We start from the raw sequence: 72,089 nt of genomic DNA on the forward strand, positions 1-72,089 counted from the left end.
TATACATGAAAATATGCAGCCCACTTTAGATGTGTTTGAATCTCGGTGGGTGGCTCTTATCTGGCCTGTTTAACGTAAACAGGGTATAGCGATTCCAACGCATCAAGAACGTGATGAAAATGCCAACTGACCGTTTCACACGAACGAATGAAATGATGCCCAATGACACGATTGCGAATGTTATGACCCACTGCGTGAAGAAAAATAATGACTTGTTCTTTAAGGTTGATATTCCAACTATCATGAAGAAGTGTTTTCTTGCGGAGTTTAGAACATAACAAGAAAAATGCTTCTCCACTCATCCTGAGTTGGGTAACACAGTCCCAGTCAGTGGCCCGAATAATTGAGTTGATGAACCTTGCCCACTCATCATCCCCATATTGCACCAGTTGTTTAAACATGTAAGCTCGACAGTATTCTCCAACTGCTGCCACACAAGCTACCACCACTTGAACAACAATGGCCCTATGTTCATCCTCCTCATCTTCGCTATCCATTTGTCCATGTCACCTACACCTAGATATATAGCGTCGATGGTTTAATAAATATCTTCACAACTCCTACTTTGTTTCTATGTGCATTGTTATTTTATACTGTTACTTAAAACTAAAATAATTTTTCATATATTTGCAATTCCATAACATCATAGGACTCTCCCTTCTAGGCATCATCCTGTAAATGGAGATATAGATGACTGTCGCCTTTAATCTGATCTACATAAAGCCAATATATGCATTGTTCCACAGTAAAAGATGATTGCAAACTTGTACAAAAAATGTTTCACATGAATTTATATCCGAAAGAAAGAAAGAAAGAGAGATGACTTTTAGTTATCATGAAACACAATGGAACCACATGTTCCCACTTCTAGCATTCTGAAAACTTCCACATGATTTTATGAAGAAAATTTTACATTTAACCAAGACTTGAAATAAGGAAGAAAAAAAAAATCAATTTACTCACAATTCAGTTGAGACTTGTTTAAGATTCAGTCCACTTGAGTAGTCGAAACTCATAAAACTTGAAAAAAGAAAACTCGATGAAACTCGATAAACTTGAATCTGCTAGCAATGTCTCAAAAAGAAGAAAACCCAAATAGGAAATAGAGATTAAAACATTATAAAGGACAACAACCTCACTTAGAACCATATTGATAACTAGTAGTATCATATGAATGAAAGCTTATGAGTTTCATTGATTTTTAAAACATGAAAAGGTCATTTCATCCAACACGAACAAACGGGTATTGTCTAAACTAATTATTTTCCTGCAAAGAATTTACGGGTTTTGATTGGCATTTAGCAATGAGAAGGATAGGAAAAGGATTAAATCAAGATCGTCATCTTTTCTAATCTACCATAAAAATAAAAAAAAATAAAAAAGAGCAAAAAAGAGAATAGAAAGGCAAAAAGAAAAAAAAAAAAAAAAAAACTATGTTGAAGTAGACCCTGCATCTCTTCTAAAACATGATTTCTTTTAAAAGAAAGATAGAATCTATTGCAGAAATTAACGTGTGATAGGGTAACAGCTTGTGGAACTGGTTGCCATTACATTGATGCATGTGTTGTATATCCGTTTTACCAGATGAAATGAGGTAGTTCAAAATCTCAGGAGGATCACAAAGTTGGGTTGACATCCACTCAATAAAAACTTCTTCGAGGGGCCACAAAAGTCCTATCACAGGTCTGATGACAAATATCAATTAATGTGTCCCTTGTGAAGTTGTAATGGTGAGCATTTTATCAACACCTGCATTCTGATCACACAAATATATATATATATATATATATATATATATATATATATATATATATATATATATATATATATATATATATATATATATATATATATATTGTTTTCCTTACAATAATGTACCCTTACAATAAGTTGGCAAAACTAATAAACTGGTTGAATATACAACACGCATCAAAGAAAGTGAGTTGCCAGATATTCAGTCAATAGTACATGTAAATCAAGCCCAATGCACAGATTAATAGTGAAGACAAGTTAGGAACTCCTCTACCTTCTTTGCACCCACTTCATTATTTTGACATCCCAGCTAATCAGTCAATGGTACATGTAAATCAAGCCCAATGCACAGATAAATAGTGAAGACAAGTTAGGAACTCCTCTACCTTCTTTGCACCCACTTCATTATTTTGACATCCCAGCTAATCAGTCAATGGTACATGTAAATCATGGTAGCCCTTGCTGAGGGTAAGACGTGCAGTGTACTATTATGTAGGTCCACTTTGCTCCACTAAAATCTCGACTCAGGGAAATAATAAAAGCCCATTGAAGTCGTATTACAAAATTATAATAATAATGATTTCATAGATTACATTATAGAGTCAGGTCTTTGTGTGGTGGAATCAGACATCATGGAGTAATTTTGGAGTATCAATTCCAATAGGACTAATCAAATTAGCGGCTATCCTTCCCTGTTTTTTTGGCTAGCTCAGCTCAATGAACTACTCGAGCCAATTCAGGTTCAACTCCCCCATCACAAACATTGTTAGAATAGGCTAATATGATTTTTCAAGTTATCTTAATATGTTTAACAGAGATTTCACTGTACAACTATTTCATCAAACTCTTAGCAAGAACCATCAAAAGCTACATAGGATGGTAATTCCTTCCTGATAATTTTTTTGGAGCCGTTTTATTGAAATGTTTTTGGTATCGGTTCATTCCTCGCCACCAACTATTGGCAATTCCTTCCTGATCATGTTTTGGGCATGAAGAATATCTCAACATGTCCTATCTATTTCCATCAAAGAAAACAACCTATTATATTTATATTTTAAAAAAGAGAAAAAGAAACACACACACACACACACACACACATAGAGGCACACACAATGCAGCCAGTTGATTTTCTTCAGCTATAGTTCTTAGTCCTTTTAATGATCTTTTTCTCCTTGGAATGGTCTTTCACTACAAAGGAAAAAACAAGTCCCCAATTCCATGCAGCAATCCACAAATAACAAAAACCCATCAACAAAAAGCAGATATGTCCCATTTCAGTTGCAGAAAAAACCACTCCCAAACATCACATTACTATTATTTTTAAAGTAAAGGAAAGAAAAAAAAAACAAACACACACACAATGCATAAATTGCTTTTTCTTCGACTGTTAATTCTTAATTATTTTAATGATATTTTTCTCCTCACAATCAAGTATCCAAATCCATTCAAGATCCAAGAAATAAAAAAAAAAATGCAAAACCCATCAACGAAAAACAGATCTGCCCCATTTCAATCGATGAAAATTAAACACTCCCCAAACAACCCATTATCTTAAAAATAAAAATAAGGCAAAACACACACACACACACACACACACACACACACACACACACACACACAAAGCAAACAATGATTTCTCTATAGCTGTTAGTTCCATGTTCACTAAATTGTTATTACAATGATCTTAAAAAAGAGAGGGAAAAAAACCCCAACTCCCCAACTTCATCAAGATCTATGACAACAACAAAAACAACTTGCACAACCCATGTGCATTTCTCTTTCCGTCATAACAAAGCACAAGAAGATCTCATGCATATTATATGAAATGAAGATAGATGCAAACAGACACAAAAGCAGTTTATTGCAATACCTTACAAGACCACTATTGATAAAAAAGAGATCCAAACATCCACAATGCAAGTTGAATGTACTGAGATTTGGGATTTCATGAATAGTTGGCTAAGAAAGAAGAGAATGCACGCTATCCATTTGTGAGATGCAGGATGTTGAGATATGCTTCACACCCAAAACAGAGATTGTAGTACATACAGCCTTAGTCGAATATCAAAGTAGAGGAGATATGCACAGTCCATGCACCAATAATCTCCTACATAGTTATATCCCAAATCTCCCAATTGGTGTAGGGACAATGAATCCATGTGCGAAATAATCACAGGCATAACATATTCTACGGTTATTTAATGTGAAATGGTGGGATGGCGGTAATGGCAGAGGGATATGGTGGGATGGCGATAATGGCGGACGAATTCACCTCTGTCTGATCCCATCCAAAATCTGATATTGGCATTACACATCTTCAAATGCAAAAATGGAGAACCATTGACACATCCCCTACAACATTCAAAATCATCCCATCCCTCCTAATCCCTCTTAAACCACCTGACCAAACACGCCCTAAAATGACAGAGGTAGGGAAATCACCATTTTTTTACTGTACAGGTTCGGGTACCTACCTGCAATCGATGACCGTACACTCGTGGGCTTATGAAGACGGGGAAGAAGATTCACCTCACTTTTTGCAACAGGGACCGCAAACACCGTGGCTGGTAACCCCGTTGGTCGAAGTAGGCCGACCGTGGCTGTATAATGTGGGTGATGACGACGACCGAAGAACACCCACCTCGACGCCGATGAGGGAGTCAGACGGCGAAACCCTGAAGCTGGTAGATCTGCCTATCCTCACCAGCCATGAACCTTATGTGGACATGCACCATTGCAAGGTCGCAGTGCCGTGTCTCTTCCATCAGCCAACGGAATCGCCTGCGCCCGCCGTCTGAAGCAGAGCCTTCAATCCCATCGCGAATTCCATAGGATTTGGTGGGAAAGAGAAAAGAGGGGGAGGGATTCGCCGAATCCGATCGAAATCCAACGCACCGTTTACGAGGGCGGTGCCATCGCCCATACATGGACTGCCCAAACAGCTGGTGGGATAGGAAGATATGGGATAACCGCCGTATATCGTCATAAGATGATATCCACTGCCCGTCCAAACACGCCCTAAAGGGAGCACACTAAAAGAAGCTGTGGGGGATTGAACATCTACCATTGAAACCCTTCACAGAAGTTTTGGATCAATGTGATATTTGTTTTTCCTCTTCATATATGCACGTGTGACCTTATGAACCGATTAGATGGAAAATAAACGCTATGGTCGGTCGTACGTATGTTTTAACGGTGAGAATCATGGTCCAATGCTATTTCTGGTCTAGTCCACTTAAGCTTTGGATACGAAACATTTTTGTATCATGCTCCAAAATGATCATCATAGTGTACCTTTGAACTCCTTTGAACCGTTCGTACAACTCGGAGCTCGAGGAGAGGCAGCGCTCGTCTTCGCACGACGCGTACCCACACCAGCCAGCCAATCGGCTACCCTTTGAGTGTGGATGTCACGCAGACTCACAGTGGGCCCCACACCTAGGTTAGGCCAAACCTACAAAGCTTTGTAGTCGATCGGGCTTTAATTTTCCCACCCGGATGATATTTCATGGTGGGGGCCACTCATCTACCGCCTTAAATGGTCACACGCTCTTCAAGTTCCCCCATGTCTGCATGTGCATGTGTAGCTAGCAATCACCCATCATAAATAACGTTCAACGAAAACATATCGTCTTGCAGATTACGCAAACTCCAACAATGGCTTGGCAATTGTTCTTGTTACTACCGTTTGTTTCTTTCTTCTTCCTACGTCGTTGGATTCAAAAGAAGAAGGTTAATGTGGAATGGCCCATCATTGGAACGCTCCCATCCCTCCTCGCCAATGTCCATCGCTTGCACGACTGGTTAACCGATATCCTCCGTGAAAAAGGCTGCACTGATGTCCATAATACCGCATTGCTTGCTCAACCAACGATCATAACGTGTGATCCGGCCAACGTCACCTACATTGCCAGGACCAACTTCTCCAACTTCAACAAGGGCACTCATTTCTCGCAGACCTTCGATGCTCTTGGTGATGGCGTTTTGACCACCGACTCCGATTCCTGGAAAGCCCATCGCAAAATGGCCAACGCCATCGTCATCCATCGGAGTTTCCGTAAATTCCTAGCAAAGACAGTACAAGAGAAGGCAAGGAATGGGCTCATACCTGTTCTCGAGCACACATCCCAGCAAGACATGGTTGTGGACTTGCAAGATGTGTTTCACAGGTTCACCTTCGACAACGCATGCACCTTAATTTTCGGTGCTGACCCAGGCTGCCTCTCCATCGGATTCCCGACGGTCCCGATCGCAAAGGCAATCTATGAAGGGAGCGAGGCGATTATATTCCGAAATGTCATGCCAAATTTCTGGTGGAAGTTTCAAAGATGGTTAAAGATTGGAGAAGAGAAGAAGCTGGCAAATGCAAAGGAGGTAATAGATAATTTCATTGCCCATTATATTTCAGTCAAAAGAGAAGATCTTGAGAAACTTGGAAAAGCAGAGGCTGAAGATGCAACCGATATGCTAACATCCTACATGGATTATCAGTGCAACGATGAAACGGGTCAGCTGAAATCTGATAAATTCCTCCGCGACTCTGTTATGAACTTGCTCATTGCCGGCAAGGACACCACCAGCTCTGCTCTCACATGGTTCTTCTGGCTAATATCAAATAACCCAAGTGCAGAAACCAAGATCGTTGAAGAACTGAGGTCGATTGTGGCTAACGTTGATAGTGAGAGAGAGAAGAAGCTGAGTGTGTTGGACGTCAAAAATCTGAGCCAGTTGGTTTATCTAAACGCTGCCTTGTGTGAATCACTGAGGCTCTATCCAGCTGTTCCAATCGTCCCAAGGGTGGCATTGGAGGCAGATGTTCTACCGTCGGGCCACAAGATCTGTCCGGGGATGATGGTCTATTGCTCTTTGTATGCAATGGGTAGGATGGAGAAGATCTGGGGCAATGACTGCATGGAGTTCAAACCCGAGAGGTGGATTGGAGAAGATGGGACATTGTCAATTGAACATTCTAACAAGTTCTTAACGTTCTTTACAGGGCCAAGGACTTGTTTGGGTAAGGACATAGCTCTCACTCAAATGAAGGTGGTTGTGGCTGCATTGCTCTATAACTTCCATGTTCAAGTGGTGGAAAGCCAGCCCGCGGCTCATGAGATTTCCGTGGCCCTTCCTAAGAAGAATGGGTTGATGGTTAGGGTGCGAGAGAGGTGTGGTTAGCCATGGTCTGATGATGGTAATGGTGCATGTGTGATAGACGGTAGATTCTGTTGCAATGGAGTGGTTATAAGATCATTGTGGTAGTGTAATGTACGTATAAACCTTAGGGGGTGTTTGGTTGCTGGTCGTTACATTTCTAAGAGCATTATGTTTTAGTTTTCATGAAATTTTTTAAGTGGGGGGATGTTTGGTTGAAACGGCTGGACAGAACCTCAGTGTATGTACGTGTAAACCTTAGGGCATGTTTGGTTGTGTAATGTACTTGTAAACCTTAGGGAATGTTTGGTTGCTGGTTTTTTACATTTCTCAAAAATATTAGGCCGAATCTTACATTCCCGGGCATAAAATAAAGGGTTATTTACAAATACCTACCTCTATTTTGTTTGATATTAAAAAATCTGCCTGCATTTAAAATATTTAGTGTAATCTACCTATCATTTTAAAAGATGATGAGAAAAGCGCTTATTTAACTTTGACCAACAAAGGTAGATAGAAAAGCGCCGTTAAAACTTGAAAAAGCTTATCTTGGCCATAAGGCCACTTGTTTTATGGATTCTACATGCATGGTTGTTTGTGGGTGGCATGCTAAAGTGCCTATGGGGGTCACTTTTAGGTATGTGTATCATTAATGTTTGCTCATCCATTTTGCCATCTTATTTTTGGCCATGAGCAAGAAAAAAAGAAAAGAAAAAAGAATGCAGATTTAAATCACAGGTGGGCCTTGTGAAGTTTTCAACTGTTGGTCTTTAGAAGGTTTCAACGACGGATGATAGAAATTAATCTTACAAAATTATTACTGTCAATGTACAATAAAAAGGTCTGGAATGGATCACATACCATAACCTAAAAGTATATTATGCATACGTCAATGAATCCATCACTGTTTGTCATCGCGTGGAAATTACAGAAATTAATTACACTTGCCTTTCTAAAATAAATATATACAGATTAACAAAACTAGTACAACCGATTATACATCATATTAACAAACAATAATAAAAGAAACCCTTCACTAATTTTAAAATTCAACCACTAACATATCGTGAAGCACATGTCCATGAGCCCACCTGTTATACATCCATGTAACTATCGTGTGTAGAAATAATATATGTCCAAAAAATAATAAACCTGTACCAACGCTATATTAATAACCTGCCACACATATATGCCACCACAAAAAGCATAACACTCATGCAACCATCAGATGAAAGTTAAAAAAAAAAAATGTCATCGTGTATATCTAGAAAACAGTCGACTAACCACATGATTGACACCATGTGAGACTGAATTAGTCAACGGACCCAATTAGTCTACCGTGGTCAGCCGGATGAAACGCGTATATCATGGTGGGGCCCACAAAGTTTTGCCACGTGGTACGGTATTCTACGTCACACAAGCCGAGATTCATTTAAGATGCCTTACCTATTCAGGAAATGCACAAGTAGCTCATTGATGAGCGTTACCTATTGTATTGTCCGGTTGATGACGACTCATGACTCGTCATGACTTTAGTGAAGTAGCTCATTGAGTTTTATGAGATTGATGGGCGACATTGGCAAGATATGCCATTTTTTATTTCTTTAGCAGCTGGAAAGTATATAACATATTAAGTTTCTTTTCATTTTGGAAGCAACTTATGCACCATCTGTAACGTGCAAGCTATTAGGGATGGTTTAGGCATCCTCATTTGAGGCAGGGAAGGACCTGAGGTCGAGCACTGTCTACCTCATGGGGATAATTGTTCTGAATCCTCTGAACTTTTTTGGATTCCTCACAGAGAAACCTCAAATTTATGGGGAAAAGAAAATAAAAATAATTTCAAAATATTCAAAATAATTTTTTTTTGATAATGAAAAATCAGTTTACAACTCTTAAAATAAGGCTACGAGCCTTAGGGAGAAGTTTCAGAATCATATTATAACTAAAACTCCTAAAAATCATGACTTACTATAAATAATAAGCTTGCTATTTATAAACGTTCGTGATTTCCACTAGACCTCATGGTTTTTGGCCAAAAATTATAAGTGTCCTATTTGGATCAACCATGCTATTCTCCTAATTATTCTAAGCACTTTTCATATTGGGCGCAACTCCTAAAGCCCAATAGATAAAGAGTTATAATTAAACTAAAACTTAATATAAATAGCAAAAACGAAATTAAAACAGGGAATTTGAACGTCGATCTGGTGGTATTTTGTAAATTCGGTGTGTAAAACCTAACATAGCAGTTTGGGTGGCTAAAGTAGCTCATCATCCCCAAAATTATATATGGTATGTCCCATAGCTCATTCCGGTTTGCGAGATACGTCCATTTTAAGTTTTGACAGTTTGCATCACTTCTGTCATCGACCGGATCTTTTTTGATACATCTTAGCCATGAAAGTGTCCACGACCTGGTCTACATCATTATTGAACAAGTATTTCGTGTTCAAAACCATTTTTTCAAGCTTCCTTGAGAGACTCGCGGGAGTTTCAACATGAGGTTGTAGGTTTTGAGTACCCATTGTGGTGAAATCCCACTGTAGTGTGACTGCATGAGCATGTATGGAGTGTGATTGCATGCATAAAAAAAAAAAAAAAAAACCACTGTCACCATGTGCAGGTCATATCTTATCTACGTTGTTTATCCATTTTGTAAGCTCATTTTTGTGCATGAGATCAAAATTAAAGCATATCTAAAGGTCAAGTGAACCACACCACAGGAAATAGCAAGAATGATACTGTTGAAACCTTTCTAAGGCTCATAGTGATCATGTTTATATGCCTCATCTTTCTTGAGGGATACAAGTTGTTGGAGGCTTTTCAGTTTTCATTGATACCGCATGTGCTAATTACTTGGGTCCAAGCTGGTCGGCTTAGGAACTGTGACCCATAAATCGGCCAGTGTTAAATTACGACTCAGGAGATCGTATGATCAGGTGAGGCCCACCTCATGTCCAGTAACGATCAAACTTGTATATGACTATAATTAAAGATAAATGATCTTAGTGGTCTAAGTGTATGGAAACCTTCCCAAGTCCAGTTGCATATGGACTTGTTGGCATTAGCATTGCATACATGGACCGTCCAATATTAAGATGGCATGGATCATCCAATCGTCATGTTCTTTCCAAGGCAGTATGATTTGGAACTGGTCTGGTCCTAATGGATGGGTCCAGATGGGGTGATATGGAGTCCATCAAATCCTAATGCAAAAACTGGATTTCTTAGGATTTTCTCATTACCCAAGCACAATTTATAGAACCTCTTTCACTTTGAAGAGCCCTTTAAAGATTCAGAATGTCACACGCGGGTTTTTCTGGCTGGAATCCTGATCTAACAAATATGAGACCCATGATCTGATCATCAAACCCGACTTCCAAATTGTTGGGTCCTCTATGGATGGGATGTGACCTGATGGGATGTGGCCAAGAAGAACACACTCGGAATGGTCTTCGCTCTTGAAGACGTCATTTTGCCATTAAAGTTTAACTGCTGATGCATCATTTAGCTTCACTGCATGACCATCATATTGCATGGTTGGATGTGTGTATGACCATCATTGAATGGTTGGATGCGTAAGACTTCCATTAGATGGGCCACATGTGATTATTAGTTTTCATATAACTGTTTGATTATTCAAATTGAGAGATCCAATGAGCCCCACTATAATTCTGATCATTAGAAATTATTTTGTGGCAATATAATTAAATCATAGTCCCTATGCATGGTTATTCGGATGGATATAAAATCATAATGTCTGAAGATTTTAAAGGAAAGAAGTGTGAGGGGAAACTACTCATGCTCTCTTTTCTGTATATATAAGCCTCGATCTCCTTTCCTACGTAGATAAAGAACTTTAGCTAGGTTGAGAAGTTTTCAAAATGGTGTAATTAAGGTGTAAAATGATCCACTTATTCCACTATTCAATTTACAAGATGTGTCTTGAGCTGTACTCCGTTCAAGTTAGGCCCCAAATCAATAGTACTTGTGATCATGGACTGGTACCAAATGAGACCTGATCTGGTTTCGGGTGAGTTGGGCCCAATTCAGATCTGGTTGGGTGAGTCTCAATTTTTTATTTTTATTAATTTATTTTTTAATTTTACACACCCACCCACATGTCATAGGCAGTGGATCCCTGTTCTCATTGAAACAGAGTCACTGGACCCTGACCTTCGTGTTGAAACATAGTCTATCTACCATTGAGCTATAGAGCCAGACCCTAATTAGGTCCAAACAAGTTAATCCTTAGTGGCCTAGATTTTTAACCATGCATGTGATCCTTCTGATCAAATGATGCCTATACGCGAACCTTCATTTCAAACCACCCACATCTCCGGACGAAGCATTGGAACTTTGATGATCGTAAACCTCCCACATCTTCTAATCCTGCACACCCGATCCAAACTGTCCAAAAAAGGAAAAAAAAAAAAGTACCATGCTGATCATTCTGATCATGGGCATTGTCCCGTTGAAGAGCATTAACTAATACTCTCTTCAACCGTCTATTTGATAACCACTGTTCAATTGGCAATCCTGACTTCTGATAGCCATTCATCGGTTTGTCAAGATTCTTAAGCAATATCATTTTGGTTCCCATAGGTTCTAGGACCGACTGGACTGAAACGTATGTATGCCACCTTTGCACTGAGAGGTTGCATGCCCATGATCCGTCGGATTTAGGGTGGCAACTCGGCCAATATGGTTTATTTTCTATGCACTCTCTCCATCTCTAGGCCCATGTATTGAATGTGGGCCTTACCTTTTCGGCCTCATAACTTATTGGGCTGGAAATGTGCTCGCATCTGCTGAAAGGCCCGTTGGGAAGTTTGACACGGATGTATTTTCTGTGTCACTTGCATCTAAGGTCCTCTTCATATGCGGCTGTCCATCTCACGCCAGTGAGCACGCTCCTCACTTATCCAAGTCGGTGGGTACTTCGGTCATTTTTGGGCCTGTTTGGGTACCACCAAATAAGTTGCTTGTTAATTTATATTAAGTAGTTAATTAACTTATTTCACTCAGGTTGATTTGGTAAGCATTTTGGTAAAAGCAACTTATGTGCCAAAAGCTAAGTATCTTAATAAGCAATTATTTTTAGCTTTTTAATTTACTTTTCCACTTCTCTCTCAAAGTCCATGTCCACCAAGCCTCTCTCTCATGATCCATGTCAAAGGAGGCCCAATGTGATGGACTATCCATATTGATGGTGGAGCTTACAAAGTAGACGGATCGCATAGAAGGTGGGTCCCACATGATTGATGATCCACATTAATATGGGCCCACATATAGATAATCCAAAGTGGGTTGGTATGATGGATGACCTACTTCAAAGTTGAGGCCTACATGATGGACAATCCACATCAAAGGTGGACTCCACATGATGGGTAGTGGACATTGAAACTGGATCCCACATGATGGATGATCCATATTGAGTTGGCCCTACATGATACATGATGGACGGTTCACATCAAAGGTCGGATCATAATGATGAATGACCCACATCCACGGCGAGCTTGCATGATGGGCAACCCACATTGAAGGTGGTGCCCACATGATGGACAGTTCGCATCAAAAGTGGGGTCCACATAATGGGCAATTAATAATGGTAGGCCCCACATGGTGGACGGTACACATCAAAGGTTAGCCCTAATGACGAGGGGCATGTATCCAAGGCAAGCCCTGCATGATAGACAACCCATGTCAAAGGTGAGACCTACATGATGGACAGTCCACATCATAGGTGGGCTCCACATGATGGGTGGTGGATATTGAAGGTGGGCCCCACATGATGGACAACAACATTGATGGTGGGCTCCACTTAATGGATAACCAACATCAAAGGTAGACCCTACATAATAAATGGTGTACATGAATGGTCCGGCCAAAATGGTGAATGATCCGCATCAAAAGTGGGTCTTGTATTATGGATGACCCACATCAAAGGTAGGGCCCATAAAAATGAATGATTCACATCAAAGGTTGGCCCCACATGATGGATGGTGGATATGAGAGGACCAAACAAAATTGAGAGATAATTACTTATAATGTTTGAAACTAACCATATTTTTTTACGTTTTGGTTGATAAGGATTAACGGATGCAGTATGGCTGAATAAGAAACCTTGATAAGCTAATAAGTAGCTTCTACAAAGTAACTTCCGATCCAAACGCCCTCTTTTATGAAAAATATGTGGATGGAGCGAAATTGACGGAAGCGAAAAATACGTGAAAAGTTAATTTACCAAGTATTGGAATGTAAATAACAAGTATAAATGAGATGGTATTTGTAAAATTCACTAAAAAATCGCCTTAAGAAAGCTGATTTACAAATCCCAGCTTTGAATTAACAACTAAAATAATAATAAAATAGAAAACCAAAAGCAGACTTAGGAAGCTAATTACAAACCCAGAATTTGGATCAAAGCTCCTCATCTGAATTCCTTCTTCCTGAGTTAGCATGAGAGCCTGAACTTTTCACCTTCTTTGCCGTCTTACGCAACACTTTCTCTGCCACTCTAGCAGTAGTTTCGAAGGCTCTTTCACTCGTTTTGAAGCTCTTAGAAACAGCCTCCTTCATCGCATCTTCAGCACTTGATGGGACTTTACCAACCATTCTACAAAATTTATAAATTAAAATATTGAAAACCCAAATGCCAAATTTCAAGAATTGGGTGAAAAAAGATGTCGTAAATGATAAAATGTTCTACAGGTCTGTTTAGATTGCTGAAATCCAAATGTTAAAAAATAAAAAATTAAAAAATTAAAAAATTAAAAAATCACCGTTTTTTAGGATTCGTCCAAAAAAATGAGAAACCCAAATGTAAATGTAATATTGATGGGCAAATCCACCCAACTGGGCCATGGTTTGATGATCCGTATCGTTGATCTGATGGGCGACCTGTGGATGTTGGATGCCCCAAAATTTTCTTTTCAAGATTGATTATCAGAAACAATCCAGAAAAAAAAGCAACAGCTTGGATGGTCAGGATCTTCCAATCATGCTAAAAGATTTACAGGGGACGACCCCCATCCATAAAGAAGCACACCAGATTAAAAGGTGATCCGCTCCGAATGGTAGAAAGGGTGATGTTGTTGAATCGTGAGAAAACTTACGCCGAATCTGGAGGCCAGATATTCATCAAAGCTAGATTTAGCCATGATCTGATTTTGGTCCATGGGTTGGTAGGGGATTTCAACCCGATGGCTCTTTCAGCTGCATTGGGCCGTTGGTGGGGCCCAACTCCATCCGCAACCGTTGATAGAATTAACGCAGAGAATATAATGATCCAGAAGAGGATTTTGGCGATGCCGCTGAGTTTATTCATGGTTTTTTTTTTTCCCCCTTAAAGAGTGTTGTTCGATATTCCATAAATGCATTGAGGTTAGGGAGTATGCGTGGTTTGTTCTACTCGAACCACGTGGCATATGTTCGTACACGTGGCTTTCCCCTTGGGGTGCAGTTGGAAACGGATTGGCTACTCCCCCTAACACCAGCCCGTGGCTGATGGTCGGTGCTCTGTGGGCCCCATCATGATGTATGTGTTTCATCCATTCTGTTCATCCATTTTCACAGATCATTTTATGGCCTTATCCCAAAAATAAGAGGCATATAAATCTCAGGTGGACCACACCACATGAAAACAATAGTGATTTGATATCCACCATTAAAATCCTCCTAGGGCCCACTGTACTGTTTATTTGACATCCAATATGTTGATTAGGTCATACAGACCCATGAAGGGAAAAAAGCAAAAATCAACTTGATCTAAAACTTTTATGACCCCAAAATGTTTTCTAATGGTCGACGCTCATTCAACACTGTTTCATGTAACGTGGTCCACTTAAGATTGCGATATATCTCATTTTTTGTCTCATACCGTAAAATGATCTGTAAAAATATATGGACGGCATGGATGAAACACATACATCATGATGGGGCCCACAGAGCACCGACCACCGGCCATCCCATTCATCCATTTTGTATGTGTGTGTGGGCCCCACCATGATGTATGTGTTTCATCCATCCCGTTCATCCATTTTCACGGATCATTTTATGGCCTTATCCCAAAAATAAGAGGTATATAAATCTTAGGTGGACCACACCACATGAAAACAATAGTGATTGGATACTCACCATTAAAATCCTCCTAAGGCCTACTGTATTGTTTATTTGACATCCAATATGTTGATTAGGTCATATAGGCCCAGATGAAGGGGAAAAACAAAAATCAGCTTGATCTAAAACTTTTATGGCCCCAAAATATTTTTTAATGGTTGACGTTCACTCAACACTGTTTCATTTAACGTGGTCCACTTAAGATTGCGATATATCTCATTTTTCGTCTCATACCATAAAATGATCTGTAAAAATATATGGACAACATGGATGGAACACATACATCATGGTGGGGCCAACAAAGCACCGACCACCAGCAATTGGCTGGTGTCAGGGGGAGTAGCCAAACGATTTCTGCAGTTGGAAATGGATTGGCTACTCCCCCGGACACCAACCCCGTGGTTGGTGGTCGGTGCTCTGTGGGCCCCATCATGATGTATGTGTTTCGTCCATTCCGTTCATCCATTTTCACATATCATTGTATGGCCTTATCCTACAAATAAGAGGTATATAAATCTCAGGTGGACCACACCACATGAAAACAATAGTGATTGGATATCCACCATTAAAATCCTCCTAAGGCCTGAGATTTATATACCTCTTATTTTTGGGATAAGGCCATAAAATGATCGGCACGTTGCTGGCGGAAGGACGCGGATTTCCTACGAAAGCCCTTCACATGAAGTTCCTACGCTAGTAACCTAAGTGGGGCCCACCATGATATTTTTGAGAAATCCAGCCCATCCATCCATCTTTTGAGATCATTTTAGAACATGAGACCAAAACTGAACTGGATCTAATACTCAAGTGGGCCGAAAACGTGAGGATTAAACGTAAAAATGTGAGGATTAAACGTCCACAGTTGAAATATTTGTCACATAAGTTTTGAATCAGGTTAATATTTGTGTTTTCTATTCATCCACGTATCAATGACGTTATAAACAGTATGGATGGCATATAACCGTCACTGTTTACCCCAATGAGGTTTCAACAGTAGGAATTTCAATACCCACATTTTCCTTTAGTGCGGCCTAGTTGAGTCTTGGATCCTACTCACGTTTAGTCTCAAGTCCTAAAATGAGATTAAAAAAACGGATGAACGGGGTAGATTTCTTACATACATCACGGTGGGGCCCACATAGGTTTCCAGCGTAGCAACTTCCTACTAAAGCCTCTTGAAGGAAATCCGCGTCCTGCGAGAAGTTCCTGCGCTGGGAACCTAGGTGGGGCCACCGTGATGTTTTTAAGAAATCCAGCCCATCCATCCATTTTTTGAGAAGCAGATTGGCTGGTGTACCACACACCACCGATCTAGCTAGTGTGTTGATGTCACCATGTTCTGTGGGCTCCATCATGAGGTATGTGTTGTATCCCAACTAGGGCTATTCAAGAGTCGAGCTAGCTCCAAAAACTCGCTCGACTCGGCTCGAGTCCGCTCGGATTGACTCGGCTTAAATGGCCATTTCGGTCTGAGTCAAGCTAATTATTTGAAACTCGAGTTGAGTTCGAGCCGAGTTCAGCTAGGGGGCATTTCAACTCGACTTGACTCGAAGCTCGAACTCGAGCTCGACTCGGCTCGATTAATAAATATATTAAATATTATATATTACATATATTATAATATATATATATATATATATATATAAGTTTTAAGTTTTAACTTTAAAAAAGAAGAAGAAAACAAACCCTAGAGTCTCTACACGACAGCACGCACCCCCTTTTCATTTCCCTTTCCCTTTCCCTTTCTTCTCTTTCTCTACCCGCTGCAAGCCGCACGCCCGCCCAGACCACCACCACCAGTTTTCATTTCAGCTCCACAATAGTATGATTTCAATCTCTTGAGATTTACTTCTTGGGCGAGAAACCCAAGAAATCCGAGATGGGTTCTTCTCAAATTTGTTAAGGCTTCAAGGAAATCCAATGATCTGATTGGATAGAGCCCTTTACTTGGATTTCTGAAATGTGTTCTTCTCTGTTTCTTTTTTAGTACTTGGATTTCTGCTGATGGAAGAAGATCAAGAATAGATTGGTTCTTACAGGTTTCCTTATCCGATTCGAAGTGTTGTTTGGTTTTTTCATCGGGTTTTGCTTTGATTCTCCTAAGATTTTGAATTTTTCATCAATAGAGAAAGATTAAGAGCAGAATCCATTACTCTCTCACCTAACAAGCTCGAGCTCAACTCGACGACTTGAACTACTAGCTTGACTCGAACTCGACTCGATAGCTTTGGCAAACAAGCCAAGCTTCAATGTTGAGCTCGAGGCCGAGCTCGAGCTCGAGCATGACATGGACAAGCCGAGCTGAGCTTGGCCCACCTTGACTCGACTTGGCTCGATGCCCACCTCTAATCCCAACCGTCCTTTCATTTGAAGAGCTCATACAAAGGCTTGTACCAAAAAACAAGACTGATCCAAAGACCAAATGGACAACACTAAAAAACAGTTGTGGGGGATTGAACAGATTGGATGGAAAATAAATGCTATGGTGGGCCCTATGCATGTTTTAACGGTGAGAATCATTGTCCCATTGTTATTTTTGGTGTGGTCCACTTAAAATTTGGATATAAATCATTTTTGGTATAATGCTCTAAAATGATCTCATAAAATGGATGAACTGTCTCAATAATTATATCATTTTGGTGCCATGTAATTTTAATCTTCATTAAACCATTCACACAACTCGGAGCTCAAAAGGAGTGGCAACGCTCGTCTTCCCATGACACGTACACACCATTATAGCTGGTGTGTGGTACATAGGGTGTACATCGAGTTGAACTGAGTCGAGCTGGCCTCAACTTGACTCGGCTCGGCCATTGGCTGACCTTAGCTCGAACTCAGCTCGGCTCGATCCTCGAGCCTGACTGGCCAGCTCGGCTCGGATCAGTCAGCAGCTCAGGCCGAGTTTGAGCCAAGAACGAGCCGAGTTTGCCATTGAGGCATTCCACAAACACCTAGACTGCACCTTCAAAATACATTTGTATGTGAAACAGAAGCAATGGTTTTACACAGGTATTTTATCAAACACCTTCTAAACAACATAAAAACCAAGAAAACCCAAGAAAAAAGGGTATTTGTTTCATGTACATACCTTCTCTGCTACCAACCACACTTCGTTGGGTCATTTTATCAAACACTTGGTGAGCAACATCAATGGCAAAGTAACCGAGTCACCAAATTGGTTCGATCTGACTTTGATTCGAGCCAAGTCGAGTCGAGTTGGGGCCTGCTCGAACTCATTTTTGAGCTCAAAAAATCAGCTCGACTCGGTTTGAACTCAACTTCGAACCGAGTTGAATCGAGCTTTTTTGAGTCGAGTCGAGTGAGCTAATCGAGCTAGCTCAGTTCATGTACACCCCTAGCGGTACACTAGCTAAACTGCTTCGTTGGTGGGTAGTTTCCTCCCGACGAAAGCCAGGGAGATTCATGCGAGGAGGACGTGGATTTTAAGCAAGAGTTGCCGTGGCATCACATGCAAGTTATTCAAACTAAAATGTCTAAATTATAGGGTCCCAATTTAGTGTATTGTGGAACAAAAATAACGGTCATTTGATTATCTGATCATCGGAATTCTAGACGCTTATTAGACGGTTGCAAATGAAAATTATTAAATGATCTTATTTGAAATTAAACGAATTTCCTCAAGAGCCTTTGGCAAGAAGTTCTTGCGTTGGGATTCTAATTAATACCTACTGTAATGTTTGTGAGGAATCCATTTTACCGTTCTGTTTTGCAAGATTATTTTAGAATATGTGAATGAAAATTCAATCGGATACAAGACTCAAGTGGCCACATCATGGGGAAAACTGGAAAAAGAAATGACTATGGTTGAAACCTTCTGGGCTCTACTTCCGTGTTTATATGACATCCAAACCATTTATAAGATCACTATTACTGAGATGAACTTTAAATATAAAAACTTAGCCTGATAAAATTTTTGTAGTCATATAGATGTTTCAACTATGGATGTTCAATCTCCACTATTTCTTATTATGTGACCCACTTGAATCTTGGATCCAGCTCAATTTTGGTCCCATGTCTTAAAATGAGCTCATTTCGTTAACCGTAGGATTGGATGGATTTCTCATAAACATCACTATGGGCCCTACCTGGGTTCCTAGCAAAGGAACTCCTCAGAAAAGTTGTCGCGAGAATCCATCTCCTATTTGAGTGTACCAGTGTCCATGAATATGTGGTTAGCACCAATCTCATGTAAGTACTGTGACTTAAAAGACTATGGGATCCCACTTAATCCGTTTATTCTTTATTATATTTAATGCAATGAGGGGTGACCAGTTTTATATTTCTAACATGAATGAATACTTTTGTTATGTTGGCACCTCAATGGGGGAGTATCTTTTCATTTTATTTTAAAAGTTGCATCCCTGCACCTAATTTCAAGAGCCGATTAGATGAGACCTCAGATCCACCGAGGTGGTAGGACACCTGACAGTGAGGCCCTCTATAATGTATATGACTACATCCACCCCATCCATCCTTACTGAAAGCTCATTTCAGGGCATGATGCAAAAAATGAAGGAGATCAAAATCTTAGGTGGACCATAATATAAAAAACAATGGTAATCGATCATTAAAAACTTCTTATGGGCTACAAAAGTTTTGGATCAATGTGATATATATTTGTGTGGCCTCTTCATCCACATCTTTGTGACCTTATCAACACGTTGGATGGAAAATAATCATTTTGTTGGCCCCATGAAGTTTTTAATGGTGGGGATTCAATCACTACGAGTTCCAGCAGATGGTCCACATAAGATTTGTATCTACCTCCTTTTTTTATATCATGCCCTAAAATGAGCTTTCAAAACAGTTGGACGGTGTGGATTTAAGGCACATATAACAATACTGTGACGCCCAAAGTCAGGGGTCCCGCCACCCACCTAGGTGGATCCGGGGTCTCTCCTAATTCGCTCTCCCTTCTTTCTTCTTCTTACCTTGTACCATCATAAATCCTTTATACAGTAATTTAATTAATTGCCAATGAAGAACCTTCCTTTCTCAGGAAAGTTTGTCCTTCAAATCTACCACAGGCAGACCTGACTACAATGTTTGTGCCAATCCACCTTAATCACCAAGTATGTCACCTTATTTTAGCCTTCTCAGCTCAAAATCAACATTACGGTAATTCATTCAGGTATACCAAATTGTTGTAAAAGATACATAGGAGATCCGGCACCTTCTAAAAAATTTCACTGGTGTGACTCGCATGAATAACAGGAGGGCCTAATGTATAGCTTTAGGTGTAAATTTTAGGTTGGCAACAAACCATTGAAGTGCATTTCACATAATGTCTCTCTTTCTACTATTTTCTTTGGTGTGTCTAAGGGCGTGTTTAGCTGGACCAATCCCATGGGATTAGGAGGGATGGAATGGTTTTTAAGGTAATGATGGTGGTGCCAGTATTTGTCCGTTAATCCCATGGGTTTGCAATAGCCCATGGGATATACAGCAGCGTGTTTGGACCATCACAAATGGATGGGTTTACATCTCCACTGCTTCTTGCGGTGTGCCCCACTCACTGTTTTATATCTACTTCAAAACAGGTTCATGGCTGACTGTAGGCTGGTGAAAATGATAGAGGAAGTGGATATCTCATTGATATCTCGGTAGGCCCCACATAGGGGTGAAAACTTGCATCTCGGGATTGGCGGAATCAGACGGGCGGTGTTTACGAGGGCGCAGTGGATGAAATACATCCCGCCATCTCAAACAGCAGACGGGATGGGATGGCGCGCAATAACCCTCCTAATCCAATCGAATCCCATCCCTCTTGACTGTCCAAACACACTTTAAATGGAATCACGACTCCGCTGGATATTTTTTTGCCTCGGCCTAATGTAGGAACACGTCCAATTATGTGAATGAATTACCTAGAAATGTTGTGAAATTCTTAGACACCCATCCTTTATTTTCTGCATGTCATTTTGACATGCATGTGAAATCCACTCGAACAATTAGATGTGTAATTAATCCCACTTTATGCCTAGCTAATTCAGAAATTTCAGGTTGATTGTAATTTAGGTGGGCCATACCAAAGGAGGGAGATTTCCACCTTGATTTTTACAAGGTGATGATTATATAAAATCCATTGCAGCTATTAGATGTCACATCGAAATTTAAGTCCAAGGACCAAGATCATCCCCATCTATAATTCATGCAGGCCACATGAAAGAAAACAGTTTAGCCACTAATTAGCTGGTCCTCAAATACACATTGAACGGCAATTACATCCGTTTCTACCCCATCCTTTTCTTTCAGCCACCGGACATATGATGATTTGAATAGCTAGATTCCATGATGATTTGAACAGCCAGATTCCTTCCATATAAGAAAAGCGTGTTTATGATCTTAGCTTTCTATAAAGTTGAAAATAATGATAAAAATAAAAGCAGACAATTTCACTCTTCAGGAGGGGCCAAATGGACACTGTTAGTTGATGGTAAAAAAAATTTCAACCCATCCATTGGTTTGATATGCTATGATCCACCCGATTTTTGTGCCAAAGGTATAAACGGTGTAGATCACTTGATGGAAAGCTCAGATCTCATACACGCGTCGCATTATAAAAACATGAGCCCGGTCAATCTGTAAACCTCATTAGATTATCGCAACCATACAATTACCAAGTGCAATAAAATCAGAGCCACCTGATCTGTACCACTTTGGAAATTACCATAAAGGAGATCGACCCTTTTTTTATTGGCGGTCGGACGCAGATTGCCTGTGACACACCCTCGCATAACAAAAGCTAGGTGGGCCAATGATGTTGTGAGAAAGCCATCGTAAGGACATGAAGCAAATCTAAAACCGTAGTCGTCCACACAATAGGAAAAAGTATATTGGAAATTCAATTATTTATTGACACAAAGAAAGAAAAGAAAACCCACTAAAATAATGATTTCAATATTTGACCTTGGACATATAATTGCCTATAGTAATCCCTGTAAAGTTTTTTTTTTTTTTTTTTTTTTTTAAAAAAAAAAAAACCCTCCTTAACTTGTACTATGATACCAGATATGCCATGTTCTAAACAATTCATAAGGTCATTTCTACTGAGATGAAATGAAAGCATAAAAATATTATGTCCAAAAGCATAAAAATATTATGTCTAATCTAAAACTTTCTTGGCCATATCAATGTTTCAATGTTGGACACTCAATCCTCACCGTTGCATGTGGTACAACCCATTTAAGTTTTGGATCTAGCTCAAATTTTGGGTCATGTCCTAATATGAGCTGGCAAAATAGATGGATGGAGTTTTAATTCACAAATATTATAGTGGCCCACCTAGTATCATAGGATGGGGTGCCGTAGCCAAGGAGCGTCCCCCTATCCACTTTGATGTACGAGCTTTAGCCAGTCATCCATTTTTCCATGCCATTTTGGAAGTAGATTAGGTGCGCTTCTAGCTTCAGGCTAAACCAAGGTAGTGTAGCTCTTACTGTGGGGCAACCTTGATGCATGTATTCTTTAACTCCATTGTCCATCCATTTTTCTATGTCATTTTATGAATATAACGGAGAAAGCTCATACATATATGGTTGGTGGTCCCTTGGAAGGTTTTAACTTTGGGTGTTATTATTATACAGTCCACCCGAACCTGAATTATTTATTTATTTATTTATTTGTTTTTTTTAAAGCTTATTTCTTAAAATAATAAGACAAAATGAATGGACCGGTGCCGATAAAATTCATACATCACAATGGGCCCTTGTAGCACTTGCCAGCGCTAAGTGCAGGACAGTATGGGATGGCATCCCAAATCTAGCTACTGACAGCTTCTGTAGCCATGTCGCTAATGAAGTGACATCACCATGCATGTTCCACAGACCTTTCCATGATATGAGTTGTATCCACGCTGTCCATCCATTTGGTGAGATCATTTTAGGGCATGAGCCCAAAAATAAAGCATATTCAAAGTTTGAGTGGACCTATTACAGAAAAGAGTGGGGACATGTTTTACATCCACTGTTGAAATCTTCCTTGGCATGCCATGATTTTTATTTGAGATCCAACTTGTTTATAAGTTCAGGCAGACATGGAAGAAGGAAAAACACAAATATCAGCTAATTGAAAACTTTTATGGTTTTCAAGATATTTTTAATGATAGGTGTCCGACCCCACTGGTTTTTGAGGTAGAGTTCACTTGAGCTTTGGATCAGCCTCATTTTTTTGGCTCATGCTTAAAATGATCTTTCCATTGAATGGATAGTGTAAATACATCCCATAAATCATGGTGGGGCTCACAGAAGTGACATCAGTTCAACAGCAAGATATCCACTGAAGCTGTCAGTAGCTAATCTGTGTTCCGATCCAACCGGGTCAACCAGCTTTTTCCCAGCAGAGTCAGTCATAAATTGAACGTAAATTCATAGATTTGGAGTAAAAGGTACAAACTTCTAGACCTACCATCATATATAGTTCAATGGATAAAAATGAGATTAATTGGACAATCCAAACATTTCCTCTTTAAATCAGGAATGTTGAGGCATAGGCAGCTCATTGAATGTGGGAGTCATGTGGCAGTGTACCACCGTTTTAAAAACGGTGGCTGACTCTTCAACTGAACACATGGCATTATTGTCCATGGGTGTAGACACCAGACCATTCAAAATGCTAACAAGATATCCATGGAGCATAAACGATAGAAAAAAAAAACTAGAGGATGATGACCACTTGATTTTGGAAGCGGACTGCGTACGGAGAACTCTGTTGGGCCACCGTGATTTGTGTATCTTATCTAAGATGTCCATCCATTTTACCAGCTCAGTTTAGGTTAAAATTGAAGTATATGGAAAGCTCAGTGGACCACACTACAGGAAACGGAGTGAATTGACCTAATAAACAGGTTGAATGATAAATAAACGGGTGCTGCCAGCGTGGACGGTGCCTTTTTCTCAAATAAAAAGAACCGTGGGAATCATGTGATGTGTTTTTCTTTTGAGTGCGATGTGGTGGGGCTCACGAAAAGAAATTCCTCTCTCATTATCACTGATCAACGGCTTGGATTCTCTGACCAAGGCTGGCAAGAAAATGTTGAATTTTGGTCGCCGGAGCTGAAACTTCCACTCGGCAAAAAAATGTCAAAAGCTGTCACATCTCCGCGGTTTGTGTTTCCATTGCAATCCACCCACAGATATTGGGTGGGAAATACGTTGGTACTCTGGTAGAATGTGATGGATGCTACGCAGGCAGCTAGAAATTTTTGATAAAGTGCATATGCAGCATGCAAGTATTTTAAACTAAACCGTCGAAATTATGGGTACGGATTTAGATACCTCATGTACCAAAAATCACTTTTCGTTAGTTATCTAATTATTCGATTGTTGGACGTTTACTAGATGGTTAGAAATGAAAAACATAAATAACTTACTTTAGAGAACAAATGTCCACGATTTATTTGATTTTCTTTCGGTTAATATTTGACAGGTGCATGAATTTTAAGTGTCTACATATCAAGTGTCATCCCCTACCAAGTATGGACCCACGGCCTAACTTTCAATTATGTTTTGTGTGGCTGATATTGTGTAACTCCCTGAAATTCGGGAGTCGAGCATAACTCAGCTTCCGAATTTCAAAACATCACTTATGCAACATATTTAATGATGGATGTATGTTGTCTGTATTAGTGCATAAAACATGGAATAGATTAAGCCAAATAGCAAATATAATTCAGGGATAAGTGAAGAAAGCAAGCGGAAGACTTATAGAAATAAATGTGTACATGTGCAGATCCCTGAAATACATATACATACCAAGTCGTAATTCAAATGTTACTATCAAAATTATAAGTATTAAATTATATCATTTAATTTCCCAAAAGAAATCTCAGCATCCCACGCATCAGAACGAGGCTCACTAGAACCCGTCTGAAAACTGCATAAAAGAGAAAGCAGCCTCATCATCATCCATCTCCCGCTCTGCCTCAGAAGTCGCATCAACATCTGCAACATCAGCAACTAAGACAGAGTCTGGTGGGTTTTTAAACACCGCCCCAGAACGTGGGAGTGAGTGATCAACTCAGTGGAACAATAAAGCACAGGTTAACATGTTATCAATTCAATCAAGCAGTAATGATAAAACAGAATAATCAAACATGTCCTAAGTACTCTTGTTAATGCAAGGATGTATGCAGAATGATGCGTGCCCTCACGCGTACACCCTCAGCGTCTTCATCTTACGTTACGCATAACATCGCCTCAAAGTGCGCCACGTCTACAAAGCACATGCAAATGCGGTGCATGAATATGATTACCAAGTTGTTATTAGTCCTTTTCATACAGCAGGATTGGAAAGCTAAGATACCTTCCTCATATCACCATCCAAACAGTGATTCATTCTAGGGTCGTCAGTCCTAGACATCTCATACGATCATATGGTTTTAGGTCGCTGTAAAGGGCTCGTCACCAATCAATGCACGCCTATCATACAATCGTTACTACAATAAGGCTCGTCACCTCAATGCGGTATCCAGGTATGCTCGAGGTCACTACAAAGGGCTCGTCACCAATCAATGTAGGCCGACAGCACGAATATAGTGTCTCATACCACCATAATCGGCTCACGAGTTTAGTTGCTCACAGGTCACTACGGGGAGGCTCGTCACCCCAGCGTAGGCCGACAGCTTGACCACGGTGTCCCACACCACCATGTCCGGCTCTTGAGTCTTAGCGGATCAAGGTATCATGGTTAATACGATTTCATCGGTAAGTTTGGTACCCTAGATTCAAACAGTAGCGTCCATACATGGTCAACATACATCGGACAATCGGGTTACTTGACGAACTCGACTAGCACGAGCGCACGTTGGGTTGAACGACATAGAGTGCGCAAACACTCCGTGTGGTCAAACCACTGCCGACAACTTTAATACGACTTGGGTTCGTCTAATACGTCCTACGCGGCGAAAGCAACGTCAACCGCGATCTTAAGGCCGATTACCGATTTCCTAGACTAATGCATAGTCCCACACACATTACACTACAACAATGATTCGTATTGAATGTAGAACAGTAATGGAGCAACAACTCAAATCATGTGGTACTCAAGCATTTGAAAAATATCAACTTAACATGAATATAAGCATAAGTAATACATGAATTTAAACAACAAGGAATGTAACTTACATGAAGAAAATCATACACACTAGTGGGAGAGTTGAGAATTGCTTCTCAACGCCCATACTAGGTTGAAATATCACACTTTAGATCATTCAGACATTTCTACAAACACTTAGAATACATAAAACAACATACATGACGTATGTTGAAATACACGCATTTGGACAATTCCTTTTGCCAAGGAATTGTCACACATACAATTAGCATACATACTTGACAAATAATCATGGCAAACACGGGTTCATATTTTATACGCATACGGTACTTTATACATATACATAGAATACACAAATCTCAATATAACACATACATATCAGGAACGCAACATAAACATAACATTTAGCATGTGAAATCTCATCCATAGCAAGAATAAATCATTAACTGGCATTGAAAGCCTTGAAAACCATAACTTATACACTTAAAGTCCGCACCTTAAGCCAGAAAAGGACACAGAACTGATTTCAGATGATATGTCTTCGTCAACGGCAACAGAACAACCTAAGATAAGAATAGAAATGAGATACAACAATACTAAGACTATTCTAAGCTCTAACACAGATTAGGGTTAGGTTAACTTACCCAAAGATGAACTCAGAATCGCCGGAATAACGATTCAAAGTGAAGGTTAAAGGATCAAGGAGAACAGAAATGAATCTAAGATGATTCACCAACTTCTCTCTCACTTTCTCTCTCTTTTCCTCTCTCTCACTTAGGTAGGGTTAGGAAATTCGTATGAAAAAGAGAGCTAGGGTTTTAAGGTCTATAAATAGGCCTAACATTGATGAAAATAACCCCAGGGCCAAGGTATACTTAGGGTATAACCAAAGTCGTCCTCTCACGATCCAACGAAGCACTTCTGGTGGACTTATTACCACGAAAGGTCGGACTTAAGCTCACTGACCATGGATCTAGGTCAAGCTGAGTTTTCGTACCGACCGGATCTTCAGATCAGCCGTGGCGGACCACACTCAATTCAACGGTCACTGAATCTCGATTAGGTCCACAAGCACAAGGACATGCCTGGGCCACCTTCCCTGATCAGAGGGTGAAATTGGGTCAGAATCCAACGGTCAGATTGCTTAAAATCATTGCGCAAGCGACACGACTCAGATTTCATAAAATCTTATTAAATTTCCAACCATTCTTACACTCTTCACTCCGAACTCAAACAAATCGACCCAGAACATCACATGGACTTGATTTTCAAAGTGATGGTCAAGCCCAACATGGTGACCGTAACAGCCTAAGATCATCGCTATCGGACTTTCGACGCGCGGTCCAGGTCCGATCCAGAACTTCCAAAAATTCCCCAGAACAACTGGATTTAGCGATGAATCCCAGATTTCAGAGTAACATAGCGCTAACTAATCTACAGGTTTTGAGTCAAGCAGATACAATTTAAAGTGATTGATGCAAATTTCACGAGCAATCGAGTTAAGCGCTAATTACCCCAAAAAGAACTACTAAGGAAAGATTAGCACAAAATTTTCAGGGTTATTACAATCTACCCCCCTTAAAGAAAATTTCGTCCTCGAAATTCATACTTTCTCATATTCCTCAAGGATCTAAGGGTAGCTCTTTCTGACCTCAGCTTCAGATTCCCAAGTAGTCTCTTCTTCACTATGATGCGTCCATAGCACCTTCACAAGAGGGATAACCTTGCTACGCAATACCTGCTCCTTCCTGTCGAGAATACGCATCGGTCGCAGTACATAAGTGGCATCCTCACTCAACTGCACTTGCTCCCAACTGATAATATGCGAAGGATCAGGAACGTACTTCTTCAGCATAGAAACATGAAATACGTTATGCACGCCTGCAAGAGGGGTGGGCAAAGCAATGCGGTATGCTACCACTCCCACTCGATTCAGAACTAGAAATAGACCAATAAATCTCGGCGTCAGCTTCCCCTTCTTACCGAACCGTAGAACTCCCTTCATAGGAGAGACCTTCAGAAAAATATGGTCTCCAACCTCAAACTCAAGCGGTCGATGCCTCGTATCAGCATAACTCTTCTGCGTACTTGTTGAGGGTCAAATATTGCATATCAGACCCAGTTATTGCATGGATTTACAAGCATGACACCATTTAATAGCCTGATTTAATCGTGTTTGTGATGCAGAGTGTATTTGCAAGCATGAACTGAAAAAGGGTACTTAAACCATGGATTTAACGCTTTGATGACACCCAAGGTAAGGGACGGACTCCAGGGGACCAAGATCGATGGAATTACACACCAGGGATCCGAGGAAATCAAGTCATTCACGTTAAAGAGGCCCGAAAATGGTGAAAAAAGCAAGATCACATAGTTCTCGCCATCTAATTGGCTCAAAACTTTATACATGGCCTGAGGGCCATAACTTAACCGTACATATCAAATTTCAGCCCTCGGTTCACTATAGAAGTACCCCAACTGACAGATCAGCCCATAAACCGTTGATTCTGGGCCCACCTGATATCTGGAACTATCTCAACTTTGGTCTCGGCGGTTTAAATAAGATGAGGAAATAAATGGATGGATTGGATCTTGCATATACATTACAATGGGCCCCGTATATACAACGTGTGTACATGAGGTACACACGTACCGAGCCGCACCGAACCGTGTAAGGCGGGTCAGCGCTGCTGACCCGCGTCTTCTTCCCAGCACGGCAGTTGCCGTTTCAGCGTGTATAACGGACGGACGCTGTCCATTTTTACAGACGCTAGTGGGCCCCACACATTGTCCCAGTGGACAATCCAAACCGTCCATCGTGTAGAGGGCCTCGACTACTACAAAACCTTGCTGAACTTTTGGACCCATGCAAGCACATGTGCGGGATACAGAGGCCACAAACAGGCGGTCCTGCGACGTTCAAAACAATTTTTGGGGTGATTTCTTCTCTGGGTCGTGTCAATGGACGTTCAAAACTACCCATTCTTGACCGAAATTTCATCCTGAATCTAATGGACGGAGTGGATTTTCTCAAAAATACCTCTGTGGGGCCCACCGATCACGTCGGCGCCGGACGTGCGAAAGGCTACACACGTCCGCGAAATCTTAACTTCTAGGCAGTTGTGGCTCACCATCTTTGATCATATGGCAGATCTGAACCGTCCATCGTGTAGGCCAGCCAAAATACTTCCAAGAGACGCTGATTTTACAGAAATAATGTATGGAACGCGAGAGTTATGAAGCTCCGAACTTAGCTGCGAAAAGGCTTTCGCTGTGCGTGGCATAGCTTCCTAAATCCGATTTCCACCACTCCAAAAGATATAAAAAGAGTTCCAAACGTGGAGAAGAGGGTATGCTTGAATAGGGAACGTCAGATAGAGAAAGAAAGGCGGAGAGAGAAAGGTTTGAAATTTTTATGTATTTTTTCTTTATTTGTCTTCTTTTTCCTATGATTATGTTAGGCTAAATCTCTTAGCTAGGGCTAAGAGGTGAAGCTTGTGGCGTGATGGGAGCTTCTACAGGTTTGATTGAACTGAACTGATTGACTTTGTTTTGATTTAAGAAATTCTTTTAGTCATTAATAGTTTGTTGTGATTTAAATTACAGTAGATCTGTGATGGCTTGAATAATTTCTTTCCTTTTATTTTGATGTTCGGAAACCCTGTTGTTCGCCATCGTCTCATAGACATGGTTGGATGATGGAATCCTTCCTAACACTCATACATCTTTTAGTTGGTTATGGATTGGTCTAAGTTCTGTTTTTTACCTTGTCTCTTAGGCATGGATTTGTGATGGAATCATACCTAATTCTTATACATTTCACCTCTTGAAAACTATATCAAGTAAGTTCAGTATAATATTCATGAAGCAGGCATAAGATCTCCCTGATCTCTATAAGTGGATCCTCTGAATCCCTAGTTCCCTTTCTCTGAATTCTTTAAGTTTAGATTAATATTTCACCATTATTCATCAAATCACAATTGGTTTAGATTTTATCTTAGCCTAGTTCTAGATCTGGTTATTTTCATATAACGTACAAGTTTCAGTCCCTGTGGATTCGACCTTGGTCTTACCGAGTTTATTACTACATCACAACCCTGCACTTGGGGTGTGAACAAGTTTTCTGTGCTATCAGAAGTCGACGTCGAATGATGTCAACTTTCTCTGAAGTCACCTGCACCAACTTCGGGCTAAGCAAACTACGCTCTCCAACTTCTGCCCAGCAATGCAGTGCTCTGCACGGGCGACCATACAGCGCCTCATAGGGAGCCATGCCGATACTCGCCTGGAAACTGTTATTATACGCGAACTCTGCATACTGAAGACAATCATTCCAACTGTCCTTGAAATCCAAAACACAAGCTCGCAACATGTCTTCCAGGACTTGATTCACGCGCTCCGTCTGCCCATCTGTTTGCGGATGAAACGCGGTGCTGAACTTCAGTTTCACACCCATCGCTTCCTGAATACGAGTCCAGAAGATAGAAGTGAAATGCGCGTCTCTATCAGACACAATCTCCAAGGGAACTCCATGCAGACGCACTATTTCCTTGATATACAGCCTAGCCAACTCGTCTACAGAGTTAGTGACTCTGATCGGTAAGAAATGCACCGACTTCGTCAATCGGTCGACGATCACCCAAATAGAGTCATATCCCTTCCTCGTTCTCGGCAACCCAGAAATAAAATCCATAGAGATGAAGTCCCACTTCCATTCTGCTATGGGCATGGGCTGCCGCAACCCACGAGGTCGACGATGCTCTGCCTTGACCTGCTGGCACGTGAGACAACGAGAAACAAACTCAGCAATATTGACCTTCATATTGTCTCACCAATAAGATCTCCTCATATCCCGATACATTTTCGTGCTACCTGGATACATCGCAAGTTTAGAACTATGGGCTAACTCGAGAATCTCCCGTCTCAAGTCAGGGATGTCAGGAACACATAACCGGCCACGAAATCGTAGGCCCCCATCAGAACTAATACTCCAGTCGGAGTTCTCATCTGTACCAACCCGCTTCCTCATCTTCACCAAAAGCTCATCATCTGCCTGAGATGCAACGATCCTCTCGTCGATAAGGAGCTACACGAACGTGTGCGATAACCTCATACGGCTCAACCACCGTAAGCTTCTGCTCAAAATCTTGCACAAACTCCAACATATCTCACTCTGCTATCATAAGCGGAGCCGCAAACTCAATAGCCTTCTTGCGACTCAACGCATCTGCCACAAGGTTCGCCTTGCCCGGATGGTAAGAAACATCGAACTTAAAGTCCTTCAATGTTTCCATCCATCGGCGCTGCCTCATATTCAAGTCATGCTGCGTGAAAATGTACTTAAGGCTCTTGTGGTCGCAAAAGAGCTCGAACTCCTCACCATAAAGGTAATGTCTCCAAAGCTTTAATGCGAAAATGACAGTTGCTTCCTCCAGGTCGTGAGTAGGGTAATTCTCTTCGTGTTTCCTCAACTGACGCGAAGCATAAGCAATCACCATGTCCTTCTGCATAAGGACACAACCCAGGCCAACGCGAGAGGCATCAGTATATATAATATACTTAACCCCTTGCTCTAGCAATACTAGTACATGGGCGGACGTCAACTTGTCCTTCAGCTCCTAAAAAGCTAACTCCGCCTTCTCATTCCAAGCAAACTTCAAATCTTTCCATGTCAACTGCGACAACGGTCTGGCAATCTTCGAGAAGTCTTGAATGAAGCGTCGATAATAGCCTGCAAGACCCAGAAAACTCCTTACCTCAGTAACTGAACCAGGCTGCTTCCAGTCCTGCACTGCAGCTACCTTGGCAAGATCGACAGCTATCCCTTCCTTGGACACCACATGTCCGAGGAACTTGACTTCCTCTTTCCAGAAATCACACTTCTTGAACTGCGCAAAGAGATGATTCTTCCTAAGAGTATCCAAAACCGCTCTTAAGTGCTCATCGTGTTCTTCTCGACTCGCAGAATAAATCAAGATGTCATCGATAAAAACAATGACGAATCGGAACAAGAATGGCCGAAACACCCTGTTCATCAGATCCATGAACACGGCCGGTGCGTTCGTAAGACCGAACGACATCACAAGGAACTCATAGTGACCGAAGCTAGTCCTGAAAGCGGTCTTCTGCACGTCCCCATCCTTGACGCGCAACTGATGATACCCTGACTGCAGATCAACCTTCGAAAAGTACCGTGCCCCCTTCAATTGATCAAACAGATCATCAATCCTAGGCAAAGGGTACTTATTCTTTACAGTTACCAAATTCAGCCTGCGATAATCAATACACAATCGCAAGGAACCATCTTTCTTCTTCACAAACAAGACAGGTGCTCCCCAAGGAGACACACTAGGCCAAATAAAATTCAAATTCAGCAAACCATCTATCTGCTTCCTCAACTCCTCCATTTCACTCGGAGGCATACGATAGGTGGGTAAAGAAATGGGCGCCGCACCAGGCATGAGATCAATAGAAAAATTAATCTCACGCTGAGGAGGTAATCCAGGAATCGACTCAAACACATCTTCAAACTCCCAAACTACCGGCTTGCTAACTAACATCGATTCAGCCATACTCTCCAACATGCATTTCATTAAACAAAATTGTCGCACTACAAGTAGTGCAGCATTACATGAATCACGACTAGAAAAGCATGTGAACCACAGCATCTAACACTTCAAACAACCACAAACAACTACAAACAACTCCAACTATAAAGCCAACAACGGCTACACAAAAGCAAACAACAAATAAAGTAAAGGACGACTACAACGACATCTACTCGTCGGAATCAGGAAATGGAGGCGGGGCACCCTTATCCTGCAAGCAACACAGGATAGACTTCAGAGTTCGAGTCACCTTCTTAAACTTATGCTTCACAAGGGGTCGAAGATCCACAATATCCTGGCGTAGAACAGCCTGCCCTTCTTCAAGCCGAACAATACGGGCATCTCTGGCAGCCTGATCTGCGCTCTGCTCTGGTGCCACAGGAGGAGAGCTATCGCTCGCATCCTGTGCCTCAACCTCTTCCTCGTCCTGCTCTGCTCTCTGACTCATCCTCACTCTCTGAGGCATGTTGACCAGAACCGATCTCCATCTGGTTAAGAGTCGTCAGGCTAATATAACGAACAGGAACCGGCTTCTCTGCTCCAAGCCTATAGCCAAACTCATGTGCAAGCTTGCAAATGAGACGGCCAAAAGAAAGTGATTCGGTCCTCCTAGTCGAACGAGCGATGAGAATAATCTGGCGCAGGATGTACGTCGGCACACACAACTTCGCTTCTTGCCCCACCACAGGAAATCTACCATCAGGCGCGTAAACTCGCTGCGGTTGCTTCACCTTAGATATACATTGAACGTACACATGTGGTGAAGCAAGCGAAAGTCATCCGTCATATTGGTAGCTAGAAGACTCCTATTAGGCTGCCATTCGACCAGATGACCACACAAGGATCGGGTGCGACGATCCCTCTCTCGCATACTGTTCAAATTCTTCTCGCTGGCATGCACCTCACCAAGTGGCACATTCAGGAGTCGGGATATCAAAGCGATGTTGACCGTGGCTTCCCGACCACTACCTCAAGGAATCTTGAACTGCAAAGGCTCCAGCGAAGGATTACGAATATTGGCATAAAAAGCTCGAACAGTACTTGCATTCGCGCGATACTCGCCCTCAAACAAGGGATACCAACCAGCCCCTTCCAGGCGCTCCAACAACAAAAACTCGTCATACAGCCGCAGATCAACATGAGCTTCAAAAAGGACTCTACGGCCTTCATATACTCCATGCGACAACTCCGCCAACAAGGTCCTACCAATAGGAGCTCGAGGATCGAGGTCCCACTTGGTTTGGAATTCATGAGTGGCGGACGTGCTCGCGGCGGCACCTCTCGGCCTCCGTGCACGGGATGGGCGGCTAGGCCCAGCTTCATCCACGGGCGCTCTCTTCTTCCCCATCAAAGAAAGAATGGAGGAAATGGAAAAGATGGCCGTGATGAACTCAAAGAGGGCCATGAGAAATGAGAAAAAGAGAGAAATAGAAAGGATGAAAAGTTTCCACACACTTGAGATCCCAAAAGAGGACTTGAGAGCCCAAATAAGAAGAAAAGGAAAGGGAAACAGTGAAGGGAAGTGAAGTTTTGAGATGGGTGGATAGGGTTTGCACGAAAATGGAAGAAGAAGAAGATTTAGAAGAGTTTTGGAGAAGTTTAGAGAAGAACTTGAAAGGAAAGAGAGCTTGGGAGGGAAGTTTGTGAAGGAAGTAGGGCTTAGAAGAGATTTTAATCACCGAACCATGGAGGGATGGACCACACTAGGCCAAAATCACGTCGGGCCCGAGCCGGCCTGGCCCGTTGATCGGTGAGGCCTCGCCGAGCCAGCGATGGCATCGCCGGTCTCTGGACTCTCCGGTGATGCCTCGCCATTTGGGCGAGGTCCTCCTAGTCCCCCATGCTCAAAAAGATGTGAGTCCCCCCCTGGGCCCCACTGGAAATGCCCCAATCGGCCCCTTGCATGATTCGACACCTATCGGGCCATTCAGGCAGAAATCTGATTCAAACAGAGATTTCTTGAAGATTTAAGGGTTGAAAAGGGAAGATAGACCATCTAAACTCATTAATAGATGGTCTAGGAAAGGTTTCGGGTCGTTGTGTGTGATCAGGAGAGAGCACAGACTCGATCTCGGCGAATGTTTTCAGTGAACTTTCGCCAATAGAAGCTACGAAACACAAACACACAAGCTACAATAAACTCACACCCAAATACACTAAAGTGGCCACAGCGTGCGATGTGTGACCATAACCCAGGTCCGGTTTAATCCAAATCATGCTCTGATACCAACTTGTAACACCCTGAAATTCGGGGGTCGAGCATAACTCAGGTCCCGAGTTTCAAAACATCACTTATGCAACATATTTAATGATGGATGTATGTTGTCTGTATTAGTGCATAAAACATGGAATAGATTAAGCCAAATAGCAAATATAATTTAGGGATAAGTGAAGAAAGCAAGCGGAAGACTTATAGAAATAAATGTGTACATGTGCAGATCCCTGAAATACATATACATACCAGGTCGTAATTTAAGTGTTACTATCAAAATTATAAGTATCAAATTACATCATTTAATTTTCCAAGAGAAATCCCAGCATCCCATGCATCAGAACGAGGCTCATTAGAACCCGTCTGAAAACTGCATAAAAGAGAAAGCAGCCTCATCATCATCCATCTCCCGCTCTGCCTCAGAAGTCGCATCAACATCTGCAACATCAGCAACTAAGACAGAGTCTGGTGGGTGTTTAAACACCGCCCCAGAACGTGGGAGTGAGTGATCAACTCAGTGGAACAATAAAGCACAAGTTAACATGATATCAATTCAATCAAGCAGTAATGATAAAGCAGAATAATCAAGCACGTCCTAAGTACTCTTGTTAATGCAAGGATGTATGCAGAATGATGGGTGCCCTCACGCGTACGCCCCCAGCGTCTTCATCTTACGTTACGCATGACATCGCCTCAAAGTGCGTCACGTTTACAAAGCACATGCAAATGCGGTGCATGAATATGATTACCAAGTTGTTATTAGTCCTTTTCATACAACAGGATTGGGAAGCTAAGATACCTTCCTCATATCACCATCCAAACAGTGATCCATTCTAGGGTCGTCAGTCCTAGACATCTCATACGATCATATGGTTTTAGGTCGTTGCAAAGGGCTCGTCACCAATCAATGCACGTCTATCATACCATCGTTACTACAATAAGGCTCGTCACCTCAATGCGGTATCCAGGTATGGTCGAGGTCACTACAAAGGGCTCGTCACCAATCAATGTAGGCCGACAGCACGAATATAGTGTCCCATACCACCATAATCGGCTCACGAGTTTAGTTGTTCACAGGTCATTACGGGGAGGCTCGTCACCCCAGCGTAGGCCAACAGCTCGACCACGGTGTCCCATACCACCATGTCCGGCTCATGAGTCTTAGCAGATCAAGGTACCTAGATTAATAGGATTTCATCGGTAAGTTTGGTACCTTAGATTCAAACAGTAGCGTCCATAGATGGTGAACATACATTGGACAATCGAGTTACTTGACGAACTCGACTAGCACGAGCGCACGTTGGGTTGAACGACATAGAGTGCGCAAACACTCCGTGTGACCAAACCACTGCCGACAACTTTAATACGACTCGGGTTCGTCTAATATGTCCTACGTGGCGAAAGCAACCTCAGCAACGATCTTAAGGCCGATTACTGATTTCCTGGACTAATGCATAGTCCCACACACATTACACTACAACAATGATTCGTATTGAATGTAGAACAGTAATGGAGCAACAACTCAAATCATGTGGTACTCAAGCATTTGAAGAATATCAACTTAACATGAATGTAAGCATAAGTAATACATGAATTTAAACAACAAGGAATGTAACTTACATGAAGGAAATCATACACACTAGTGGAAGAGTTGAGAATCGCTTCTCAATGCCCATACTAGGTTGAAATATCACACTTTAGATCATTCAGACATTTCTACAAACACTTAAAATACATAAAACAACATACATGATGTATGTTGAAATACACGCATTTGGACAATTCCTTTTGCCAAGGAGTTGTCACACATACAATTAACATACATACATGACAAATAATCATGGAAAACACAAGTTTATATTTTATACGCATACGGTACTTTATAAATACACATAGAATACACAAATCTCAATATAACACATGCATATCAGGAACGCAACATAAACATAACATTTAGCATGTGAAATCTCATCCATAGCAAGAATAAATCATTAACTGGCATTGAAAGCCTTGAAAACTATAACCTATACACTTAAAGTCTGCACCTTAAGCCAGAAAAGAGCACCGAACTGATTTCAGACGATATGTCTTCGTCAACGGCAACAGAACAACCTAAGACAAGAATAGAAATGAGATACAACAACACCAAGACTATTCTAAGCTCTAACACAGATTAGGGTTAGGTTAACTTACCAAAAGATGAACTCAGAATCGCCGGAATAACGATTCAAAGTGAAGGTTAAAGGATGAATGAGAACAGGAAATAATCTAAGATGATTCACCAACTTCTCTCTCACTTTCTCTCTCTTTTCCTCTCTCTCACTTAGGTAGGGTTAGAAAATTCGTATGAAAAAGAGAGCTAGGGTTTTAAGGTCTATAAATAGGCCTAACATTGATGAAAATAACCCCAGGGCCAAGGTATACTTAGGGTATAACCAAAACCGGCCTCTCACGATCTAACGAAGCACTTCTGGTGGGCCTATTACCACGAAAGGTCGGATTTAAGCTCACTGACCATGGATCTAGGTCAAGCTGAGTTTTCGTACCGACGGATCTTCAGATCAGCCGTGGCAGACTACACTCAATTCAACGGTCACTGAATCTCGATCAGGTCCACAAGCACAAGGACATGCTTGGGCCACCTTCCCTGATCAGAGGGTGAAATTGGGTCAGAATCCAACGGTCAGATTGCTTAAAATCATCGCACAAGCGACATGACTCAGATTTCATAAAATCTTATTAAATTTCCAACCGTTCTCACACTCTTCACTCCGAACTCAAACAAATCGACCCAGAACATCACATGGACTTGATTTTCAAGGTGATGGTCAAGCCGAACATGGTGGCCCTAACAGCCTAAGATCATCGCTATCAGACTTTCGACGCGCGGTCCAGGTCCGATCCAGAATTTCCAAAAATTTCCCAGAACAACTGGATTTAGCGATGAATCCCAGATTTCAGAGTAACATAGTGCTAACTAATCTACAGGTTTTGAGTCAAGCAAATACAATTTAAAGTAATTGATACAAATTTCACGAGCAATCAAGTTAAGCGCTAATTACCAATATGATGCATGTGTTATATCAATACCATCCATCCATTTGGAGAGATCGTTTTATGGGATGAAAAAAATAATGAGATAGATCTAAAGTTCAAGTGGACCCCACCATAGAAAACAGTGGGGACAGTGACATCCACCGTTCAAAACTTCTTAGGGGCCACGAAAGTTTCCGATTAAGCTTATATTTTTGTTTTCACTTCATCAATCTCTATGTTAATTTACAAATATATTGAATCTAAAAAAATACATCATGGTGGGCCCTATAAATGTTTCAACAGTAGGTGTGATTGATCCCACTGTTTTCTATGGTGGGTCCACTTGAACTTTAGATCTATATAATTCTTTTTCTAATGCCACAAAATGACCTCTACAAATGGTTAGACCGTATGGATACAACACATGCATGAGGGTGGGGTCGTCACTTCAGTAATTAGGCTATTGACCTTGTCAGCGTACAATCCGCTGCATTACTGCACCCGGCCGGACCGGTCTGGTTTTAAATGGCGCGCATTAGATACCAACAAGGTCATAGCCAAATTGCTACTGAAGTGACGTCCTCAAGCTCTATAGACCCCACCATGAGCATGTGTTGCATTCGTACCGTTCAACCATTTGTAGAAAACGTTTGATGACATTACAAAGAGAACGGGATAAATCTAAATTTCAAGTAACCCACCATAGATAACTGTGGGAGCCGTCACACCCACTGTTGAAACATTTATAGGGCCCACAGTGATGTATTATTGAGATCCATCCTATTCGTAAGTTAACATAAAGGTAGATGAAGTGAATATATATATATATATATATATATATATATATATATATATATATATATATATATATATATATATATATATATATATATCAGCTTCATCGGAAACTACCCCCTGAGAAGTTTTGAATGGTGGATGTCACTGTCCCCACTATTTTCTATGGTGGGGTCCACTTGAACTTTATATCTATTTCATTTTCTTTCTAATGCCAATAAAACGATCTCTAAAAATGGTTGGACGGTATGGATAACACATGTATCATGGTGGGGTCCACAGAGCTTGGTGATGTCACTTAGTAGGGATTTGGCTACTGACCTTGTCAGTATCCAATCCCCGGCCGGTTTTAAAACACTGATAGCAGGAAATGCGTGGGTTGTAATTAATGGTCTGAATTCACATATAAATGACAGATTTTTAGCCAATGATAGTAAATTCTGGAACTGACTTGATTGGAAATGAAAATCACTCCATTGATTGACTAATACCTACTAGAAATAAAACTAGCCAGCTAGGTACATCCCAGCCCTTCCATGCACTTAGTTACATTTGGACTCATTGGCATCCAATATACACATCTGGACCATCCATCAAATCTGGTCCACTCTTCATAGCTTTCCTTGAAAAAATCACACTGATCAGATGATCCAAAACCATAAATTCAGTGGCATGAAAAAAAAAAGGATGGATAAGACCGGCCACACCTAGGTTGCACGTATGAAGAGATGAGTCATTGATATTTTCAAAATGGTGGTGAACTACAGGAAGAGTAAGAGGGTTTTTTTTTTGGCTTGTTAGTTTGCATTTCACTGTTAGCTGCCCCATACAGGGAATCGATACCAAGACCTCATTACTGAAATGAGGTATCTTTCACTCGGTCTACCACTTGAGCAATGGATCTGGGCGTCTGTAAGAGGGTTAGTTAGTGGAGGGAGCACATCAATTAATATCACCCATTCAGGACCTGTTACAATTGTTGATATTAACAACTCAAAAAATTAGGCTTATATATATATATATATATATGAGAGGAAATAGTACAATGAGTTGATCTCATGGGAACTTCTCATGAGGTCAAGTTATGTGGGCCCCATCGTGATGTTTGTCGAACATCAACACCAGGCATTTAATGGGTCCCCTTTAGTTTATGGGATATGCCAAAAATCACCCATATATGGAACTCAGGTGGGCCATAACATTTAAAATCATGTGAAGACATGCCTAAAAAATATAAAAGTACTTGGTGGGGCTCACCTAAGTTTTGGATGTGGTTGAAACTTAGTCTGACCCATGATCCAAGTGGGACACAAACAATGGATGGACTGGATTTATAAACTACATCTCAGTGGGTCCAATAAATGATTGTGAATGTTTTAATGGAGGGTAACCCCTCTCAACCGTTGTATGTGGCGTGGCACACCCAAGTCATGGATTGACTTGATTTTCAAGCCCATGGCCCACCATGGAATGGTGCATCCAACTGATGGAGTAGATTTTTGACACACATCACGGTGGGGCCCACAAAGCTCGACATCATAGAAAATTCCATTTTGGTCGACCTCGTAGGACCATTTCTTTATATATATGTGTGTGTGTGTGTGAGCCACGGTGGGTTCAATGATGTCGTCCATAGTTAAAACTTTCCTAACGGCTGAGTGATGTTTATTTGTCATCTAATTACTTGTCTATAAGGTCACACAGATGGACATGGACGAAGGTGAAACACAAATATCATCTTTATCCAAAACTCCAGTGGCAGCAAAGCAGTTTCCAAGTAGGCATTTAGTTCTCACTGTCATCCAGATATGACGGTGGGACCCACAGGGTTTACTACATACACAATCCACATCCCCTTACAGTGAGGAACTCAATCTGTGGGGCTTACCGTGATGCATTTGTCACTATCCCCCAAGTCCATCTGTTCTTCGAACTCATTTATGGGCATGAACTCAAAAATTGAAACATATATATGATCCCAAACTAAGTGGAAATCAAACCCTACCGTTGAAAACTAGCTGGGGTTCACAGAAGTTTCAGATGAAGCTTTTACTTGTGTTTTCCATTCATTCATGTCTGTGTGACTTATTAACAGGTTAGATGACAAAGAAACATGGTTATGGACCATAGAAAGGTTAATTTCAAAGGTGGACGTTATTATCCCATTGTAACCCTTGATGTGGTCTGATTTTAGCTTTAATATGCTTCAACTATCGGCTCAAACACTTAAATGAGTTGGATAAACGAAGAGTGGACAATGACAGAATTTACTCACCGCACAATGGTCACGCGCTCTTCAAGTTCGCCCGTGGCTGCATGTGCAGGTGAGAGCGTGTATGTGTGGCTAGCAATCACCCATCATAAATACTTTCAACGAAACCATATCATCTTGCAAATTACACAAACTCCAATAATGGCTTGGCAATGGTTCTTGTTACCGTTTGCTTCTTTCTTCTTCCTACACCGTTGGATTCAAAAGAAGAAGGTTGTTGTTGTGGAATGGCCCATTATTGGAACACTCCCATCCCTCATCGCCAATGTCCATCGCTTGCACGACTGGGTGACCGATATCCTCCGTGAAAAAGGGTGCACTGATGTCCACAATACCGCATTGCTTGCTCAACCAACGATCATAACGTGTGATCCGGCCAACGTCACCTACATTGCCAGGACCAACTTCTCCAACTTCAACAAGGGCTCTCATTTCTCGCAGACCTTCGATGCTCTTGGAGATGGCGTTTTGACGACCGACTCCGATTCCTGGAAAGCCCATCGCAAAATGGCCAACGCCATCGTCATCCATCGGAGTTTCCGTAAATTCCTTGCAAAGACAGTACAAGAGAAGGCAAGGAATGGGCTCATACCTGTTCTCGAGCACACATCCCAGCAAGACATGGTTGTGGACTTGCAAGATGTGTTTCATAGGTTCACCTTCGACAACGCATGCACCTTAATATTCGGTGCTGACCCAGGCTGCCTCTCCATTGGATTCCCGACGGTCCCGATTGCAAAGGCAATCTATGAAGGGAGTGAGGCGATTCTATTCCGAAATGTCATGCCAAATTTCTGGTGGAAGTTTCAAAGATGGTTGAAGATTGGAAAAAAGAAGAAGCTGGCAAATGCAAAGGAGGTAATAGATAATTTCATTGCCCATTATATTTCAGTCAAAAGAGAAGATCTTGAGAAACTCGGAAAAGCAGAGGCTGAAGATGCAACCGATATGCTAACATCCTACATGGATTATCAGTGCAACGATGAAACAGGTCAGCTGAAATCTGATAAATTCCTCCGCGACTCTGTTATGAACTTTCTCATTGCCAGCAAGGACACCACCAGCTCAGCTCTCACATGGTTCTTCTGGCTAATATCAAATAACCCAAGTGCAGAAACCAAGGTCGATTTCGGGAGACGTTGATAGTGAGAGAGGGAAGAAACCGAGAGTGTCGGACGTAGAAGAGCTGAGCCGGTTGGTTTATCTAAACGCCGCCTTGTATGAATCACTGAGGCTATATCCAGCCGTTCCAGTTGTCCCAAGGGTGGCAGTGCAGCCGGATGTTCTACCGTCGGGCCACAGGGTCCGGCCAGGGTTGATGATCTATTGCTCTTTGTATGCAATGGGTAGGATGGAGAAGATCTGGGGTAAGGATTGCATGGAGTTCAAGCCCGAGAGGTGGATTGCACAGGATGGGACATTGTCAATTGAACATTCTAACAAGTTCTTAGTGTTCTTTACAGGGCCGAGGACTTGTTTGGGTAAGGATATAGCTCTTACTCAAATGAAGTTGGTTGTGGCTGCATTGCTCTGTAACTTCCATGTTCAAGTGGTGGAAGGCCAGCCCGCGGCTCATGAGATATCCGTGGTCCTTCCTAAGAAGAATGGGTTGATGGTTAGGGTGAGAAAGAGGTATGGTTAGCCATGGCCTGATGATGGTAATGGTGCATGTGTGATAGTCGGTAGTTTCTGTTGCAATGGAGCGGTTATATTATCATTATGGTAGTGTAAACCTTAAGGGAGGTGTTTGGTTGCTGGTCTTTACATTTCTCAGCGTATTATATTTTAGTTTTCATTAAAGAATAATATATAATAATAATAATGATGAGTGTACGTTTGGTTGGAACGGCTGGATAGGGCCTCAGTGCATGTACGTGTAAACCTTGGGGGCTGTATGGTTGTGTAATACACGTGTTAAGGGAGTGTTTGGTTGCTGGTTTTTACATTTCTGGTAAGTATTAGGCCGACTCTATTACTCTCCGGATATAAAATAAATAAGGGTATGAATTCCCTGACAACCAAACATGCCCTTGATGTTCTGGTCTGTGTTTTTCATAGACAAATGCACGTAGATACAGGGGTGTGTGCTCACATGATATTGGTACCATAGCTTGCAGTAGTAAACCAGAATATTGTGGGACCCACGTGGTGTATTCATATGATATAACCACCCCATCAGGTTAGCCCTCCACATGAACAAAAGTCGGATACATGACTTAGCTTAGCCACACCGCAAGGAACAAGGTTGAGTCATGCCCCAAACCTAATTATTGAACCAGCTTGGTTTTTGGTTTGTCCATTCAGGGCCCGTTTGGCCAGGAGGATTGGAAGGGATTGGATGGTATTGGAAGGGATTGGAAGTTAAATCCCAGGATTAATTCGCCGGACGTGCCAAACAGATTGGGTGATCTGATCCCAGGATATATCAATCCCATGGATCTTAAGACAATCCACCGACAACACCATCATTACCTTTAAATCCCATCCAATCCACCCTAATCCATTCAAATTTGCCTGGGACGTGTTTGGTTCGAGGGATTGGAAGGGATGGGAAGGTTTGATCCCGGGATTGGCCGGGCGTGCCAAACAGACCCGATATAGCATTCCCATGGATCTCAAGACAATCCACTGACAACACCATCATTACCTTGAAATCCATGCCATCCACCCTAATACCATTCAATCCCTTCCAATCCACCCGGCCAAACGGGCCCTCAAAGTAGGGGCAAGTTTGATGAGTGAGTTGGATGACATAACATATCACGGTGTTGGCTTTAAAAACCTTGGGGAGGTTTGGTTGGGCATCTCCTACCAACTTCTCCCTCAGTGTGGCCCACCTGAGTTTCCATTCCTAACATGGAAGGTCAGCTCCAATGGACTCTGCTGCTGTGTGAAATATATGACCGAGATTTTGAAAATCTGGTGATAAAATCATGAAAAACATAAAGATGTTATCGCACTATTTTCAAAATATCGTGTTTTATTGCAATGTTATTGGGTATCTACTCAATGGTAGTGAAAACTTAATGATTTTTTATGTAAATAAATATTTAAATTTTAAATTTATTTATTAGTCTAGTCTGAATATTTTTAAATCATCCAACTAATGACCTAATAAAAATAAAATACCAGGCTCAGAGGGACTACCATGTTATCTGCGTGACATCCACTCACATACATTAGTTGTATTAGTTGTAGTCTTCAATGTTAGTAAATATCTAATTTTACTATTAGAACTAACTGGATCCGGACCTGACCAGATCCAACTTTAATTGGGTCACCACATGGATCTAAAGCAAGCTCAGTTGGACCTGATTTTTAATAAAGTGCAAAAGGTGAGATCCGAACCTCACCCACTTTCTTCCCAGGTCAAAAAAGGGGACCCGGACCATTAAAATTGGGCCAGGTCCATGGAATACCCATGGGCCACGGGCCAGGGTACTCATTGACAGCCCTACTAATGAGAGTCTTGGTCCTGGCACACGTGTAGCATATGTCCCTTGTGAGAAGCTAGTGCTAAAGGAGTGTAACAGCCAGAGAATTCAGAGGTATAATTTCAGGCAGCGGCCCTGTTTTATTGCCATGGCCGGCTGAGGTTTTCTTTTTGGCGTGACCCTATCTCTATTTTATGGTGTGGCTGTTGGCCTGATAGACCTCGGACACAACTTGGTTTGGGCCAACGCAAAACTGAATGGAACAACCACTTGGGCTTGGGTTTAAAATCCCTAACTAACCCAAGGTTGAGTTGGCCTCGGATTGAACGGGTGGGCAACTCAATCTAACCTGAACCCGACCTTAAATGCAACACATACATATACATGAGTTATAACCAACGAACATGATCTATAAATGTAAAATCATGGCCAGTAGAGCCAATAAGATTCATGATTGGAACTGTCCATACTATGGATTCCATGATCAAAACCATCCATTTTATATTACTCTAAGTGGTTATTGTAGTTATTTTAGTGTTAATTTTTTTATTGTTAGATGTTTCATTTTATGTATTAATTCATTAACTAAAAATATTAATCATATATACCTGGCCTTATCTAACCCGACCTATCATAAATTGTGCTAGCATTGACCATTCATTGCCCTGGGGTGTGTTAGGCCAACTCATCATTAGGTCGGTTTGGGTTTTTGGTGACCCTCACCGAATCCAACCACCCTAGCTGCACCCCTCCACGAACCTAGCCCAACCAGTTCAAAATATGGGCTCAACACCAGTCTAAGTGTGGCTTGTTGATAGCCCTAATGAACTTCGGACAAGGATTTTAGAACGTGGATGTTATTGATGCAAAAATCTGGTTCACCCTCACCAAGCTCCGAACAATTGCACCGAGCCCTGTAAGCCTGCACAGAAGAAGGACAAAGGAGACCCTGACTAGAGTAGGGGACCCTCCAATGCCAAAGTCGGCTAAGAATCTGGGTCTAATTAGTAGTGTAGTTGAGGCTTAGGGTGTGAGATATTACGTACCTGTCTATGCCAATGAGTTACCTATTTATACTTTTTGGATTGAACGACCATGTTCGTCGTTCTCGGTACGATTCATGCCATTTAACGCGAGCGACGCATGCATTGAAGTTGGTAGTTACCCTGAGATCGTGGGTTGGATGTTGCTCCATGTGTGCGTTACTGGAGTTACGTCTTGAGCACAATTGTAGGGCGCACAGCCGACCTTATAATCTGAGTCCTTCCGTTGACAGTTTAACCATGCTGTTGATGAGATCCTACTTGAGGTCGGTGGACGATGTGTGTTATGACTTCCTCTAAGTTTCAAGCTGACGTAAAAGCCTTGCAAAATAACTTGGACAAAGTAATATAGCTCACCCCAGAGTACTAGTCGGCTTGTCTTGCTCAGCCATCCCTGATCCCTCACGCGGTCACTCGACTGGTCGAGCTATGCTTGCCCAATTAGGGTCGGCTCATATTTTCCCATAATTGATGTCAACAAATTTATTTTTTCCCAATGCAAGTTAATCTGGATTGTCCAATTGGTGGGCTCCATTGACGACCATCAGCAATTCGGTTATAACACCCATCAATTCTTTTGCTACGGTCATTTAGATCTTCATTCATCGATTATTTAAATTTTTAAAAAAAAAAAAAAAAACCAGAAATAATAACAGTTTCGTGCTATGCTCACATGATAGCCACCAGTAGGATGGTCAGGATGGTCCTATATATGTCATTTCAGTATAATGATCGATTCAAAATGGGCCCACGTTTTGTGTCGTGTGTATTGTCCGTTGACATATTTGTGCCAATTGGTCCATGGGATTCCGAGCCCTTTCTAATGCAGGCAGCATATGACACATCAATCTTCATTACTAATCTTTGAATGACCTGTGATTTGAATGGTCAGGATCGTGTGATGTCATTAACTTTGACCCAGATGGACAGCTTGCACCCTCGCCGGCCCGAAGGCTCTCTTTTGAATGCTGGGTCATCAACAGCCATCTGTCCATCTAAGCTACGTAAAATTGGGCCTCATGCAAGTGCACTTTGCGTGCCCGCTTCCAGGGTTTGGAAATGGGTTGGGTCAACACAACTGGTCATTGAGCCCCACCCGACTGAAAATTTTAACACCCATTGGGCAGGTCTGGGTTCAAAAGTCAACCTAAGATTTGAGTTACTAAAATGGATCAGTTCTATATAGTTCAGGTGTACCGTGCGATAGGAATATGTATAAGGATTTAGTCACCGTCCAAACCATTTCCCTTAATGTAGGCCACTTGAATCAAGAATAGTCATAGATTTCTAGACCCGTACTTAAATTTTAGTGTGGCATCTAATGGATGAAGTGGATTTCATATAAAGACCGGCTAGTCCCTACAAAAATTCAATCCCAGGCTCCCCTCCTATTGTTTCCCTTGGCTTGTGGCCCAAGTGAATCCTGAATCTGATTGTTCCGTAAGAGATACAGATATATTTCCATCGTGAACCTAATGCTTGGAGTTGATTTCACAAATGCATTACGTTGGGGCCACCCGTTCTAGGTAATCCCAGCCCCAAACACTCAAGGTCTCCTGCATTACGGTGCGTAGGAGACCACTCTACACACACACACACACACACACACAAATCTAAACTGAAATAGTTTAAAAATATTTATAGCATAGCGAACTTTGATCCCGATGTTGTTCCTCTAACTCAAGAGTTCTTTCCCTAATCTATCTTGATTTAACCCTCATCCATGCCTCTGTTAGGCATCAAGGTTGATGCACATTATCTATAAGGTGGACCACATAATCATACGTATGAAGATGGAGAAGAACGAAGATGGGATCTCCTCACTTTCTCTCTTTACACACACACACACACTCACTCACTCACTCTTTCTCTCCACCACATGCTTGGGGGAGTGTAGGGCTCTGTCTTTTATATCTCTTATAAGGGATATGATTATATATATAGACAAGAAGTTAGAATTTTAGGGGTCCATCTAAGTATGGGTTTCGCCACCTTGCGAACTCCTGTGTAACTTACTGGGAAGAAAATTAATTTACTCGTCTCATATATTATGTACTTATAATCTAATCCTTCATCGTTATACATTAGAGATCTATATCATATAATGTTCAAATAGTATACCACAAGATGTAGACAATTAGATCATTATTAAGTGTGATCAAAACAATTTTAATTATTAAAACAAAACTTAAGTGTTTTATCCAACCAAAAAAATTTACTTGACGAGTCTCTAATTTAATAAATCTAGTCATATATGAATTCTTATGTTAACCTAGTGGATCTTATATTGTCCCATGCAGGAATCAATGGTTTCTCATGTCAGTACCTAACTATATCCAATTTTAATAGTAATACAGTAGCATCATGCAAAGAGCCAAAGCCTAGCAATTAGGATCATGACCCTTATACATCCTTATGTCTAAGGATTAATCATTTTCATATAGCATCAAGTTATAATCATTATGATCATTTAATTTAAGGCAAAGTGCTTTGAGATCAGGAAACATGAACTTTCTTCGACCAATATAAGCGTTCAAAGGTCTTAGCATGAATCTTGTATCTATAATACACTCATATTGGTACGTGAGTTAAGGGCGAAGGCACACCAACACCAAGTTAACTCTTTGATGGTGGAGACCGTACATCTTAACCCAAGTTAGTCACTTTATATAAGATGACTATACATCTTATCATAAAATTATCTACAGGTGTCTTACATACATGTGATGGCCATGAAGCAAATAAGGTACCAAGATCTATAGATAACAACTCTCTTCAATTAATGACCATTGTATTCAATCTTAAATATCCATTGACAATCAGTAGTCTCACTCCTCATCTAATCCATATTGATATAAGTCAAGGTGTTAAAAATGGAAAGGATTATTGATTTATACATGTGAGACCCATAGTCATCCCAATCTACAGCTAGGATCAGCCTTGTTCCATCCACATGGCTAATAGATTAGGGCGATATTCCAATAGCTTTATACCCCTTGATCAGGCAAGCCACTCACTCGTAAGAAAATCAAATCATCTCCACTAGTTTTTCACTTTTTTGTTCTCCTGTTACCGAGTCATTAACTGAGTTACAATGCCAAAATCAATCGTTGCTGATTTGGAATAGAGCTGCTCGCTAAATCACGGGAATATTTTATTAATCAGTGATTTCTATCCTCGATCATCACTGTCGTTGCAAATGAAAGTGCATGTTACCTTAACAATAACAACCGTCTCCTTCACTTTCTCGATCTAAACGGACCAAGCAACTTTATCCATACCAGTTTTAGAGAATTTTAGAAAACCTCAACTCGAGTTGTCCAAGTCGATTGGATTTGACTAGATTTTAGTTGACTCAAAAAGAAAAAAAAGGAAAAAAAAAAAATCGACTTGGTCACTAGCTCAATCTAAATTTTAAAAATAAAAAATTAATTAATTAAAAAACTCAACTCTGCTAAAAAAACTGGTAGAAGCACTCAGCAATTGGACTCTATTTAAAATATTATTAACTATTATTTTTTTTTTTAAAAGTCAAAAAAACTAGTAGGACAACATGACTTAACTCGACAGAGTTTCGAATCGAGTCCAGTCAAGTTTCGTGTTTTAAACCTATGATTTATGCGGATTATGTGCCGTTAGCCGTCCCAATCATACTAAGCAATACAATGACAAGCTAACCACGTGTACTCATATGCTCACTTCATTCTGTTGCATGGCCCACCTCAGGGAATTTCCGAATGTGACTTTTGTGGGCCCGGTTTGGGTGGATCCCTAGATTCACCAAGGTCATGGATCCCTAACTATGGGGCCTACTATGATGCATGTGCCTTACATGTAAGATTCTTATCAGGTCGGCCAGACATGATTATCAATTTGGATCTAACCGTTGAGTTATTCAGATTAAGTGATTCAGTGGGCCCTAATATAGTTGTGATCATTGTAAATAGGTTTGGGGCGGGACGATTAAACAGTGATCCCTATACACGATTAATAAGCCGAATACGAAAATTCCTAGAGTAGAGAAGTGTGATGGGTAAGCTTCTCTAACCCTCTTTTTTTATAAATAAATGTTTTGGTCCCCTTACCAGCACATGAGAGAAAATCCTAATCTCATTGAAGGTTCTCATGGGAGATCAGGATTTCTATTGGGTATATCAAGAAATCAAAAATGTCTTCCTAATCACGTATGCTTTAAGATTAAAGTATTGAATGTCCATTATTGATGTATAGGCGATCCGTCAATCCTGCAAAACAGTTACAACATTACATTCATACCGTCCATCCTCACCATTAAAAATTTCATGAGAAGCACTGAAATTTTTATTTTCCATCTAACATATTCAAAAGGTCACAAAGACCTGGATGAAGAGACCACACAAATAGCAGATTTGGATCTGCTTCAATTTTGGAATCATGCCTAAAATAAGTTTCCAAAACAATAGACAGGGTGGATACAAGACACATACATCATAGTGGGCCCCACTATCAGGGTGAGCCAGGAATCCACCGAAGCCGCCTGACTTTTGTGCCCATTACAAAGCTCTCTATATTTAATCCAACCATAACAGTTATGCATTCATGTGAGCCGGACCTTTATTAATGTGGGCCCTTCAATAATGGGCCACTTGAGATGCACTTATCCTTTTGTGCCCACCACGGATGCAAAGCACCACGTATTTTAGATCCAAAACCGTAAACATATGTGAGGTAATATATCATATTCCTTTATAGAATGTCATTATCATACACATGCAATCATCTGCGTACAGTTTTCAAATGAACATGACGCATGCCAAACCGTCCAAATAGGGCCCCAACGTTGATGGGCTTCAAAAATCACAGTGGTAGTAGTGGGCCTTTCCTTCTTAAATTTGAACGCTTGAGTATTTGGTTTTTCCCATCCATTAAAGGGCCACTGCACAGACGGCGACTACTCACTGTAGCCTTAATCACCACCGGTACGGATCTCCGCTGCATTGAATTTTTTCTCAACCAGAAAAGCAGACTCACGCGGGACGCGGATTTCCTGCGAAAGCCTTTCGCAGGAAGTTCCTGCACTGGAAACCTGGGTGGGGCCCAACGTGATGTTTTTGAGAAATCCACCCCGTACATCCGTTTTCTGAGATATTTTTAGGATGATAGACTAAAAATGAACGGTATACAATACTCAAGTGGACCTAAAATGTGAGTATTGAACGTACACAGTTGAAATATTTGTGGGCCACAGAAGTTTTGAATCAGGCTAATATTTGTGTTTTCAGTTCATCCAAGTAGGAATGAAGTTATTAACAGTATGGATGTCATTTAAACATCACTTTATGCCCCAGAAAGTTTTCAACGGTAGAAATTTTCATACCTACCTTTTACTCTAGTGCGGCCCACTTGAGTCTTGGATCCTTCTCAGTTTTAGTCTCAGGTCCTAAAATGATCTCAGAACACTGATGTACGGGGTGGATTTCTCAAAAACATCACGTTGGGCCCCACCCAGTTTTCCAGTGCAGGAACTTCCTGCGAAAGGCTTTCGCAGGAAATCCACGTCCTTTCATCCATGCCTTTCGTGCCTTTCCTCCATTTTTCCAGCTCATTTTAGAGAATTGGCCAAAAAAAAAAAAAAAAAAAATTTGATGCAGATACAATTCTCAGGTGGACTACACCACAAGAATCAGTAGTGATTGAACGCTCACCATTAAAAACTCCTTCGGAGGTCACAAAAGTTTTGTATTAAGCTGATATTTGAGTTTTCGATTCCTTGTGTGACTTAATCAACAGGTTGGATTGAAAAAACACATTAGATTAGGCTTTAAAAGTTTTTAATAGTAGGTATTTCAATCATCACTGTTGCCTTTGTTGAGGTCAACCGGAGCTTTGGATCTGCCTCGTTTTTTTTCATGCCCTAAGATGAGCTACAAAATGGATGGACAGCATCGATAAAACAAATACACCATGGTGGCCCGCATCACCGATCAATACCGGGTCTCGGAGTGGTCTGCTGGCCCTATGTTGCCTGCGAAATTATCTAGAATACGGTTCCCACATAAAATGCAATATTTAGTTGTTAGATTGATAAGGGTGAAAACAGGACTAAGAACCGCTCTCGTGAAGTCCAGCTGTGTGGGCCCCACCGTGATGCGTGTCGAATATAAACACTGTGCATTTGGTGGGTCCCCTTTAAATTATGGGATATCCCAAAAATCAGCTATATTCAAAACTCAGGTGGGCCATACCATCTAAAATCATGTGAAGACATACTAAAACATATAAAATCACTTGGTGGGGCTCATCCGAAATTTGGATGCGTCTGAAACTTAGTCTGACACCTCATCCAAGTGGGACACACACAATGGATTGACTGGATTTGTGAACCACATCTCAATGGGCCCAATAAATGATTATGAATGTTTTAATGGGAGAGTAACCCCTCTCGACTCCTATATGTGTGTGGTGCACCAAGTCATGGATTGATTTGATTTTTAAGCCCGTGGCCCACCATGGAGTGGTGCATCTGACTAATGGGGTACATGTTCAACACATGTTATGGTGAGGCCCACACAGCTCACCCTCACGGGAAGTTCCCATGAGTTATGATACTATTAGGTCAGTCCAGTTGTGTAGACCCCACCAATGTGTGTCCAACATCAACACCGTGCATTTGATGAGTCCCATTTAGGTTATAGACATCCCAAAAATCAACTTTATATGGAACTTAGGTGGGCCATACCATCTAAAACCATGTGAAGACATGCTTAAAACTTTTAAAAGTATTTGGATGCGGCTGAAATTTGGTCTGATCCCTTGTCCAAGTGGGACACACAAAAATGGATGGTCTGGATTTGTGAACGACATCTCGGTGGGCCCAATAAGTGATTACGAATGTTTTAATGGGAGGGTAACCCTCTCAACTAGTGTGTGTGGTGTTGCCCACCAAAGTCATAGATTTACTTGGTTTTTAAGCCCGTGGCCCACCATGGAATGTTTTATCTAACTGATGGAGTAGATTTTTGACACACATCACGGGGCCCACACAACTTAGCATCATGGAAAGTTCCGAGAGGGGGACTCATAGTACCCCACACACTCACGCACATGCACACACACACACGGAAACTTTATATATATGTGTGTGTGTGTGTGGAAATGGTTCTATGCAGTGGACCTCATGGGAAGTATGTGTGTGTGTGTTGGGGTGGGGGGCACCTCATGAGAACTTCCCATGAGGTCAAGCTGTGTGCGCCCATCATGATGCATGCCGAACATCAACACCGTGCATTTGATGGGTCTCATTCAAATTATGAGAAATCCCAAAAATCATCCGTATACAGAACTCAGGTGGGCCATACCATCTAAAATCATGTGAAGACATCCTAAAACATATAAAATCACTTGGTAGAGCCCACCTGAAATTTGGATGCATCTGAAACTTGGTCTGACCTCTCATCCAAGTGGTACACACATAATGGATGGGCTGGATTTGTGAACCACATCTTGATGGGCCCAGAAAATGATTATGAATGTTTTAATGGGAGGGTAACCCCTCTCAACTTTTGTATGCCGTGTGGCCCACAAAAGTTATGGATTGACATGATTTTCAAGCCTGAGGCCCACCATGGAATGGTGCATCTGACTGATGGGAAAGACGTTCGACATGCATCACGGTGGGCCCACACAGCACCGCATAGAACCATTTCCCATATATATATATGTATGGGGTCAAGTATCTTTCTACTGCATAATCTTTATATAGCTCTCTAAGAGACAATAAGTATACTCTCAAGTCTTATCATATATTAATTCTAAGAATCTTAATCACTTGACATGGGATAGCTCACAATTAATGTCCTGTATTTTTAAAATATTCAAATGCTTTAAATTTATTATATGAATTTATGAATACCATACGACACATTTAATGGTCATCAATGAATGTGGGGAAGTTAGTGGTTCCTGGACAGGTGGCATGATTCATTAGGTGATCATGTATATCCAAATGGCTTAGACTCAGTCCCTCTAATCTACTTGCCTTGAAACGATTGCTTCCATGTTGCTTTATCAAACATGCAATACTCACATAACAGTAGGCATATATTTAATAGATTACAACTAATTATTTCTTGACTAATTTAAAATTTTTTTAAAAATTCTTATATACCTTAATCTAACATGTTATTTAATAGACTCAAACCTTATAAAAATGAATCATCTGACTTCAAAGCATATACAAAAATAATAAAATTAACCAAGGTCCTGCAACAATTTGAAATTAATTGCTTCAGTAGCTGAAAGATGACCCTCGCCTTTACAAAATACAAGAGTGCAAATCCGAACTGGCCAGTCAAGTTGAGGTATTAGGCAAGGAGTTGATACACCGTAAGTCAATGTATACTCTGGATGTTGTAACGAGATCTGACTGTCGAAAACACTAGCCCAGATCAAATACCATCCATGATTCCATGACAAAAATGATATTGAATCATTTTCTAGTGTATACTTTTCTCTGCATCAATGGAGTATAAATACAGTGAAGGAGTATAAGATACAATGAATATGGACAATGTCCATAGATGGAATATTAGCGAGCTGGGTGAGGTGCAGTTGCCTAATAGGCTAACCCAAATTCAATCCAACCTGAAGCGGGGCTGGCTCGACCCCTGAGACCTAACTTCAGCTACCCAGCACAAGCCCATCACAAAGGTGTTCAAAACTTTACCGCAACAAGATCCTAATCAGTGCCCCAACCTGAGCTACCCAACACACAAGCCAACCACATGTATTGAATGCTCAATCCGAACCCACTCGCAACCTAAGGCCTTGCTCGCAACCTGAGGCCTTACTCGACCCGAGATCCATTACCAGGCTAGCAATTTGGCGTTGAGCAAATCCGTGTTCGGGTTGTACCCGATCCAAAGTGCACCCTTGACTACAGGCACTACGTAAAAATAGCTAGGGTGCAACTGGGGCAATTTGGATCGGACCTCAAGACATCCAACCTGCAACCTAACTAACCCAACTTGAATTTCAACATGAGGTGTGCCTACCTTATTCCAACCTGAATTCTTCTGCACACAGTCCCAAGAAGACACCAAATATTAAAACTCTAAGAAAAATAAGTATGTATAACCTAAAACTTACTAAAAATAATAAGTTTTTCGAAAAACAGAAAACTTCAGTAGCAAAGAGTCATTTCTCATTAAACAAAGTGAAGTGACACGCTTTTACATATCGGTTGGCCCCAGAACGAAATTTCAGTTGAAATTCATAGGTCATTTTGTAGCTCATTCCGAATCAAAAGTTATGGTTAAATTATGATTTGCGCTTTGAACAATATTTTTTCTCAATCTGGAATGAATTTCTCTTATCTAAATCTCTTGAGGCCTAGTTACATCATGCCCTCACGTAAGACTAGGCCCACATCTAATAGATTATGTATGCTTCCATTCGGACATTTTTTTGTCCATTTGGACTATCTGCAGCCGGCTCTACATCACAACCTGATTTCGGGTTAGATTTTTCTAACAGGAACCTGACCTGAGGCCCAACCCAACCCAATCCAACCCAAACTTGGGTTGCATATGCTTTATGTTGAGACCGCTCAAGAATGGCACCCAAAAAGAAAACTTGTGGTAGAAATTTGAGAAGAAGAAAAAAAACCCATTAGTACCTAATGAGGTCAGGATTCTCTATTCAGTCCAACATTGTGGGGGCCGCATTTTTTTATTTTTTTTATAACAACTCAATAATTACATCGAAAGAATATTTCTAACCACTGGATTGGTTGGCATTCATTAGACGGTGAAAATAATTTGTGGTACAGATTTGAAAAAAAAAATGTTCATTAATAATAAGAGGTCAGGATTCTATATTCAGTCTGACATTGCAGACAGCCCAATCTTAATAACAACCTGATAATTATACAGAAAGAATGTTCCTCGTTGCTGGATTGGTTTGCATTGATTAGATGGTGAAAAAAAAAAAACTTGTGGTACAGATTTGAGAAATTTTGGTCATTAGTAAGAGGTTAAGATTCTATATTCAGTTTGGCGTTGCAGACAGCGCAATCTTCATAACAACCTAATAATCTGAAGAATTTTCCTAACTGTGGATTCTATATTTAGTCTTACATTGTAGACAGCACGATCTTAATATACAACAACTTAGTAGTTATATCGAAAGAATGTTCCGAACCGCTGGATTGGTTGGCATTCATTGGACAGTGAAAAAGAAAACTTGTGGTACAGATTTGAGAAAAATTGTTCATTAGTTAGTGGTCAGGACTCTACATTCAGTCTGACATTGCATACAGATAGGGCAAACTTGATAGCAATCCAATAATGACATGGAAAGAAATGGTTGGATTGGTCGGCATCTGCTAGATGGTGAAAAAGAAAACTGGTGGTATAAATTTAAGGAAATAAAAAAAAACCTATTAATAAGAGGTCAGGATTTTCTATTCATTCTGACATTGTGGACAGCGCAATCTTAATAACAATTTAATAATTAAATTGAAAAGACTGTTCCTAACTACTGGATTGGTGGGCATCTGTTGGATGATGAAAAAGAAAGCTTCCTAACTATTTGGGCAGTTCCAACCGGAGATACATAACACGTACAGTTGAGGAGCCTCACCTAAACTTAATCTTTAGTGGGAGCGACCTACCTTTTACACCGATCAGATGTTCCACATGACTTGGTACTTGTTGATTTCTGGACTGTGGGCCCCATCTGTAATTATGACCTAAAGGCTAAGGATACACAAACCCTTGAGCAATCCAATAATCTGCCATATTTAGGTGAGGAACGCTAGCTGTAGGTTTTAATACAATGCAGCCGCATGTAGCTAGGTAGTTCTGTACATGTGGCATGCAGGGAGCGGATTAGGTGTGGCCACGACCTCACCCAAGATGGTGCAGCCCTTACGGTGGACCCAACTTGATGTATTTACTATATATCTCAGCTGTCCATCCATTTTTTTTTTCAGATCATTTTCAGGATATGAGCCCATAAATGAACCGGATCCAATTCTTCATAGGAAAAAGTAATGATTAACCATTAGTGGGTCATAAAAGTTTTGAAATATTTGATTTTTCCTTAAATTCAAGTATATTGAAAATAAACATTACAGTGGGTCATGGAAAGTTTTAATGGTATGGAGTTCATCACCAATGTTTCTTATTTTTAACCTTCTTCATTTTTAGAAGCTTAAAAATGATCTAGGGTCCACAAGCAGTAATAGCCGCACCTTCTTGGGTGAGGCCGGGGCCGCATCTAATCCGCTCCTGGCATGCAGCTCAAGTGAGGACCGCCCAAATAATGGGACACATAGTAGATTGCTAACAATCCAATAATTGCACGGAAGGAATCTTCCTAGCTGTTGGATTGATAGTCATTTATTGGAAAAAAAAAAAAAAAGGCCCATTAGTGAGAGGTCATGATTCTCTGTCATATTCAGTCTGACATTCCAGACAGGGCAATCTAAGTGGGGCTCTACTATTTGGACGGTTGTGACTGGAGATAAATAACAGCCCCACCTGTGACTGGAGGTCATTTTCATCACAGGATTAATTTCCTGCGGCCTGACCCACTTGAGTTTTGGATCTGCCTCAGTCAGGTCCTAACATCAGCTGAAGAAACTGATGGTGTGGTTGTCAAGGGTCCACACAAATGTACAACTCCACCGTACCAATGTACATACCCCGAGATCAGTGTCAGCATCACCATGTTATATTTGTGGGTGGAACGTAATTGTCGACAATGTCCTCTTCGGGCTTACAATGTTGTATATGTGAAATCAACCCCGTCCACGAGGTGAGATCCTTTGTGTCAGGCCCTGTAGCATAAAATCAACTAGATCCACAAATCAGGTGAGCAACACCACAAGGAACAATGAGATGGGACACCAACTATGGTTTATCGTTCATCAAACCTGTTTTCCAGTGAAAATAAACGTCCTAAACATATACAACATGGTGGATAGAGGTGTACACGAACCGAGCTAGCTCGGTTAGCTAGCTCAGCTCGACTCGAAAAAGCTCCATTCAACTCGGTTAGAAGATGAGTTCGAGCCGAGTCGAGCTGATTTTTTGAGCTCGAAAATGAGCTTGAGCGGAGTTCGAGCTGGCCCCAGCTTGACTTGACTCAGATCGAACCAAGCTGGAATCAAACTTGGATCGAACTAGTTCGGTGACTCAGTTACTTTGATATTGATGTTGCTCACCAAGTGTTTGATGAAATGCTTCAAAGAAGTGTCGCTGGTGGCAAGGAAGGTATGTATATGAAACCAACACCCTTTATTTCTTGATTTTTATGTTGCTTAGATGGTGCTTGATAAAATACCTATAAAACCATTGTTGTTGTCTCAAATATAGTGAGATTTTGAATGGGCAATCCGGGTGCTTGAGAAAATGATGCAATGGCGAACTTGACTCGAACTTGGCTCGAACTGGCCCGAGCTGCTGACCGAACCGAACCGAGGTGGCCAGTCGGGCTCGAGGACCAAGCCGAGCCGAGTTCGAGCTGAGGTCAGCTAGTGAGTCGAGCTGAGGTCAGCTCAACTCGATGTATACCCCTAATGGTGGAGCCCAAAGCTCTTGAATGTTTTCATGGAAACAAATTGAGTGATGCATTGGGTGGATAATAATGGGTCTAGACAGGGGCTCTGTGGAGTTTTTTTTATCCAGGTTGTTTATCCATTTTTCCAAATCCTTTTAGTTATTATCCTAGATATGAGGTATATCCAAAGCTCAAGTGGACCACACCACAGGAAGCGATGGTGATACACAGTTGAAACCTTCATAGGGGCCACCGTGGTCACCGTGATGTTTATTTGCCATCCAACATGTTCATAAGGTAATATAGACCTGGATGAAGGGACAACACAAATATAAGCTCGTTCAAAAACTTTTGTGGCTCCAAAGAAGTTTTTAATAGGGGCGTTCAATCCCCAATGCTTGGTCCATTTGATCCTTGAATTTGGATTTTTTAGTTCATACCTAAAATGATATGGAAGAATGGATGGACAACACGGTTAAAACTCATATACCTAGGCAATCTGCTTCCGTCTATTATAGGTGCAGTGCGAAACACAAACCCGCAAGCACCCTGTTCATTACAAATAAAAAAAAGTGATGTGTGCGTTGTGAGTTTGGAATATCTAGATGAATTGAAGAATTAGACATTATGATTACTGGAAGTGAATCCTTGTATCATTAGTGCTTTTTAATTATTATTTTAACCCTTTTCTTCCTCCCTATCGCGCTTGCTGGACAAGACCAAGAGTGGAGTGTTTGCCCAACTCAGACGCACCTGCCCGACTCTCTCTCTCTCTCTCTCTCTCTCTCTCTCTCTATTTCTAATTCCAACTCAACTCGAACCCAGCTCGCTCGCTCTAATAGTCAAGCCAATTCCGACTCAACTCGAACCCAGCTCGCTCGCTCTAATAGTCAAGCCGACTTGAGCTAGCGGTTTGAGCTCGAAGGTTAAGCCGAGGTGAGCTCAAACTCGAGCTGAGGTAGTCATGGGAACCAGCTAAGCCAACATGGCAGAGCTCGACTCGACTCAGCTCCATGTATAGCTCTATTCAAAGTGGCACGGGTTGGCTAGATCCCCATTCCATTGGTAGATCTCTAATAAATGTGAGGCCTGGTATTGTGTATGTCTTACATCCACATTGTCCATCCATTTTGACAGCTCATTTTAAGGTATGATCCCCAAAAATGAAGTAGATCCAAATCTTAGGTGGACCATACCACAGGAAACAACCATGATTGAGTCCCAACCATTAAAAACTTCATGGGAGCACTGGAATATTTTATGTGCCATCCAACATGTCGATAAGGTCACAAACACATGGGTGAATATACCACACATATATCCAAAAAACTATTGTGGCCTATGAGAAACTTTTAATGTTCAATTACCACTGTTTCTTGATTTATATATGGTTCACCTGATATTTAGATCGGCTTCATTTTTTAGATGATTTGTAAAAGTTGAGTTTTCAAATCGACTGGACCAAGTGGATATAAGGAACATACATAACAGGGTCCCACAGTCAGATATCCCACCCACTTTGGTAGATCTGAGGATACACCGAAACCGTGCCCACCTGAAAGGCATTATCACGGCTGCTCTGTCAAATGGCCGGACACACCCGGGCATTATTGAGAAGTAATACAGTAAGCCATGTTGTACCACAATCCTGGAAGCCATCGATCACCCCATGCCACGTGTTGTCTTAAAAGCACAATTAAAGTGCCAAAATTTTTTTAAAAAATGACTATATTTATCTGCCACTTGCCCCTTGCTGATTGGCGGGCTACTATGATATGGTACGCCATGGCTTACTGTATCATTTTCCCGTGCTCATGGGAGTTATAACAATGAAATATGTTGGAGCCATCTCTCCACTTTACATTTCAGGTCTTTCAGCTCCATCGTGTCATCTCTCATCGCCACATGCATCGCCATATCAGAACTGCTCATTTTACTGGACCCAAAAACGAGTATTGAAAAGGTCACCTACCAAAAGCCATGACTTCAGGTGGGCAAATACATTATTACATGGTTGACAATGACAACAAAAGTTATTAAAATACAGAAGTTGTTGAGATTCATGAAGAAACAGTCCAAGGCCTGTTTGGATACTATCAAAAAGTAGCCTTTTAAAATTACGAAAGTTAGTAAGTTACTTTTCTTTTCTTAAATAAGTTAGTTCCACTGTTAAATTTAAATAATTAACTTTTTTTTAAAAAAAGAAATATATTTTTATAAGTTATTTTTTATTACTTTTCAACTCCTAAACATAACTTATTTCCTTCATTTTCATTAATTAGTAACACGATGACTTAGGAAATTATTTAAGGGAATATACTTTGCGGCCATTAACTCCTAAGTCCATGAGATTAGAAAATCATACAATGAATGGATTGATGATCTAGTGGGGCCCACATGATGATGACCATATCAAGGTGACCTTACATGATGGACAATCCATATTAAAGGTCCGCCCTAATGATGAATAGCCCACATCCAAGGCGAGCACTGCGTGATAGGCCACCCACATTGAAGGAAAGGCCAACATGATGAGCAACCCACATCAAAGGTGGGCACCACATGATTGGTAATTAATAATGGTACGTTGGGCTCCACATGATGGATAGTCCACATCAAAGGTCGACCTAATAATGAGTAGCCCATATCAAGCGATGGTTCCATATGATGGACGACCCACATTAGAGGTGGGTCCGCATGATGGACGGCCCACATCAAAGGTGGGTCCACATGATGGTCAGTCCACATCAAAGGTAGGCTCTACATGATGTGCAGTTGATATTGAAGATGAGCCCCACAAGATGGACAATAGCATTGGATGGTGGGCCCCACATGATAGATGACTAACATCAACAGTGGGCCCTACCTAATGAATTATGCACATTAAATGTCAACACCTAATGATGAATGGCCCACAACCAAGGTGAGCCCTGCATGATGGATGACCCACATCAAAGTTGAGGTCCATACAATGAATGGTCTATATCAAAGGTTGGCCCCACATGATGGATGGTGGATGTGAGGGGGACCAAATAGACTTTCAGATAATTACTTATGATGTTAGAAACCAAATATGATTTTCTACTTTTTGGATGATAATTAGTATGTTGTTTACTAAACACATTTATCTGTTGAAAGTTAAAAGTAATTTACAATATAAGTAGCTTATCTAAAGTAACCTACAATCCAAACACCCCCTAAATGTCCAAATACCACCGAATAGACCGTTGAAAATGTCTCTGCCATCTGTCTAAATCCACCAACGTACATTCTCTATCAAAACGTATCAGTGATATATGCTAATACGGTTATTAACTGTATTGTCATGCTTTGAGATGAACATTTCTATCACTTTGCCTAGTAAATTATCATAGTACGTATTCAAGAGAGGTGTTGGCAAAAATATGCACATGATTAGTATTTCAATTATTAAAAGATATGATAAGGGTTTTAAACCAAACTAAAGCACATTCAGCTAATTTGAAGGCAACACTGATTGTTGGGAGACCTGATTTTAACAGGCTAGACTATGATAGTTCACAATCACCTCATAAAATGGTGGCAATTCTTCAATAATAAACATGACATGGTTTCAAGCCATTTAAATCTCAAAACATCTGTTGATATAGCATGGCCAAAACTTAAATTGAGAAGATTATAGTAACCGTTTGCTTTGAACTTGAAATTTAGAGTAGACACTATTTTACTTTTAATTATTCACTTGGTAGTGATTAATTGGATGGTTAATATTTTTTTATCAGCTTGATTTTAGAAGTATAATCCATTGATCTATTCACAATAGTTCTCACAATTTAGACGGACAAGGGAGTACTGCGTGTGGGGATGATGAGTAAGGCAAGGGAAAGACCTAAAAGGATGTCAGTGAAGAAGTAAAAAAAGACTTTTTGACCTATAATCTTTTATGGAGTGGAATGGCAGAAAAGGGTTTATGCTTCCGATCCACTTAGTTGGGATAAGGCTTAGCCAACGAGAATGATGGTGATGATACTCATGTATATCATGTTCCAATGAGCATCAAGGTCTATTGCTTGAAACTGGTACGTCTTGGCCAATTTGTGCCGGCATCTCATCCATGAATGATACAGCTCTATTGGACCATATTGGTCCAAAATGACCCAATTTAGGCAATACAACCCTGTATCATTGGTGAATGATAGGATATATGCGAAAACTAATTCTTAAACTGTTCTCCATACTCGTGCATTCATTAGTTAGGGTATGTAGTTACAGAAATGATGCATTTTGATGATGGGCAACCTTAGACGGGTTATAACCAACACCAGCATAGTCACATATATTCATTCATATCACGTACTAATCTAATTTTTGAATTTTAAAAATAGATTGTTATTTAATTAATTTCATTACTGTAGAGAATAAAAAAGAAGAAGAAAAAAAAAATGTAAGGAATGATCAAAAAAATGAGGATATTCTCGAGCTCTGGTGGGTCACGTGATGGGAAGCAATGGGATCAAATTCCCACCGTTGAAATATTCATGGAGCCACAGGGGTTTGTGAGAAATGCATCTTATCCATCTGTTCTGTAATCTCATTTTAGGGCATAGACCAAAAATAAGATAGATTCAAAACTCAAGTGGGCCACACAACAGGAAATAGTATAAAAGAACTCCCACCATTGAAATATTTTGGGGCTATCTCGGGACCTTCCTTAGCCTTAGATCTACCTCATTTTTAGGCCATGCCCTAAAATGAGATACAATGGACAGGATGGATTTGCTACAAAATCACGGTGAGTCCCACACATAGTTGGGCAACCTTTTTTTTTTTTCTAACACACGCACACACACCCCCACACATTCACACCACAGTGGGATTTCACCACCTATGGGTACCGGAACCCTTGACCAGGTGTTGAAGCTCCTTAAGAGTCCACCACTGGAGCAAGAGTAAGGACCCTTGCCCCACTTAAATGTCCAACAATCGAAAGAGTTTAATTGACGTTAGTTTGCAGGACTTTCGTATGCAGTAGCCACGTGGCTACCAGATGGTGTTCTGTGAGCTCCACAGTGATTGCTTGTTTTATATGCATTGTCAGTCTATTTTGGATAATTATTTTAGTACATGAACTAAAAAAACAACCTAAATCCAAATCTCAAATAAACAACACCATGAGAAATCAATAATAGCCAACGTGCACCATTGAAAAATTCCAAAGGCCCTCTGTAATATTTATTTATCATCCCACTTGCTGATTAGGTGATAAAGACATGGATGAAAAGGGAAACCATAAATATCCACTTGATCCAAAGCTTTCGTAGCCCCAGAGAGTTTTTGAAAGCTTTTAATGTAAGGTGTTTGGTTACCATTGTTTCCTGTCGTTTGATCAACTTGAGATGTTGATCTACTTCAATTTTAGGCTCATGCCATAAGGCCCTGTTTGGATTCACGAATTGTATCGTAGTGTATCGTATTAAAGGTGGGTTTTTACAATATACCGTGTTTGGATAGGAGCTGGCGTCCGAACGTACACACGCGCGCGAATACAATAAAATACCAAAAATTTCGAAAGGCAGTAGAGTAAAAGAAGACACCACTACATCGTGCTGTGCAGCGTCTTTAATGCGCCGTATTTTCATGAGACGTGTTTACCTCTAGTTTTCACATAGATTTAAAAAGAAGCGCGTTTGGCAATCACTTGCCATCTTTCACCATCTCATTCTATATCCCCAATTGCATCTTTTTATATCTCTCTAAAAGCTTCTTCTATTTGATTCAATGGCATCAACAACTAGGCCAAAACGCCTTTTCCTTGCCATGTAGTTGCTATCTCTAATCTCTCTCTTCCATTCGGCCTATGTTGCAAGGAAGTTCACGTCCTTGGTCCAAGATTAGCCTCTACTCTTCCAATACCACCATGGCCAACTTATCTCTGGTCCCATCTCCCTTAATCTCATCTGGTATGGTAAGTTCAAACCATCACGGTGGGCCATCGTAACCGATTTCATCGCCTCCATTACCTCGCCCCCCTTCCAAATCCCAAAACTATCCTTCCGTTGCATCGTGGTGGAAGACCACCGAGAAATACTGCTCTCAATCCAACGCAAAAACACCCTCTCTTTTAGGACTCCGTGTCATTTTAGATGCCATTCATACCGTTAAACACATCAATCAAACTTGGTAACCATGGATGGACAGTCAGGATTCACCAATCAGAACATGATGGACGGATAGGATTAATCACAAATATGATAGTGGGCCCCGCCTGGGATACGATGTATGAGAACTTAAAAATAGTCAGGCTCCTATACATGCTATCAATATTTATATGTATATACAATATCCAGTCCTTATACGTCGTTTCCAAACATTAATCTGTACAAGAAATTGTATACTTGCCTGAACAATATCTTCTATCCAAACATTGGTTAATAGCATCTTGATTTAAATGTATTCTAAAAATGGTCAAACATATACATGAACAATAGCAGAATACAATACAATACAGCCTTATACACAAATCCAAATAGGCCGTTAAGGTGGTCTTCAATCTACCATGATGTTTGTTTGAAATATTCCCCTTTCATCAAATTCTCCATCTCATTTTAGGAGACAGGACTGAAAATGAGTTTGAGACAAAACTCAAGTGGGTCACACGAACAGGAAGGACTGGGGATTCAACAGTCACTGTTAAAACATTCACGGGCCATAAAATTTTCAAAGTCAAACTCACCCTTTCTATTGTTTAGAATTGGTTAGAATTCGGTTCTCTCTCTTAATGTCCAGTACTTTCAGGGAAAAGAAAAGGCATCCAAAACAAACTTTCATTTGAAAAAAATAAAAATAAAAAAAAATGTTTTAAAAAAAGAAAGTTATTTCGGAGCACCCGCTCTCCCGTGGTTGCATTAAGAGAGAACCGAATTCTAACCAATTAATAGTTACATTTTGCAGGTGCCAGCGAACCCAAATGAAACAAACTTTCCCAACCATTCCAAGTGTCTTTCCTGCATAAGAAAAACTCCTTCCACATGTCAATTATATCCAAAGCGGATTGGCTGGTGTACTTCACACCAGCTATATAGCTGCCATATTGATGCCAGTAAGTTCTGTGGGTAGATCATGAGGTATGTGTTATATCCAAACAGTCCATCTATTTGGCGAGCTCGTCTAAAGGCTTGAGACGAAAAATAAGACAGATCTAACTATCAAGTTGACCACACTGAAAAAGACAAGTGAGGGATTGAAAGTCTGCCAACGAAACACTTTTTGAGGTCATAGAAGTTTTGGATCAATATAAAATTTGTTTTTCCTCGTCATTCAGGTTTTTGTGACCTTATGAATAGATTGGATGTAAAATAAACATTATTATGGGCCCTACAAATTGTTTAACGGTCAAAATCATTATCTCCGCGGCTATTTATGGTGTGGTCCATAATTTTTGGATATGATTCATTTTTGGGGTAATATTCTGAAATGATCTCTAAAAATGGATGAACGGTGTAGATATAATAAATACATCACTGTGGGGTCCATGTAACTTTGATCTCCTTTGAACCGTTCGTACAACTCGGAGCCCGATGAGCGTCAGTGCGAGTCTTCGCACGACACGTGCCTACAGCAGCTATATAGCTGATGTGCGGTACGCAAGCCAATCCGCTTCCTTTCAACTTCACCTTCAATTCTCTTTCAATTTTGTACCGAAGGAAATGTACTTAACAGAGGCGACTTGCAGTCAGTAGCACATGGCTCGATTCCGATGATACAATGGTCATGCAAACGACGACCTTTTAGTGCAGTTTGTGATGGGACCGGATTAGGTGCGGCCCATACCTCAGGACCCACCTTGGTATCTGCTTTCTATATCTATGCCGTCCATCTTTTTTTATCAAGGATCAATTTAGGTCATGAGCCATAAAAATGGGGAAGATCCAGATATCTGGTGAACCATATTATAGAAAACAGTGGTGATTGAATGCTCTACTATTAAAAACCTCGTAGCCCACCGTAAGGTCTCTGTAACGTTTATTTGCCATCCAACCTGGTGATAAGGTGGGCCCCACGGTAACCGCCGCACCGTTTCGGCTGAGGCTGGGGCCGCACCTAATCCGCTCCCTTCTGTGATGACTCACATGTTGAAGATCCGAACCGTTGATTGGGTGAGCCCGGTTGTATTGATGCTTCTTTTCAAAAGTAGGACTCGAATGGTTACCAGATGGCCCATGAATGCACGTTAATAAACAAACGTTGACAGAATTGACAAAATAAGCGGTTGAATCTTACACAGGAGTTTGACATTGCCACGTGCAAGGGATCAGTGGGATCTCCAACGGAGAGCGGATTGCATTTCCCCGGGCACAGAGATATACCTGTGACCGTGTCTGTGTGGGCCAGAATCCAGTGTCAAATCCGCTCGGTCCATCTGCTTTTAAAGGCTAGGATTCTAAAAATCAGGCGATCCAAATCTCAGGTGGGCCACCACAAACGAAACAGTGGAAACGGAAAAGTCCACCGTTGAAACCTTTCTGGAGCTGAAAATGATGATTATATCTCATCCAAACCGTTCATATGGTAATTAGCACTTATCTAAACTGTAGGAATAAATATCAAACTAATACAAAACTTCTGTCACCCTCAGGGGTTCAGTCCCCACTGTTTTGTGTGGCATGGCACACATGAGTTGTAGATATGCATAGTTTCTAGATTCATTGAAAACAGATGGATGGAGTGAATATGTCATGAACATCTCTGCGGTGCGGGCCCCAGACAACCATGTGCCCGGGGGCACAGGTATATCTTGTAACCGTGGGCACATGCAAACCGCTCTCAACGCCGACTCGTTATCGGGTAGGCCGACATTTACGCCGTACCTGAAAAAAGGGCTCTCTGGGGCCCACTGTGATGTAAGTGTTTTTTCAACGCCGTTCATCACTTTTCTCGGATCATTTAAAGTTACGGTAATAAAAATGAAGCAGGTCGAAGACTCCAGTGGACGACACCAAAAGAAGCTGCAGTGATATTGACATCCACCGTTGAAACCTTTTTAAGGCCTACCGTGATGTTTTTCTTACCAGCCAACCTATTAATAAGGTAATTTAGACGTGGATGAAGTGAAAACACAAATATCAGCTTGATCCAAAACTTCTCCAGCTCCCAAGAAGTTTTTAATGGTGGACGTTCAATCCCCACTTTGTGGTCCACATAAGACCTGTACCTAGCTCATTTTTTTGGCTCATATGTTAAAATAATATGAGAAAAGCGATTAACGGCATGGATAAAACACTTACATCACGGTGGGGCCCACAGAGCCCTGCCGGACGGGGTAGGACGCAATCCGCGTCCACCTGTAAGACGGAGGACTTAAGGGTCCTGATGCATCAGTATATGTAGTGGTCAGATGGTCCATTCAGGATAAATGCGCCTATGACTCAGTGATCCGCACCGTTCACCTAATGGGACCCCACACAAATGTGAGGTTCCTCAAAATATCCAAGATTAGAATATTCTAATCATTTCTCGGAAAATAATCACTTTGTCAGTTACAAATAACAACGGTCTAGATCACCAAACGCCGGCCCACTGGTGGTGCCTGGAATGTACATCAGGATACTATCCACGATCATACGCATCATAACCTCCCAATTACTCTCGCCTGCAAAAAACTGAGGCAGTTGGGTCAAAGATAAGGAAGCGGATTGGCTGGTGTAGCACACATCAGGTATGCTGTAGCGTGTCGTACCAGGACGAGCACTGACGCTCCTCGAGTTCCGAGTTGTACGAACGGCTCAAAGTATATCAAAATTATATGGGCCCTACATCTATGTATTTATTATATCTACACCGTTCATTTATTTTTAGAGATCATTTTAGAGTATTTTCCAAAAACTGAATCATATCCAAAGATCATGTGGACCACACCACAAATAGCAGCAGAAATAATGATTTTCACCGTTAGAAAATTCGTAGGGCCCACCATTGCATTTATTTTCCATCCAATCTGTTCATAAGGTCACAAAGACCTGAATTAAGAGGAAAAACAAATTTCATATTAATCCAAAACTTCCGTCACTCCTAAGAGGCTTTCAATGATAGACGTTCAATCTCGCACTACTTTTCGCAATGTGGTCTAATTGGTAGTTAGATCTGTCTTATTTTTTTTCTCAAACTTTAAGACAAGCTCACCAAATAGATTAACGGTTTGGATATAACACATACTTCATGATTAGACCCACCAAACTTACTGGCGTCGTCAGTACAGCAGCTACACAGGCAGTCTGAGGTACACCAGCTCACACCATATAGCGGCGGCCGTTGCTTGTCGTGCGCGAAGACACGCCCCTCGAACTCCATGTTGTACGAACAATACGGTTTTAAGGAGATCAAAGTACCATAACGGTTTTTTACATCCAATCTGTTTGTAAGGTCACAAAGACCCAGATGAAGAGGAGAAATAAATTTTAAAGTGATCCAAAACTCTTGTAACCCCAAATTTGGTTTCAATAATAGATGTTCAATCCTCCACTAGTTTTTACAATGTGGTCCACTTGATATTTAGATTTCTTTTATTTTTTTATCTTAAGCATTAAGACAAGCTCTTCAAATGGTTGAGCGGTTTGAATTAATATATACCTAATTCGTTTACAGGAGCTATAGGATAAGAATTTCCTGTGGAAGCCTTTCATTGGAAGTTTCTGCGCTGGGAACTTAGATGGGGCCTAAGTGATGTTTATGAGAAATTTACTCCACTCATCTGTTTTTTGAACTCATTTTAGGACATGAAATTATCAACATCCAAAACTTACGGGGTCACAAAAGTGAGTATTGAACATCAGAAGCCTTGAATCAGGATAATATTTGTGTTTTCATTTCATCCCAATATGATTAACGTTATAAACCGCATAGGTGGCATATAAACATCACTGTTGACTCCAAGAACATTTCAGCGGTAGAAATTTTCCTACACACATTTTTCTTTAGTGTCGCCCACTAGAGTCTTTGATCCAGCTAAATTTTGATCTCAAGTCCTAAAATTAGCTCATAAAACGAATGGACTAGGTGGATTTTTCACAAACATCACGGTAGGCCCACCTAAGTTTCCACCGCACAAACTTCCTGCGAAAGGCTCTCGGAGGAAATCGGCATCCACGGCGATATTGCCTGTGTTAGGTACACGGGGGGGGATCGGCTACTCCCCTGACACCAGCCCCGTGGCTGGTGGTCGGTGCTCTGTGGGCTCCACCATGATGTACGTGTTTCATCCATTCCGTTCATCCATTTTTACAAATCATTTTATGGCTTGATACAAAAAATTATGGGGATATAAATCTCAAGTAGGCCACACCACAGGAGAAAAATAATAAATGGATATTCACCATTAAAATCCTCCTAAGGCCCACTATATTGTTTATTTATATTCCAATCTGTTGATTTGGTCATAAAGTCCCAGATGAAGGAAAAAAATAAATATCAGCTTAATCCAAAACTTTCATGGCCCCCGAAACATTTTTAATGGTCAAAATTCCTTCAACACTGTTTCATGTAATGTGGCCCACTTGAGATGAGATATACGTTATTTTTTTCTTATGTCATTAAATGATATATAAAAATAGATGGACAGCATGGATGACACACATACATCATGGTAGGCTCCACAGAGCACCGACCACCAGCCAATGGCTGGTGTCAGGGGACTAGCCAATCCGTTCCAATCCGGTTCCGACGACAAGCATCGACACTCCTCGATGTCCGAGTTGTACGAACGGCTCAAAGGAGAGTCGCTTTTTAAAAACTCGGCCGAGTACGTTTTGTCTGATCCTGTGAAAAAGCGGACACTTTTTGAGCCGCTGAAGAAAGTAATTGTGATTCCCACGTGGACTAGCTAGCGTTTGGCCCTATAAAGCGAATTTATAGATGGCATGGATCGTAATACAACACGGCTCAATCGTTTGTCTAGACCATCCTTCACGTGAGCACCACATTTGATTACACATCCGTCTTAAAACTCAAATTGTGTCACATGATCCTCAATGGCTAGAAAAATGAATGGTCCATATTACTAATACTACGATCATTAATATAGACCACATATCTTCAAGGGTTCCACCCTTGATTGGCCATCATCACAAACTTGATAACAATATTGATAATATTAAACGTGGTTTCAACATTGATGTAGACCATCCATCGTCTATCCCTATCAAAAATCACTTTTGTCAGATGATCCTGACCACCCATTCAATGGTTAGGTAAATGAGCTGTCTATATTGATCACCATTGTTGACCGAAACTACCCATCATGTGGACCCTAACCTTGATTTCCCATCCTTGTAAAAATACCACTTTTTGGTAGGGAAATGAATGTCCATATTGATTATACTACAAGTGGTCTAAACATTGATCTAGACCATCCATCATAAGGATCCCACCCTTGATTGCCTATTCCTCTTGAAAAATCATTCTACTCCGTGATCCTATTCATCCAATCAATTCTTAGGAAAATAGCCGTTCCATATTGTTCTAAAACATATGGGCTGATCATTGATATGTACAATCCATCATGTGGTCCCACCCTTGATTGCCCTCCCCTCAAAAATCACATTGGTTGGATGATCTTAATCTTCCAATCAATGCCCAAAGGAAATGGGTTGGCTGTACTCATCATAATACAAATGGTTTAATCATTGATCTAAACCATTCATCATGTGGGTCCCACCATTTATCTCCTACAAGTCTCAAAAATTCACTTTAGTCAAATTATTTAGAAGTCCAATTAATGGCAAGGGAAATACAGTCTATATTAACATAGTACAAATTATGCTGTTGTTGATTTAGACAATCATGTGGTACGCCACAAAACTCTTTGGTCCAGTTATCCCAACCACTGGAGGAATCTGGAATTTTTCTTTCCTCCTTTTTTATTTATTTATTTATTTTAAATTTTATTTTAACATTGGAATACATAATTTTAGGGCCCGTTTGGGAGCTTGGATTCAAAACCCCTGGATTCAAAATCCTCCTGTCTGTGTTTGGCACAATGGATTGATTGGGAATCAATTTTAATCCAAAGTAGCTATGCACCGTATGTTTGATTTGAATTTAATTAATAAATTAACTTTAATATTTCTAATTAGTGAACATATGTAATGTTCAACACAATGGTTGTAATAAGTCCATCCAAATATATACTTTGCCCAAAATTGCTGAAATTTCAAGTCTCAAATGAGCCCGCAAGCACAAGATCATGTTCCGGTGACTAACCAATGATTTTTAACTGTTGATATATATGGGCAATGTTATATCGGCAATGTTTGGACGGTGGTAATCATCATATTAAAGTAATTATAGTGATGCAATTGATACTCTAGTTGTTTTAAAATATCATTAGCGGTTCATGTGCCCAATAATTTAATAGTCTAGTAACACACATATTACACATGCAACTCTTGGCAGGATTTTAAAGGTAATCCAAGTTCTAACTGGGGATTTCAAACCCCTTATTTGAGACTCCCAATTACCTTATAGAGGGGATTTGAAATCCCCTCAATCCTCCCAAATCCATGATGCCAAACGACCCCAAGACAACAGTATATATTGAGATTCTCCACGATCCAAATGCCTACTGTTGGGGGCAAAAATACAAGTCCGAAGACTCGGACTTAATGCCTCGGGACTCGGACTTGATACCTCGGGTCGCCGAAGGATGCGTCAAATCCGAGGCATGGTTCGCTAAACCGAGGCAATGGTTGAGTCGGTTCGAACGACTTATCCGCGTTCCGGGCATGTGTCGGGCGGACCGCCTTGCAAGACCGACCGTCGCTAGGTCAGATCTCATCCCGGATATCTTGGGATAAGATCTCCGACCCCGAAGCTCACGGGATCGGATGATGGCTCAAGATGGGCACGATCCTATCTCCGTGATACCAGGAGAAGATCCCGCGCTCGATATCAGGAGGACCCGAGAAGATCCCCAGCAGCTATAAAAGGAGGACCCTTGTCACCTTGAGAGGTACGAAACAAATCCCTCCTAAAAACCTTCCAATACTTTGAGACCCCGAGTCCCGGCCTGACGTT

General features: G+C 41.0%; 2 protein-coding genes across 3 annotated transcripts; one reads left to right on the top strand and one right to left on the bottom strand.

The window, feature by feature from the left end:
* Nucleotides 1–5,390: 5,390 nt before the first annotated feature.
* Nucleotides 5,391–42,943, top strand: LOC131231925 (noroxomaritidine synthase-like). Of its 2 annotated transcripts, XM_058228322.1 has the most exons (2): nucleotides 5,391–6,407; nucleotides 42,146–42,943. In XM_058228322.1, the coding sequence occupies exons 1-2, from the start codon at nucleotides 5,410–5,412 to the stop codon at nucleotides 42,663–42,665; spliced, it is 1,518 nt and encodes a 505-aa protein (XP_058084305.1). In that variant the 5' UTR covers nucleotides 5,391–5,409; the 3' UTR covers nucleotides 42,666–42,943. The 2 variants fall into 2 exon arrangements, with proteins under 2 accessions (XP_058084305.1, XP_058084297.1); XM_058228314.1 differs by lacking the exon at nucleotides 42,146–42,943 and having other exon boundaries at nucleotides 5,391–7,274.
* LOC131231931 (uncharacterized) lies at nucleotides 13,172–14,262 on the bottom strand. The gene is made up of 2 exons (XM_058228336.1): nucleotides 14,025–14,262; nucleotides 13,172–13,525 (listed from the first exon to the last, which is right to left on the bottom strand). The coding sequence occupies exons 1-2, from the start codon at nucleotides 14,234–14,236 to the stop codon at nucleotides 13,330–13,332; spliced, it is 408 nt and encodes a 135-aa protein (XP_058084319.1). The 5' UTR covers nucleotides 14,237–14,262; the 3' UTR covers nucleotides 13,172–13,329.
* Nucleotides 42,944–72,089: the final 29,146 nt, after the last annotated feature.

Source organism: Magnolia sinica, chromosome 2, assembly GCF_029962835.1.
Source record: "Magnolia sinica isolate HGM2019 chromosome 2, MsV1, whole genome shotgun sequence".
NCBI lineage: Eukaryota > Viridiplantae > Streptophyta > Magnoliopsida > Magnoliales > Magnoliaceae > Magnolia > Magnolia sinica.

What these genes read in the sequence shown, in the direction of transcription:
- LOC131231925 (XM_058228322.1), top strand. Translation starts at nt 5,410, where the DNA reads ATGGCTTGGCAATTGTTCTTGTTACTACCGTTTGTTTCTTTCTTCTTC. An exon ending in AAGATCGTTGAAGAACTGAG is followed by an intron (nt 6,408 to 42,145) that starts GTCGATTGTGGC and finishes GCAGAAACCAAG; the next exon opens with GTCGATTTCGGGAGACGTTG.
- LOC131231931 (XM_058228336.1), bottom strand. Translation starts at nt 14,236, where the DNA reads ATGAATAAACTCAGCGGCATCGCCAAAATCCTCTTCTGGATCATTATA. An exon ending in ATCTGGCCTCCAGATTCGGC is followed by an intron (nt 13,526 to 14,024) that starts GTAAGTTTTCTC and finishes TAAATTTTGTAG; the next exon opens with AATGGTTGGTAAAGTCCCAT.